Source organism: Peromyscus eremicus, chromosome 10 (assembly GCF_949786415.1).
Source record: "Peromyscus eremicus chromosome 10, PerEre_H2_v1, whole genome shotgun sequence".
NCBI classification, from domain to species: domain Eukaryota; kingdom Metazoa; phylum Chordata; class Mammalia; order Rodentia; family Cricetidae; genus Peromyscus; species Peromyscus eremicus.
Window position 1 is genome coordinate 79,035,265 of NC_081426.1, and position 72,089 is coordinate 79,107,353.

At 36.9% G+C, this 72,089-nt stretch overlaps 3 protein-coding genes across 4 annotated transcripts in view; all 3 read left to right on the forward strand.

Moving 5' to 3' along the window:
- Odam (odontogenic, ameloblast associated) overlaps positions 1 to 2,834 on the forward strand; it is a 6,787-nt gene extending 3,953 nt beyond the window's left edge. Inside the window, exons 6-9 of the mRNA XM_059274763.1 lie at positions 94 to 198; positions 828 to 875; positions 1,545 to 1,616; positions 2,664 to 2,834. Of these exons, the coding sequence (XP_059130746.1) occupies positions 94 to 198; positions 828 to 875; positions 1,545 to 1,616; positions 2,664 to 2,834 (396 nt within the window). The remainder of the gene's footprint in view (positions 1 to 93; positions 199 to 827; positions 876 to 1,544; positions 1,617 to 2,663) is intronic.
- Positions 2,835 to 26,380: 23,546 nt separating this feature from the next.
- Positions 26,381 to 30,223, forward strand: LOC131920381 (kappa-casein-like). Of its 2 annotated transcripts, XM_059274730.1 has the most exons (3): positions 26,381 to 26,437; positions 26,858 to 26,887; positions 29,768 to 30,223. In XM_059274730.1, exons 1-3 carry the CDS (start codon positions 26,381 to 26,383, stop codon positions 30,221 to 30,223), a joined length of 543 nt encoding a protein of 180 aa, XP_059130713.1. The 2 variants fall into 2 exon arrangements, with proteins under 2 accessions (XP_059130713.1, XP_059130714.1); XM_059274731.1 differs by lacking the exon at positions 26,858 to 26,887.
- A 16,919-nt stretch (positions 30,224 to 47,142) lies between these two features.
- On the forward strand, positions 47,143 to 53,334 carry LOC131920432 (kappa-casein-like). The gene is made up of 5 exons (XM_059274764.1): positions 47,143 to 47,181; positions 47,998 to 48,049; positions 49,410 to 49,471; positions 49,887 to 49,916; positions 52,879 to 53,334. Exons 1-5 carry the CDS (start codon positions 47,143 to 47,145, stop codon positions 53,332 to 53,334), a joined length of 639 nt encoding a protein of 212 aa, XP_059130747.1.
- Positions 53,335 to 72,089: the final 18,755 nt, after the last annotated feature.

Sequence of the window (72,089 nt, forward strand, 5' to 3'; positions counted from 1 at the left end):
CAGCTTTAAATGTTACTGACATTAAAAGGGTGAAAAAATGTTGTTCATCCTGATTTAATAGAGTCTCCTGTGTACTTCTATGTTTGCACATAGATGCTTGGATACTACCCAGTTTACATGCTTCTGCCCTGGGAGCAACCTCAACAAGCGGTCACATCATCACCCCAGCAAACAGGGCCACAGCTATTTGAGGAACAGGTACTAATGAGGGTTTGGTTTGAATCTGATTGGTTCAATTTCAAAAAAAGGTAAGTACCCTGAGAAAAGAATAACTGAGGATGGTTAGTGCATGTACTCTACTCAGTCACTTGAACTCACAGAATAGGACATGGTGTCTCTCCTGGTAGCACACTGTAGACTAATGTGGCAATACACGAACACTCAAGGAATGAAGTCAGTAAATGGTTCTAATAAAACCAGGTTCAAAACTGATTCTTTTCTGAATTGGATTTTTCTCACATTCAGAATCTACAAGTACTCATCATTTATATATAAATACACATATGTGCTTATTATGAAAATACAAAAATGTGAAAGATTGCAAAAAAAATTACTTGTCACTAGAACTTGAAGCACAATTTGATAACCATGTATTTCGATTTCTAAATCTAGCACAAATTTTGAGAAGTTAATTTAAATTCAGATGTCTCCTGATACGTGTTAAAAGATGTCTTAACATTTAATGATGATTTTTGCCAACTAAAACGTGGACTTCCAAAAAGCATTTAATTAATGTGAAATATATTTAATTTTAAGTAATCGTGTCTCAGAAATTTATGACAAAAACTATCACAATAAATCTAATACCTTTTTCAAAAATCTGACAGATACCATTCTATAATCAATTTGGATACATACCACAGCAAGCAGAACCTGTGAGTAAATGCATAATTTTATTATCTAAAACTATATTTCAAACTACTTGGTTCTCTATTAAACACATGGGTATCTTTCAGATGAAAAATATCAAGAACACACTTCTAGATGGACAAAGTCAGAACTACCCACACACTGCTATGGGGACACACATAAAAAACCATAGAAAGATTTCTTATATGGACTTGCATGAACTTAGAGAACTTACATTGGATGGTTTTGGAGGGAGAACCCTCAAGTAGTAGTTAGCTCAGGAATGGGCATGCTCAGGAAGTAGGGGTGTTCTCTGAATGTCTTCAGGCATTAGACAGAAGGTAATGGAACAAGTCTGAGTCTGTAACTGGAGAGCAGGTCACTAGTAGTAGCCAGGATGTGAGGACACTTGTGCTTGGTCTCTTATGCATCTCTTTCAATGACATTAGAAAGTCTCATATTCAAACTGATTTACCATGTTCAGAAACTGCCTTCCCTGAGGTGAGTGCTTTACAGACTTCCAGACCTGAAGCAGAACTGAGTGTCAGAACAGTTCTCTCCCACTCACAGTTGCTTTTCTTTTTCTTAAATCTAAACTCTTAAGAAGTTGGGGTGTGCTTGAGTGCTTTGGTTGGCAAAACAATGTATACTGATCCATTGAAGATTTAGACATCTTTAACTTTCTGCCTCTTCAGGATGTACAAGGAGGACAGCAGCGTTTAGCTTCTGACTCCTTTGTAGGCACAGCTCCTGAAACTCCTGGGATGGTAAGATTCCCTACAAAACCTTGCAGTAACTGGAAATTGGCAAGTGAGAACTTTAAAGTTCCTTCAGTAGTATTCATTTTAATGTATGTGTCTTAGTTAGGGTTTCTATTACTGTGAAGGGACACCATGACCATGGCAGCTCTTATAGGGAAAACACTTAATTACTTACAGTTTCAGATGTTCAGGCAGGAGCATTGTGCTTGCTACATCTTTATCAGAAGGCAGGATGGAGTATGTTCAGACACTGGGCAGTGTCTTGAGCATAGGAAACCTCAGAGCCCAACCCCACAGTGACACACTTCCTCCAACAAGGCCATTCCTATTCCAACAAAGCCAGACTTCCTGATAGTGCCACTCCCTCTAAGCTTATGGGGGCCAATTGCATTTAAACTACCACATACTGTTACATCAACAATTACTGACCTTGTCCCTGTAATCTGTGTTAGTCAAGATCTAAATCATTCAGTTCCTCAACCATTTACTGAGAAACTTTTTCCAGGAACTCTTCTGAGGTCCTTATTTAAAAGCTGAGGCACTACTGGCAGTTCATGGCTTGGAGAGGGGAAGTCATTTCTCTTTGGTGATATAGTCACTGATGGTTAACCCATGCATTAATGGATGACCCACACCAATGTGTCTAATACCATTACTAATTGAATGCAGTAGGGTACATTAAAAAAAGAAGAAGAGGAGGCAGAACAGGAGAAGAGGGAGGAGAAAGAGGAGGAGGACCAGAAGTTGAGAGGTAGATGTGTGCTACGAGACTCCAGAGGAAGTTAGAAGGGAAAATGATGGAGTGGATATAATCATAACACTTTGCATACATGTATGATATTCTCAAAGAATAAATTAAAAGTAGTTGTTAATATATAACCATATTTGTGAAATACAATCACAACCTTTCTAAGACAGTTTGAGCTAAAAAAACAAATAGTAAAGACATATTGTTTAATGTGATGCCTCTCAACTCTTTAGATTCATACTCTTCCCAGTTTTGAACATCTACTTGAAGATGCAATCACTTTGTCCTGTTCTTAATCTCTACAGCCAACAGAAGGAGGGCCTCTATATTCACAAAGAGAACCAGTCAACTTTAAGCGTGACAATGCAGGAGTTTTCATGCCTTCCACTTCACCAAAACCGAGCACCGACCATGTTTTCACTTCTGCCCTAGACCCAACTATTGCCCCAGTACTTCCAGAACAGAAGGTAGAGTAACCGAAGACTCATTTTATGAAATTAATTATTCTCTTATCTATTGAGAACATAATTTATAGGGTCAAACATTGTAATAAAAGTAAAAGTAATACAATATATGGCCTTAACTCTGGATAAAAACAGCTAACAATTATTATTCTAAATCAATGCATCAGAGTGTAACTTGATTTTAATTTTAATATGAGCTTCCTGTGAATGTTCTTTCTCACTAGGCCAAGACTGATCACCTAAGAGAACCATAAGACATTATCTTAATCACTTGGAAGTTTTGGTAGGTATTTTTGCCAAAGTTATGGCTTAAATGTCCTGACAATTCTTACAAAAAAAATTCATCAGAAAATTAACAAAGAATTCTTAGCATAATGATTGTGGAGAAACAAGTTAGTGTTTATATCTGTCTGCAAAGACCATACCAATTATAAGATTTGCCTAAGTCTTAAAAATCAAAATTAACTTTTTATAATCATAACTGCCTATACTATAAATTTTATATGAGTCACATAAATACTGAGTATATTGCTTCTATATAAAAGAACTTGCATGCCCTCTACATAGTCAGTACTCTCAAGTCATCTTTTCACTTTGCAGGTTAATGTCAATATCCCTTTGTTTTCAATAAAGTATTAAAATAATAAAAGAATTGTATAATGACAGAGCAATTTCAAAATTAATTAATTATATCCTAAATATAACCAGGGTTAGTTAGATGTTTGTCTAAATAAACTTGATTGGCTACTGAGGCTACATACATTATTAGTTTATTAGAAAGGCATCCTTGAAATTACACTACAAATAAAAACACACATAGAAAGGCAAGCAATGTCATTTAATGAGCAAACTAAAAGATAAAGTGTTTCCAAATTCTTATGAGCCAATTCTGACTCTTCTGGAAGAAGCAACATTGAACAGTCTTCAAATGAAAAGGGCCATTAGAAACATAGTCAGCAGAGAAGAGCATCACTAATGTGCTGTTTGTATCATGCAAATCAATTCAAGTCATTGTACCAAAATCTGAAAGGTATTTCAGTATAGTGTGAGCTCTGGTTGGTGTAGAACTTCCAGTGAGATATTTTTGTTTCTTTAACAAGTAATTTCCAAAAAAGCTAAACAATTTTATTCAAAGGAACCTACTAGTACTAAAATTCTATTCTCTCTTACTTTCAGGGAGAAGATGTGATGGTCCCTTGGCTATCTTTTAGATTATTTTCCTCTTCTATGCTAAAAGAAATTTGTTTAATGGTATAAAACCTCTTCACTAGTCTCCTAATTTTTCTTTACTTATTATATTCTTCATGTCACCAAAAATAATGCATCATGTCATAAGTCTTATCTCTACAAGGCTGTTTTTATCAAAGATTCTGTGAACATAATTATGTAATCTAGAAAATGACAGTACTAAAAATAAAGCTTATAATAGCAAATTAACTTGATAACTGTATTAATAAAGGATGTCTCTAAAATTGTGTCATTCAAGAGAATAAATATGTACTGTTAACAGGTTATGATGAGTGGGTGATTGGTAATAATGAGATAAACTATGTGTCTACTTTTCTTATGTCAACATCCAATTATTTTTCCCAGCTCACTCTGTCAGCTTGCTTATGATTCATTCTCCATGAAAATCAAACTTGTTTTGTTTTGTTCTGTTTTGCTGTTTGTTTGTTTGTTTGTTTAGGCAGGGTCCCACCCTATAGCTTTGACTATCCTGGAACTTAGCAGGTAGATGAGGCTGGCCTTCAATTCATATACATCTACCTATCCCTGCCTCTTAGTGCTGGGATTAAAGGTATATATCACCACGGCTTGCCCTCCAAAATGGTTTTGAAACAGATACTGACTTTGTGTGCTCTGGGTATACCACAACTACGTCAAAAGATGGGTGATGAATTGAAAAGGACAAAAGGAAAATGCGTGCTTATTTGGGGAGATGACAACCTATAGACGCTGGGACATAGAATTTGGATTTCATCAATTTGGATTTGAATCTCCAAGATGTCACTTAAACCTGAGTCTCTATTCCCAGTTGTAAATAGGACAGGGTGAGACATGAATTTTAGAATTTCTAAAAGTATTGCTTGAAATAACATATGAGTACTCAGGAGTTACTTTTCTCTTTTTCACACATAAACCTGAAAGTACTTTCAACTTGTTTTCTCAACTTCAGGCCTTCAGCAAAACTTACCAGAAAATAGGAAATTTGGCATTTGATATACCTTACATGTTTGTTGGTAGACGCATGTTATCTTAGTTGGGGTTCCACCTGTTGTGAAGAAATACCATGACCACAGCAACTCTTATAAAGGGAAAATATTTAACTGGGGTGGCTTACAGTTTCAGAGGTTTAATCCATTGTCATCTTGGTGGGACATGGTAGCATGTAGGCAGACCTCAGGTGCTGGAGCAGAAGCTGAGAGTCCTACTTCTTGACCCCCAGGCAATAGGAAGTGGTCTGAGACACTGGATGTATCTTGAGCATAGTAGACCTCAAAGCCTGCCCCCACAGTAACACACTTCCTACAACAAGGCCATACCCACTCATACAAAGCCACACCTCCTAACAGTGCTAGTCCCTATGAGTTTATGGGGGCCAATTACATTCAAACTACCACACATGTGAATCTGCATACATTAAAAATGAGTGAAGGAGTTAATAAATTCACACACATTTATGTTATTTAAAAAATTTTGTGTTTGAGGTTCTACAGTTGATCATGCTGTTTCTGAACTTAATAGTGTTGTAACTCTAGAATCTACTACTTGCTCTATGGAATAGCAACCCAGTAATCACCTACTGTGCCTTCCTTTTATTCTGTGTACTTTTCTCTGAGTTCATGCAATTAAGTAATGCTTGGGTGAGCTCTTAATATCAGGTATGACAAACACTGAGAAGTGTAATAAACCTCAGGTGTTCAGCAGCTAAGAGCATTGTGTTCCCAAAATTCCAACCATTCAGAAAATCATTTTTAAATTTACATGATGTAATTCAAATCAAGTACTGAAATACAACCTAGAATACCCTATACCAAGTACTCAGTTTTTAAAGAAAATACAGTCAGAGGGATACCTATAGACTGGATAGGAAAGAGGAATATGATACAGCATCCCTGTTCAAGACAAGACAACGGACACGTTAGAAAAATGGTGAAATCAAGTGTAACTCTGGATCAACTTGAGGACTTAGTGATATTAGGAATGTAGTTATAAACACGGTTTCTCATGACCTCAATCATAAAATTATTTTCGTTGCTATTTCATAACTGTAATTTTGCTAGTTGTGAATTATAATGTAAATATCTGACATGTGACCCCTATGAAAAGTTCATTCAACCCCCAAAGGAGTCATGACCCACGGGTTGAGAACCACTGCTCTAGAATGACCTTCTGCACTGATCTGGTAGGTGGCTGACAGCTGTGTCAATACAGGGTGCCAATCAAATGCTCCTGATTAGAAGGTCTCTTAAGTTCTAAGTCTTTCACTAAACCAGTGGATTCTGTAGAAATCTCTGATCAGCATTTTAGCTTTCTAGCTCCAGCTTCCTCTGGGCTCCTCAAAACCTTGCCTAACTCATACATACTTGAGGATAAACCAAGGATTTGAGCACAGTGTACACACCTTGATTCTCACCTCAGAGTCTTCCTCACTTACAGAACTTTCTACATGGCCCTAGCCTGGAATTTTTTACCTCTGATGTCTCAGGCTACTGTGACTATAATTTCATAATAGAGGCCTAACTGTCTCTACCCCTAAACATGAGTAAAGCCAATAAAGAAAAAGCCAAAACAGTGTGGACATTACTCTTTTGGGCAAGTGTTAATTCCTTTGGGTTTTTGCCATTTCTGATCATTATCCCTCCCCCTGTCCTGTCTCTCTCCATAAAGGTCATACTGTATAGTCTAGGCTGGTCTGTACCTCACTGTGTAGCATAGGATGGTTTTAACCCCCCCAGTAATCCTCCTGCTTCCGCCTTTCAAAAGCTGTAATTGTGTGTGTGTGAGCTGTCATGTCCAATTTTTGTTTTTCGAGAATGAAGTAAGTGCTAAAATAAGACCCTGCCACTATCAGAGGAAAGACGCTCACATTTCCAACTATTTTTTTTCTTGTATGTATTTGCTGAATTTATTTTTCTCTTCACTCTCACTCCTGAATCACAAGTCACCCTCAGGAGAACAGACTAAATGTGGCCTGTGATAGCATAATCATACAAAAATAGAAACCTAGTTATGTCCTACCTGTGCATGAAAGCATTCAGTCCCTTCTAATCAGACTCTTTTTACTTCTCAGATTCCTTTAGTGGGCTCAGTAGGCCCAGGATCACTGGGTCCTGGTGACACCTCTGCTATGCACCCTTGACCTTGCTACTCCAGGTGAAGAAAAGTTTTAGGCTCTGTGAATTATGCCATGTGCCACTGATCTCAGCTTCCCACCAAGAATATTGTTCTTCAAACTTTTCTAACATTTTTTTTTACTTCAACAACTGAATTTAAGTTTTTATCAACATATATTAATTATATACAATGTGTTTCATTATATTCTCATATATTTATATATTTTAAGATTTTTATTTTTGAAATTAAATTATAATTACACCTTTTTCCTTTACCTTTCCTCCCTCCAACCTCTCACATGTATTCTCTTGTTTTCTTTTAAATTAATGGCCTCTTTTTTATTACTAATTATTTAATTAATATTTATTTTTAATGTTGCTAGGTTCTTATGAATAAAATCCTTGCGTAAAATGAAACATCTCTATACTACTTTCACCTTCCTATTTTACAGAGGAAGAAACCAAGTTAGAAGGCGAAATATCTTGCCTAAAGTCTCTGAGATAATGAGGATCAGAGTCCGGAAGTGTCCTCAAGTGTAATCCCAGTTCCTCTGGGGTCATTACACTAACATCTCTGCTGCCAGTTCCAGCATCCTCCATCCCACAGAGACCAGTGGTCCTGTGGCATCCCTATTTAAATAGTTAACTTGACTTTTCACTTCAGACATCCTCACTACAGAGATCTAGTATAGAAAACATCATTTTAGCACCAAGTTTGGAGGCATACACCTTATAGAGAAAATGGACTCTACTGAGCGGGGTGATCCATTTTTAGAGTCACGACAGACTGTGTAGGTGACTACGCCTCTGTGTTAAGAACCATAAGACATTAGCCACTAATAAGACTCCTGTAAGAGGTAGAAGTAAGAGCTGTCTTCCTTAAGCCTCTTAATGTGATGTTTATCTGCACAGTGGATGAAAGGCTATGTTAAGTGTTATACTTCCATCAGCATCATGCACATAACTGAAATAGACCCCACAGTCCCAGCACACAGACAAGGAAACTGAAGCCTGACAATGTCCAGCAAGCTACCCATGACCACGCAATGGCATGTGGCTGGAGAATTTTACCATCAAAACAAAAAACCAACTGACTCAATGGCTCAGCATTAGAGTTTCACTGGAGGCCAGAAATCTGAGGTCAGGATTAGCAGCCCCTAGGAGGAAAAAGGCTGCTTTTTTAAAAAATGGTTGGTGTGTGTGTGTGTGTGTGTGTGTGTGTGTGTGTGTGTGTGTGTGTTTGTATTCATACTAAATTTCTAAATATTTCTAAATACATAAACAAAAAACCTACTTAGTTCATTTTATGTTACTTGTATGTATAGGATTTACACTTGTATTTTAATCATATTTGCCTCTCATGACTCTGTTTTTTCTTTTTTTCCCTATTTTTATTTTGACAAAAACAGATTTATTAAAAATAGATCTTTTCAGACAATACATTCTGGTTATGTTTCCCCTTCTTCAGCTCTTTCAAAATCCAACCCACTTCCCTCCCTTCCAAATACACATCCTTTCTAATTTTCATTAGAAAACTAACAGGCATCAGAAATAATAATAAGATAAAACAAAGACAAATAAGAATAACACAAGACAAACAGAAGAAAAGGAGCCCAAGCAAAAGCACAAAAGATGCATGTAGATGTGGAGACAAACACAGGACTCCTATAAAAACACAAAACCATAAGCCATAATATATGTGCAAAGGACTTGTAAGGTAAGCTCACTTAAATAAATAATAAATAAAAGTAAAATCCATAAATAATAAGTAAATATAATAAAATATAATATACAAATTACTAAGTACTATGAAACACAGGCTTGTTCACTGAGTGATGCCTTATCAATTTAGGTCTTTGTCTTTGTGGGTTTCTGTGGTATTAGCTCTTCTTCTCTCACTTCACATAGAGTCCAGTGTTACTTTTCTTTCATTTGTCCAAACAGCTGTAAGCTCCATGGAGGCATAGACAATGTCTACCAATTCTTTGTACACTGTCCTGCACAGTTTCCAATACATCATGAACAATGACTCTTTAATGAGTTTACTAGTTTTATAACTTAATGGCAAAGACCCAGACCAAAGCTATTAACTAATTCCCCCAAACAATAAAACATGAATGCACGCTCTGTGTCATATTAAATTGTATTTAAAATTTTACATATTTGATATGCCTTGCAAATAAAAAGCTAATATTTGCCTTCTGAAGTGTCCCACTATGATAAAAATTATTTTTAAAATTTACTGTCTTAGCTTAAACATATCTATCATATTTTAAAACCCAGTTAAAACATTTGAAGTGGAAAGACTATCTAGAATATATTAATATTTTGATAAAATAAAACTTAATGTAACCTTTTAATATGAAATAATTTTAAAGGAACAGCTTTTGAAATTTCAGAAACTTTGTTATGATTCATTTGGTAGATGATTCCTTAATTCATTTCATCTTCCTTGTATTGTGGTTAAGACTTGACTGATCCTGACCTTAAGTTACACAGCTTACTAGATTTATAATCTTATACCCTTAACCATCTATGCCCAATATTTTCTAAAGTAAGGATATTTTATAGTTTATTCCATAAGGCTCTTAAGAATGTATGCATTTGTGAATGAGTACATATATAATACATTTGTAACATTTGATATTAGTCAGCACTTAGTGAGCAAGCATTTTATAAAGTTATCTTAAATATTATGAAACTAACAATTTTCTATTTGTGAAGATTATAATAGTACTTACTATAATTAAAACAGTTGTTAAATGTAAAAATCTTATGATTTTCAAAGATTCATTTTTATTATTTTTAATTATGTGTATTTGTGTATTCTGTGTGCGGATAAGTGCACATGTGGGCAGGTCCTCTTAGAACCAGAGGCATTATATACTATAGGGCACTTGAGTAATGGGCAGTTGTGAGCCACTTGATAGGAATGCTAGGAACCAAACTTAGGTCCTCTGCAAGAGTAGTACATGCTCTTCACCACTGAGCCATCATTCCTGTCCCAGAAATGTTATATGTTAATAAATTGAATAAAAAAGTAAAGAGAGAGTGGCCAGGCAGTGGTGGCACACGCCTTTAATCCCATCACTCAAGAGGCAGTGACAGGTAGATCTCTAGGAGTTCAAGGCCAGACTGGTCTACAGAGCAAGTTTCAGGACAACCAGGGCTACAGAGAGAAACCTTGTTGCAAAATACTCTCCCACCAAAAAAAGTAAATAGAGAACCTTGAAATTACAGACCAAGACCATGGGGATGGTTGGATAAACACCAGAATGATATTATCAGTTCAAGTACAAAACCTTTGATATTATTACATTTCATAAAAGAAGTATCATTTTGTTAAAATTGTTGAAGTTACATAGCAAATAGTGGGCATGGCTTTATTATAACTTAATGCTTAATAATTGAATAGTTGTCAATACCTAAAGGACTGGCTGATTAAAAAGAAAAACCTGACTCAGACCAATATGGATGCCTCTGTAAATCTCTTTCTGAACCTCTCTAAAAGGAGCGTGTTCCACCTTAGCCCCACAACCATCAGACATGCACACAGGGTACTTGCCTACTTGCAGGTATATGAAAATATTCATACACATAAATAAAAATAAGTATTTTAATTCCATAAATTATATTCACATATGTATTTTCAGAAAGTTTTTTAAAAAACCATAAAAACTCATTTTAATGTGTATTGACTATAGACATTAATGCCATGTAAACTATAAAAAATTATTAATAGTATCTGTTATAAATTCAAATCATACTCATAAAATCATGTAATGATTCTGGTAAATGGAAAATAATTACACAGATGCTCAGATGTTGGACTTTGATTTTAAACTCTAGTACATTAGAGATGTCGATGCAGGCCCAAAGTTCATGCACTCCATAGGATTCATTAAGGGCAAATTTGGTTCCAGTGTTAGCTAGGCCCATTCTACTGAGCAGTGGCTGATCTGGAAGTGACTATGACACTTGATACATTAAACTCAAACTAAAACTTCTACAACATCTTTCTTTAAACTTGATTGTAGGCCAAGTAGCCAAGGAATGGGTGAACTGACTCACCTACTACAGCACTGACACACAGTTAGTTTGTGTGTCACATTGAATTCACTTATAAGTGATATGACTTTAACAAGAACTAAGCCATGAATTTCTGTCCATTCTCTAAAAAGAAAGATAACATAGTTTTGTTCTTTTATTAAGGAAAAAAAAGAATTCTTGTTATTGACATCTATGGAAGGTTAGGAAATTTCTCAATGTTTTCAGTTCACAAAAGATGATGATGATAATTGTCTAAAATGTATCAAATTTACCCAGGTTCCAAGTTCTACAGACCACAAGATGTGGTATGATATACTTCTGTCCTCTTACTGAAATAAGAACCAATGGGTCCTTCATGAAGGCCTCCCCACCACAATGTGGTTTGCAATGTGAATTCCCACCACTAGTTCTAATCTTGTAAAGACTAAGGGGCCTGGCCCTCAAGAGTGTCACTCCATTGGAGAAAACTGATCTTCATTTGATAGCAGCAGGTAGAGATTGTAAATAGTTTCTTGGTTGGGGTGAACCTTTGCATCTACCTCCTCTCCCTCCATGAGGGGATTTTGTCTTGTTTGAACTTGAGTACATCTCAATCATTGTTGTCACAGACTCTGCGAGTCTCAATGTATGTTCAGTCTGGAAGACGATGCTTCCCTGGACTCATCCACCTTATCTGGCTCTTACAATCTTGCCACTTAGTTTGATTTGGTTTACTACTCTTCGTCTTGTTGTTTTTCATTTGTCTGTTTTGATTTTCATTTATTTTTGAGAGCAATATACAAAGAGCATGAAGTTGGGTGGATAGGGAGGGAGATATGATCCAGAAGTTGAGCAAAGGGAAAAAATATGATCAAAATACATTGTATGGAAAAAATATAATGGTAAAATCAGTTAATAAAAGTATCCATGTGATAAAAAGAAAGAAGACATAAAAGTAGGAAGAGGACTTGTTGAAAAGATGGATTTTAGTGGAAGAGGGAGGAAGAAAGCAGGTAATGGAGGTAAGATGATTAAGAGTAATTATGTGAATACATATACTATAATAATTAATTATCAAAATAATGTGGTGATCCCATGGTTCTTTGTTGGATAAATGAGTGGTTGGTCAGGAGCACCAGCAAATTTGAAAAGAAAAATACCAAGGCAATTTTGATTAGGTTGTCTCTGACATATGCATCAAAAATCAAAATGAATTATGCAGTTGAATAAAAAAGCCTGTGTACCAAAAGAGCTCAGCTAAACTATGGTCTCAGAAATGAGAAGTGATTATATTACTTATTCTAAGTGAAGACTAAAACCACAAAAGGTCAAGAACATACAGTCAGTTCAGAGAAAAATCAGAACATAGAAGGGTGCTTCAAAAAGAAAAAGAACGGGAAGAAGTGTTGTAAGCATTTTTGAGAGAGAAGAATGAACATGACATTGGGTATGTAGGAGGTGGGGAGGATCTGAAAGGAGTTGTTGTGGGAAAAGAATGTGATCAAATTATATGAAAAAATAAAAATAATTTAAAGAAACTTAGGAGGGGAAAGTAGGCCTTTGACATTATTAAATGCCAAGACATAAAATAACAACTGAAAAGCATATCTGGGATTCAAAAATAAATAATAATTTGCAATTTTCACTAGAATATTTTCAGTTAAGTAGAATAAACTAAAATCAACTTTTAGGAAAGACATTAAATAGCATGTCACACACAACACACACACACACACACACACACACACACACACACACACACACATTTATTGTCACTATCCCTGGAGAAACCTACTCTGTTTCAGATTGCTCAAAATGAAAACCAATATATGGTGATATATTACATCCAGCAGATGACCAGTTCAGTTCTCTTGATGTCAGTGAAACAAAGTGAAATGTTGTTATAGATAAAAAAAAAATTAACATTTCTCTGGGTTTTTCTCTCCTTTGAGTGAAATTATAAAATGTTGCTTACAGGTGGGTTGGAAAACAACTGCAGCAATCAGCAGAATCTTGTCAGAATTCTAGTTATGGTGCATTAAATCAGCTGCTAACCCTCTCAACTTCTCGGGTTCTTGGCCCCACAATGAAAGATTTGATAATAATTTTTGCTCTTGGAGCTAGCTGTTTCAGAAATTAAATGGTAGAATAGATATGAAACACTTATGCCTATAGGGCAATAAGCCTCAAATCTACAAGAGATAAATATAAAGGAAAACCACAAAAGGAAATATTCTGCAATCACTCAGCCACAGTTTCCATGAAACTGCCAATGTTAGTTGTTTCTCAGTTTCAACAGATTTTGATAGTTGATGAGTCAGCAGAGTAATAACTGATCCCAGGGAGCAGCTTTCCAGCCATGGACTTCTCCAACCATTGCACTGTGAGTGTATAAAAGAGACGCAACATTGGAGAGCCAGTCACCATCACTTCCCATAGCAGCACCGGAGAGAAGGAACTGAGCGGAGAGTTTAAGGTAAGAAGGCCTGAACAATCACTGTAAACTATGACCATATATCTCCTCTAGGAGACAGATGTTATATATGCATATTAATCTTTAGAAATTATAAATTATAAACAATCAAAATTAAAACTGTTGAAACTATCATGGAACACTTGTTTGAACTGATAAACAGCAATGGACAGTCATTTTGTAGATTTCTGTTTGTAAACACGTCTTTAAAGACCACCATTTTTCTATGGTAAGGATCTGTCTTAGGAGTGACCACGAAGGAATCTTTGCAAGGATGGGACACTGATGCAAGGGAAGAAGATCAGGTTCTTCCTTTTGAACTGTGTGGACCAAGTCAGCAAAGATCTCAGGAATTCTGTGGGGGCCACAAATCACCACTTTTGACTTTGGCAGGTGTAGTAGCAAAATCCTTTAGTCCTAGCACTTGGGAGGCAGAGGCAAGTGGATGGATCTGTGAGTTTGAGGCCAACGATCTACTCAGTGAGTTCTGGGACAGGCAGAACCACATAGTGAGAACCTGTATTAACAAAAAAACAATGACTACCTTGTTAGTAGCCTCCTGGTTCATCTTTAAAGTATTTATACCACATTCTATAATATATCATGTTGATTTTAATATAAAATTATTTAAATTCTTTTTTCTATTAATCTTTGAATGGAATTGATGGTAAAGGAATATGCATCTGATTCGTTCATGACACAAGACTTTTAAACATGACAATATAGAGCTACAGTTTGAGGAATAGGAAAAAAAAGGTTGTTGGTAATTATTCTATGTAGCCATTACAAAACACAGTCCAAAGGAGTCTGTGATGTGGTTTATCTCTCTGTTCAATGAAATTTCAAATGATCATTGAAAACCATCCCATTATATAAAACCCTCTACAATTACCTTCTCTTCAAAACTGTTTCCCCATTCTGTTCTTCTATATGCTCTCAACATTTTGTAACTTCTGTGTAGTATATACCACGTGTTGTTTTACATTACAAAGACATTATCTGTCTCTAACTAGCTTTTACCTGAAATAGCTCAGGCTTTGTTGCTACATCCTTGAGAGGGCCTAGGCTTATAAAAAGAAGGTAGAAGTGTATATGTATACATGAGTAGGGGTCTGGTGATTTTATGCTATTGGTTTTCTAAACTGAGAGTCTGCTACTAGAATTTTAAACTTGCTGTGTGGTGGTGGTGCATTCCTTTAATCCCAGCACAAAGGAGGTGATCCCTGTGAATTCATGGCCAGCCTGGTCTACAGAGTGAGTTCTATAGCCAGGGCTATACATAGAAACCCTGTCTCAAAAAACCAAAAATTAAAAAAATAAAGAATACTAAACTTGACAAAACTTTCCAATTCTGATCTTCAATCTCATCAGTCATCTCCTGCAACCTCTGTGTACTTTGTAGATTCTAATTTAGATTTTTTTGACATGATGAGAAACGAAGAGTTCAAAATGTGGCAACATTTTTTTTATATTTTATTCTTCTCTTTTATAAGTACATAGGAAAGTTCAGTAAGTGATAAAAAATGTCTGTGGAATGTCCATTATCTCAATGTCACTCAAAAATGATGTTAATGACACAGGAAAATCAACATTTCCCCAATATAAAACACTAACTATTCTTCAGAAAACTGTATAATGTATTAATCAGTAACAGTTTACTCAATAAGATCTAGAAAATAGCATTCATAAATATATGAACAGTTATTTTTAAAGAACTGATATAATGAAGTCATGAAACAGCAAATCCCCTCTGTGTTGATTTTTCAAAGGTTACCCACTAATAAACAGACAAAATAACTGCAAATGACTGGCTAAGTTTGGAGAGCTGCTAGTTACATACTCTGTAGCAGAACTGTATCTTCTGGAGTTCTATTAATACTCAGTCATTTTTTTGATGTCTAGGATATTCTGAACAAGATGAAAGCCCTCCTCCTGCTCTCTGTCATCCTGGCAGTAACATCTTGTCTCCCAGTGAGTACTCCTCTAATCTCTGTAGAGTGTTTATGAATAATTGTTATGAGTCCTGAATCTCCGTGATGTTATTAGTATCTCTACACACTTTAGTTTATAAAGATCCTGAACACCTGACCTGTAGCATCATATTTCAGAAATGTCAGATGCTCTTTGGTGCACAATTTTATTCCATGTATTTTCGTGTAATAAATGTAGATATTTAAAAATAGATACTAAGAAGGAGTATCACCCAGTGCTACAGTACTTACCTAGTAGTTGTTTTAGTTTAGTTTCTATTGCTGTGGTGAACACCATAACCAAAATCAACCTGGAGAGTACAGGGTTCATTGCAGCTTACAACTCTTAGGTCACAGTCTACCATTAAGGGGGTCAGAGCAGGAGCTAAGGACAGGAACAGGAGACTAGAACTGAGCTGAGGCCAGAGAGATGTTGCTTACTGATTTTCCTCTCATGACTTACTCATCATGCTCTCTCACCCAACTTAGGACCATCTGATCAGGGGGATTTTGCACATAGTGTCTGGGCCCTTCCATCAATAACTGAACAAGAAATGCCCCATAGACTTGCCCAACAGAAATCTGATGGAGACATAATTTCAATTGAGATTCCTCCTCTCAGATAAACCTAATCTGTGTCAAGTTGCCAAAAAAACAAAAAAACAAAAAAACAACCATTACACTAGCTATGAGAATCCCAAGTGTTGACAGTTGATCCTCAGCACCACAAAAAGAAAAGGCAAGAATGATGCATAGTAACATTTTTCCAGAACATTGTCTCTGCACCATCAGGATAACCAAGTCCTATGCTTTAATGGGTAGCATGAAACAGTATTAGACAGTAGTTGAATTATTTCTCACATATATGTGTATGTATTTTTCATGTATTTTCATCATCACAGGTTAGATTAATTTCACTGTTTGACCTATAGGTGCCCCAGGACCAGGAACGAGAAAAACGAAGTGTAAGTTGCATTCCATCTTTATGTATCAGGTTTCTGTATGAGACAGTCACAGCTGTGCTTAAAACACATTTAGTCATCCAAACCTCTCAGCCTCTGCAGAAATTCTCAAAAGTCTTTGGGGTATTAGAATGAGACAGAGGTATAGAGTTTGATTTTTGGAGGAATACTTGAATTCGCACAAACTTATTGATTAATACCTTTCTATATACAGAGAAATATCTTTACATCTCATGTAAACATGACATGCAGATTTGATTATGAATCACTCTGTGACAGAGAGGGCACACAGCCCAGTTACCTAAAGCTTCCTGCAAGGCTCCATCTCTTAAAGGCACCACTTTTCAGTCACATCAAGATAAAGACCCAGTCTTTAACAGATGATCCTTCTAGGAACATTTGACTTCCCATTCCAGATAGTAGCAGGCCAGCTGTGCTGACCAAAGTAGGAAAAATTCAGTGAAACATTATTTTGTTATAACAGACAAGCAAACCAAGAAAATTAAAGAAATTAAACAACAACAACATATATATACATATAATATGGGAGAGAGAGAGAGAGAGAGAGAGAGAGAGAGAGAGAGAGAGAGAGAGAGAGAGATGTGGAAATCTTGTCAACTCAAAAACATGACTCAACAAAGGGCTAAAAATGAAGAATTTCCTTTAATTTGCATGACTTAAGGACTAACTTGGGAATGAAGAAATGACAGATACACATACAGAAAAATTGGAATGGAGTAGATCATGTGCTCCAATGGATATACACCAGCAGCAGCCTAGACACTCAGCACTCTATTATATACATCAAAAATAAGGACATGGGTTACCTAATGTCAGCAAGAGGTCCCTGTATGGGACCAGTCTTCCATTACAGTCATGGGGAGGAGGAAGCTCCATTTGGTACTTTGGGAACACACCGGTTTTAGCTAACCAGATACATTGTACACATTTCACAGGTGGGTTAGGGGAAGGATTAGCCATTTTTCTAAGCCTGACTCTGGTTTGCCATTTTCATGGGTCTGAGATATTGGGGTCCACTGGGCAGTGGTGGTGCACGCCTTTAATCCCAGCACTCGGGAGGCAGAGCCAGGCGGATCTCTGTGAGTTCGAGGCCAGCCTGGTCTACAGAGTGAGTTCCAGATAAGGCGCAAAGCTACACAGAGAAACCCTGTTTCGAAAAACCAAAGAGAGAGAGAGAGAGAGAGAGAGAGAGAGAGAGAGAGAGAGAGAGAGAGAGAGAGAGAGAGAGAGAGAGAGATTGAGGTCCTCGACAGGGCCATGCTTAGGTCAGTAATATAAGACTTCATCCTCTCACCACAGAAACTGACAGAATAAGGGAAGAGATACAGAAAGAGAGATGATTTCCAAAACGTGATTTGATAAATGGGCATTTGAATCAAAGTTATGTATCTGCATGGGCTCCTTCACCTCCCATCTTGTCTTATAGCTGTAGAAAGAATTATTAGAAAAATTTACTTTGAATTCTAAGACTGGGAAATACAGTTAGCTCTAATTTTCTAAACCGAGATGATCAAGTTCCTGAAAATTCTACAAGCAAAAAGTGTAAGTAATTTAGACCTTTAGCTTTCTCCTTAATAAGGAAAACCCATATGGAAAAGAGTTACAACAAACAAGGCCTTTTTTTTTTTTTTTAAAACAGGCCAGTGACAGCGATGAATTCTTTCCACGAATTATTATTCCCCCATTCTGGTATCCATATGGCAGATATCCATCATTCCCAAATCAAAACTACCCTTGGCAATTTTTTCCTGTTCCCATTCCCTACTCTCCCAATGCAACTCCATCTCCTAATGGAAAGTAAAAGGGAAACGTCACAGGATGATTTAAGATGAATCAGGCGGTGAGTATGAATACTACAATCACTTTGGTTGTTCGGTTTCCTATTTGTGGGTGTGAACGCATCACTACTTGAAAATAGATGTTACACCGTTCCTAGCTATTAGCATCCCATAGGTTTCAGTATTTTTTCTCTGGTAGAAATCTTTGGTACCAACAGTGGAGACACATACTGCGTCCCCTTAAGATCCAATAACACCGAAGTTGGAAGTCTTTATTTGCTATGATACAATAAAAGCAAACCTGTTGTCATATTTTTGTTTCAACATTTCTATTAATATAAACAATTTTTCACTTTAGGCTGAATAAGGAAGCAAAATTTTAACAGAAAGCTCAGACAGGATGACTTACAAATCTAAACCCTATAGGAAGGTTCATTCTAGTCCTTAGAAAAATAATGAGCTTTTTAATACTAATCCCAAACAATGTTACAAGTATATTAAAAAAAAAACTTACAGACTTCCACTTAAAATAGATATACTGTCATTTCAATATATCAGAATCAAAGTAGTGAGTATGCAAGACCTGGATGGATTGGCAAAGTATAGGCTATACTTAAGACTAAATACAGATCCATAAGATTGTTGTAGGATTCAAAAAACTTCTCACTATAATACATGTAAACATAGGTATTGTAATATATGTATTTAATACATGTGTGCACACATATATAAAAAGGCTCTGAAGTTTTTCTTTTCCTACTCACCATTTATAGGCTGAATGTTTTTCAACTCTTGAACTATATACATTTTTCTGACAACAGATATGATAAAAATGAAATAAACATGTATATGTAAATGTATTTATAAGTTCCCCAGAGAATGACACATTTGGATTAATAATCATATATTTACCATTTATTTCAGGTTACATTGAAATTGAATGTGAGCCACTTCCTTGAAGAATCAATACTCCTGTTAAAAGAGAAAAATAAAAGCAATTGAAATAGCATGTGCTATGGTCTCCTTCAGAGTCGTTTTACTAAGTATGAAAGGGGAGTTCCTAGGTTTTTAACACTTTTACATGACTTTCTAAAATGTTTCATTGAAAGATAACATTTTATTAATTTTTGAGAATTTACATGTGCATGCAATGTATTTTGATCATATTCATCCTCCCCCCACTCCTCCTCACTTTTCCAAGATCCCCATCTCCTCATTTTTATTAATTATTATATCCTCCTCATTTTTATTAATAACCCACCAAGTCCAATTTGTGTTGATTATAAACTCATGGGTATATGGCTATCCACTAGAGGCCCACCCTTAAAGAACATTGGCTCTCCTTCTCCCAGAAGCCATCACCTGCATTAACAAATGAGTTTAGAGATATGAATTTAGAAAACAATTTGATACTCTGTCCACTTGTCAAAATAATGTATTTATTACAACAAAATGAAACATAACATTTAACAAAATTTAATATACGTGTGTATGTGTGAGTGTGTGTATACGTGTGCCCAGGCATGTGTCTGTACAGGTACACATATATAGAAATCAGAGTTCAGCCTCAAATGTTGTTCCTTAAGGTGCCCACCACCTTATTTTTCAAGATATGTTTTCTCATTGACTAGTTTTTGCCGATTAAGATAGAATGACTCTCCCACAAGCCCCATGGATAATGTATCTGCCTTCCCAACATTGAGATTACAAGCACATGATACCATGCCTGTTGCTTTGTTTTCTTAGTTCTGGGCCTCAACCTCAATGTTCATAAGCTTACACAGTATCTTGGTTACTTTTCTATTGCTAGGAAGATACACTGTGACCATGTCAACTTATAAAAGAAAGTATTTAATTGGGTGCTGCTTACAATTTCAGAGGGTGAGTCCTTGACCATTATAGCAGAGAGAATGGCAACAGGCAGGCAGTTAGGGTGCTGGAGAAGTAGCTGAGAGTTTACATCTGAATCACAAGCACAAGGCAGGGAAAGGGCTAACTGGGAATGGTGTAGGCTTTTAAATCTCAAAATCTACCCCCAGTGACACAGCTCCTCTAACAGGGCCATGCTTCCTAATGTTTTCCAAACAATTATACCAACAGCAGAACAAGCATTCAAATATATGAAATATGGGGGTCATTCTCATTCAAAACAAACACATGAAAAGCATTTTATCTCACAGAGCTGTCTACCAGCCCTTAATATACACCAGGTGATTGGTATTCATTGGTACTGGTCCCTTGCTCTGTCTTGTAGTTTTTCTAGGTTTGTTTCTTTAAGTCTGTAGCCTGGGTTTTCAGGGAGTCTTTCTCAATCAAATCTGATCTCTTTTAATCTAGAAGGAACCCACAGCCTTTCGTTTCCTGTGGAAACAAAAGCATAACCTCTCCCCAATACAACACATTATCCGACTTCTATTTGAAGTTAAGAAATGTTAAAAACATATTGATTGGTTTACTTTAGCAGTTTCCATAAGCCAATGTCTCTCGGCAGTTATTGTTTTTTGTACTTTAGCATTTTAAAAGTTCAAAGTTAACAAGACATCATAAAGGATGCAGACTCCCTGTTTATTTTCCATCCTACATGGCTTATTTTTATTGCTTTATTCTCTCTTTAAAGACCTTATTATTTTTAAACTATTTTTTTCTATGATTGTCTATATCCATTTTTTTCCTTAAGCCTACGCACATTGTTAAACACACTGTAAACAGTTTAGAGGTTATTCCATCAGAACCTGCTTTACTGAATATTTGTAACCTTATCTTTCTGCATGAGCAAAACCTTAAACATGTCATATGGCTCATGGCACACTGGCAGTTCAAGAACACAGACAACTGCTGGGAGACGTGTCTCTGTACTGTGGCCAGCATGAGAGACGCAAGACTGGAATGCCAGAGTTGTCTCCATTTTTGTGTGTTTAGAACCTTTTTTTAAAAAAAAGCTTTCTCAGGTCTGTGGCTATACGTGGCCAGACATTGGGCACCATTTGTAGACAGAAGTTTCTGTCCTTCCTGCCAGCTCCCAAATCACGACACAGAGAATTCTTATTCATTAAGAAAGCATAGCTGATAGCTTAGACTTGTTTCTAACTAATTCTTATAACTTAAATTAACCATTTCTATTCATTTACTTTCTGCCTCATGACTTTATTACCTTTACTCTGCACAGTGCATGCTGCTTGACCCCTCTGTCTCTGCCTGGCGACTCTATGTGTCTCCACATTTCTTATTCCCAGTGTCCTCTCTGCCCCAAAAATCGTGCCTAGCTATGGGCCATTAGGCTGTTTATTAAACTAATCTGAGTGACAAATCTTCACCGTATACAAAAAGATTATTCCACAACATTGCTAGATTTGTATGTATGGAAATCACTGATCTGTGTATTTGAAAAACTTTAAAGAATGGATGGCTATTGAACTAAGGCCTTGACCATATTAGAAAAATAATGCATTATAGAAATTGAAATTGTTCTTCTCTCTTACCTTTCATCTGTGCCTTTACAATGACTCCAGAGATCTAGAGCTCTACTTACTAAAGCATCAACTCAAGAGTACACTAACTCTAAGGTTATGATTGTACTCACTGAGACCAGAAGACATGGATTGGCTCCTCGTGGTCCCTGAGACTCTCTATAGATCAGTGGTTCTCAATCTTCCCAGTGCTGTAATACTTTAAAATAGTTCCTCGTGTTGTGATCATAACCATAAAATAGTTTCCACTGCTACTTCATAACTCTAATTCTACAACTCTTATAAATCATAATGTAAATATCTGATATGCAGGATATCTGATGTGCGACCCTTGGGAAAGGGTCATTCAACTCCCAAGGGGGTCACAACCCACAGGCTGAGAACCATTTCTCTATAAATTCTCTGTCATCAGCTAGTCTGGTTTTCTATTATACTCCCTAGTGTTTTCTTTTGATAAGAACTCTGTGTGTGCTAACTGTTAATTGAAGTGAATCGACTGCAAGAGAGAAAACTTGATATTGCACTTCTGTAGCAGGAATCTTACAAATTCTTATTAATAAAATCAAACCTGGGGCCAGTTATTGGGGTGAAATGCTGGATGGTCAGAGAGACAGAACAAACCACAGCTCACCTCACCTGGCCAACTTCTCAGCTGGTCTTGTTTCCTCAGAATGGAAGCCTCTGTGTCCTCATATCCGAATGAATCTCAGCTGAACTGTGCTTCTAGAAGCCTGAAAGCTTAATGAGGCAAAAGCTTCTAGTTTCTGGTCCTCACGCCTTATATACCTTTCTGCTTTCTACCACCACTCCCTGGGATTAAAGGCGCGCTTTCTGGGATTAAAGGAATGTGTCACCATGCCTGGCCGTTTCCAATGTGGCCTTGAACTCACAGAGATCCAGAGCGATTTCTACCTCTAGAGTGCTAGGATTAAAGGTGTGAGTGCCACCATTTTCTAGCCTTTGTATCTAGTGGCTGTTCTGTCTCTGACTTCAGATAAATTTATTAGGGTGCACAATATTTTGGGGAACACAATATCACCACACACTTCAGTCTCAGAAATTCAATTTCCATGAACATCTTGTCTTTTTTTTATGACATTCATTTACAGTGAAAGTCTCTGAAGCATATAAATTCTTGTACTAAAATGTCAATAATTCTGATGTCATAAGAAGTGTGTATATTAGAAAACTAAGAGAGTCCTTTACACTGCAACTGTTGTCTGAAATATTTTACATGGAGAAAACACTAGTTTATTGAGATCATTGCTGAGAAGTCAAATTAAAAACAGGAAATAAAATTCATCAATAATATACATATTATTATGTTATATTATATATATATATATATATATATATATAAAATAAATCACTCTCCTTAGAGATTTAAGGGTGTGAAAGTTTCATATCCCTTTTGCCTTTCCTTGAAGAACACTGGAACATCTATACAGGTACACACTTGACTTTACTTAGTTCAACTCAAAACCCAAGCTACTCAGACCTAGATTGCCTTTGACAGGAATGTCCAATGCCCAAATGCCAATAGCATTTGAATAAATGTTAGAGTATGTACACCCTACCCTAATAGGAGAAGTGTCTGGTTTATTCAGTTAACATTTTGTTCAAAATGCCTGACACATGACCTGGATAACCCATGTGGACCAGAGGACAAAGCCCAGCTTTGCAAGCCCCTCCTTTGGCCAGATTAGCATTTGAAGTGGGTAATTAATCCACTGCAGAAATACTCCTCTGTGGACATTTCTTAACACATATCACCCTACTGCAGTGATATTTTTAAAAAATGTCTGAGTCTTTAGTATTGTTATACCAAATTTCAGAACAGCTTAAAACTAATATTATTTTTAATTGATGGCTGAGAAATGACAGAATGGAATAAAGCACCTTTAGAATTTGAGGAGTGACAGAATTAGAGACCATAAATATCCACTTTTATCACTTGATCCTGGATATGCAATGGAAACAGGATATTTTAACATTCTACATAGACAGGCTGGTGGTATTTCATTTGTAACACTCTGAGTAACAGAAACCAACTTCTAAGAAATAGAAAGTCCAGACTTACTGTGTATGAGCTGCACAAGTATTCTAGGGATCGAAACAATATACTTTCTAGGTCATGAAATAGTTCCTTGAAACAGAGAGAAATGAGTAAAAGTGCTACAATGCTGATATTATTCCTTGTTTACATTCTGGCAGTCCTACATTGATTCTGGCAAATACCTCCATCTGATGTTTTCCAAAATGAGGTCACTGTTACAGTTACTACCAGAAAAAGCACAGGTAAAACAAAATATCCTTTCCTGAATTATTTTGGCAAAGTACTTGTTTAGCTACAATTTACCAAATTATGAAAGGCATTGGCAGTTTTACATCCCACTCTCTAAAACAGCATGATCTGTTCTTAGGACAGGACAATTATTCCCAACAATTTAAAAGTCTATAAAAAGGAGGGGTTTTTTTCACGTTAAGTAATGAATCTTCCAGTGTGCATTCAGTGTTTGAGCCATGAGTGTTATGATGATTACTTGCTGAATCCAAACACAAATAATCAGCCTTCATGGTGACAAAAATGTCTCATGCCAAATTTAATTTTCAAAAGCCACACATAGTTAAGATGGTTATTTTTTTATTTTTAAAAGTAAAGAGTTGTAAATTTGGAAGCAAAATGACCAACATGGACCATAATAAATATAAAGTCACTTGATATCAAAGTTCTTCGAGTAAAAAGCACTTAAAATCTGAAACATAGCTGTGGCTATTTTTTATTTTAGCCATAGATTTTGATTCAAGTAGATGAGTAGGTTAAGAATGCAATTAGTATATTTTTATACATTTTCATATGCTTTTGTACAGCACAAAAGCATTCATTCTTTAAGGAATTTGGTTTTTCTTTTTTCCTCCATCCTCATGACCAACAACTCTGTTTCCTGCTCTGCAGTGCGCCAGTAGGACTGACCTGTACATGACCCTGTTGACGTAAAAGCTTTCCTTCTTGCCATCATCTTAGTGGGTGAGAAGTAGGAGGGCAGTAGAATATGACGGCTGATACTAATACCTATAATTAGTCTCCGTTATTTATCTTGGGTCTTCTCTGCAGCTAAGGGGCCAAGCAAGACCTACTGTCCCGCAAGAGTTGACTCCAGGTGAAGGTAATGGTCCTCAACTTCCCAGAGCAGTGATATAGAGCAGTTACTGGGAATACCACCAACATTATTTAGTTACTTGGGATACCACTAAGGTTATTTTGGAATCACGCATTCCTCTTTTTAGCCCTGATTGCTAAGCTTAAATACATCTAGGTATCATTTCTATATTAATTACTAAATTAGACATTAGACTTTAGATAGTATTATGATCAAGTTTTTTTAACTATACTTTGTCTTTAAGTCTAGGTTTGATACTGTCTAATTATACAAGATGTTGTAAATTCTAATAAAGATACTTAAAAGAAACCTACTACTGCTGTAGGCAAATAGAGAGGGCTTATTTCTAAGAAAACTGGAGCTGTAATAATTGCTCAGATTAGTCCAACAATTATCTTTAAAATTTACTTCTACTTAAAACTCATATAATTCATCTTATTATAGTGTAATTATTATGTTTTATTTTACTTTACTATAGTGTACAAAAGCATGTCTTTCAAAGCTGAATTAATCCGTAATTTCACAAATAATGACTCCTTAGCAAGTGACAGAGACAAACACAAGCACTTACCAGTATGTAGCTGGTACATACAGTAGAATCTTACCTTTCTAATAAAAGGAGCTCTTATCATTTAATATTAAATATATATTATGGTATATTTATTTATATATTATTATATATACTATGTAATATTATATCTATAAGAGAATGTTAAATATAAAATAAAATAAATAATAGAATATGTTTTTAATTACTAAAAAGGAGTCTATGGTTTTAACAAGAAAATATTATTTTTCAGGTAATGATTTGAAAAGGCAACTGGAAAATAAGGAATTTAATAAGAACTCCATCCACTCAAGGAAACATTTTGCTTAGGTTGTCCAAACTTGATTAGACATGAGATATTTGCAATTCAGTCATTTCTTAGAGGTGGTTCTGAAGTCAGTTTAGCAAACAGCCTTTCTAATCCCCTGAGAGGCAAATGGGGTCTAATATTCTTTCCTTTTACATTCTGCAGGGTGGGGGCAACCCATGTCTTAACTCTGTGACTTTTATAAAGCCTGTTTTTCCATAACTCAAGTTACATGAGTATAGCAAAATTAATAGATCCAGTAAGACAGTATGCCCATCACAAGTAGAATAATATATAATAATATATTAGACATTTGAAGTGTTGTTATTATCTAAGACTTCATTTGGTGTTTCTGTATTTTTGAGAAAATAGGTGTCCTGCACTGGCTAAATCTACCTATAAATTCAGAGGTATTTTTCTGCTTTAAGGAAAACATTACATACAACTACTTCTAACTTGTTAGCAAAAGAGTCTTAATTTAATTTTTTAAATTTATTTTAGGTACAATGATGAGGAATTTTATTGTAGTTGTGAATATTCTGGCATTAACTCTGCCCTTTTTGGTAAGTTAATTTAATATAAATTTTGTTTGTAAGGTTTAAATTATTTTTTATTTAAGAGGTCCAATTATATGACTATCAAAATATGGGCACTTTAAGGAGCATAACAGCTGGTTAATAGTTTTTCTATGTTTACTTGTATTATAAAAATATTCTTCTAGATATCCAGCTAGTTACCTAATACATACTTCACTGTTCATGGAAAGCCTTCCAAATTCTTATGCTATACAGATCTATTTTTAAGAGAGAAAATACTGTAAATATAACTCATAAGCAATAAGTATAGAACACCTAGTCCAGGATCAAAATTCTTTGGATGAAATTTCTATCCCTCCCATCCTCCCACCTCCTTAGGGATTAAATACTTAAAGACTTTAAATACTTCACTTATTTCTCATGATTTCTCTTTCTATAACTCCTCAGGCTGCCGAGGTACAAAACCCACATCCAAGAGTAAGTTGATATTATCTTTGTAAGACACATGAACCCCAAACACAATACTCTGAAAAGGTCAATCATATTAAAAAGCCTCTTGTCATAAAACTGAAAAAAATATTTAAATGCTTCAACAAGTTTAAAAGACCTTCAGACTTTCTAGGATTCAAATTACTGTCTTTTGTGACACTCTTCCTGATTATGTGGCCTAGTCAAGTTCTTCCTAGATATCTATGCACATAATTAGTTCTGTGGTTGGTTGACCTAGAATTATGTTTTATATTTAAAATGAATCATGCAAAAGGGCCTGCTTTTTTCAACTTTTTAATTAATTTTCATTGTGGTTTGGGCTATTTTTATGCTTTGTTTTCACACTCATTCTGTAATTCCAAGACCTGATTCTGCCAGCAGACAAGCGGGTGTGGAGAGCAACCCAGAAAGTACTGTATGCCCACTTGTTAAAATTAAAAAATTCTTAGACTATTTGATTAAATTGTCAAATGTAAACAGGTGTCTACTAAACAATACTTTTGAGTAAATTCTTGGGGACAAAATTACCTTTAAAATTTTACTATGAGCTTTACAAATGTAAATTTGTAAATTTATGAAAGTATGTTTTTCTGTGGCCAACTGCATATGAAGTACTTGAGTTTTCTGGGTGAATAGTAGAAAGTAATTTTAAGTCATAAAATGAATACATTCCTGCTCTACAGCAATGCTTAAATTATTGAGCCTATTTTAGAACAAATTTCCCCTTCCTGCTTTCTTTACTAAGGATTTTTAATTAGTAAATATTAATTGTACATAATAATGTGCTACATTGTGACACTGACATGCATATGCAAAATATATTTTGCTCACACTTGTACTAATTCAGCCTCTTTTCACCCCTATAGCTACCTTCCTCTTCTCAATAAGTCCCTCTTCTACTTCTCACCCTTTTATATCTTCACTTTTCTTATATTTCATATTTTATATGTGCAAGCAAAACCTAACTTAGGACACTCACAGAGATATGGGTAAAGGGTCACTTACATGAGTGTGGCCAACTTACCAGTGGCTGAACCACTGGAGACAACGCCTCTTCTAAGGAGGTTCCATTGCACAGTGGTTCACACTCTGGACTCTGAAAATGCCACTCCTCTCCCAGCAGCCATTAACTGCCAACAGTTCCTCAGGGAGGGAGGGGCCTCGTGAGCCCCTCCCTATTCCATGATGGAATTTGGACAGGATGAGTCTTGTGCAAGTGTTGTGTAGGCAATCATAGCTGCTGAGCCTTTCTGAGTACAAAAGCCATATCCTGACTGGAAGACAGATCCATATAGGTTCCAAGCCACAAGTATATCATAAACTATATCAAAAGGAAAGAGGTTTATAGATTTTACCATTCAATATATGAGCTGTCAAAAGCATATGAAAATTACGATGTGATACTTTCTTTTATGTGCCAATTAAATCCTTCTATCAATGTAAAAATGAGCATAATATTCATTTTGTCTCTAAAACAAAAGTGAAATAGAAAACAAACAAAAAAGAATCTCTGTTCTGATTTTTCTCTCTTGCCATTTCTCAGTCTTTTTCTCTAACCCCTCAGGTTGCAGAGGTGCAAAATCAGGAACAACTGGCTGTAAGTCTATTTTCCATTATTTATATAATGGAAATATAATTTATGTAATATAGTAGTCTGCAGAGAGGAATATTTTCTGATTAAAAACTAAATAAATATTTGACCTCCACAGAATAAACTAGTATCTTCTGATAAGTGAAAACATCACTAAAACAAAAGACACTATGAACCAAACTGGATGTTTGCCTGATAGTCTTAGTTTCTTTGAATAGCCCAAGTTGTGAGGGCTGAAATGAAGGCTTCCTTTGCTTATGAGATGACAGTCCATATGGAATACTTAAGGAAGAGAACAAAAGCTGAACTAATATCTCTCCTGTCCACTTGAAAAAGTTCAGTTGGAGAAAACGCCTTACCAGACTCATCCGTAAATCCACCACATTTGCTCAGATTGATGTCTCCTTTTGCTCCAAAACATCTTTGAAAAAATACATTAGCTGTTTCTTTTTACAGGAAGAGTTACTATGCAGAATGGCTTTGTTGTTTCATTAATATCACTATAGAAAATTACATCAAGAAAATTTTGTAACTGTACAAGGTTGGCAGAAATAAATAAAAACAGAAAAATCCTTAGTGGAGGAATTAAAATAAAAATATTTAAATCCAAGGTTAAAATTAAAAAATCTTCCCATGCTTTATTATTCTGTTATGAAACATGCCATTTCTTGGGCTGATAACATTTACCAACAATTGTAATATATGAGGTGAGAATACATCCATGTGTGTCTGTGAACATTGTCTGTGTTTGCATATAATGGGGGTAGTTCTCCTTTAGACTTTCCTAGGTACTGCAATTAAGTATGTAAAGTCTAGTTAGTACTTTCAATACATGCCATACTTCCATACAGGGAAACATATTTTACATTTTTTTTTTTTTTGGTTTATCGAGACAGGGTTTCTCTGTGTAGCTTTGCACCTTTCCTGGAACTCACTTGGTAGCCCAGGCTGGCCTCGAACTCACAGAGATTCGCCTGGCTCTGCCTCCCGAGTTCTGGGATTAAAGGCGTGCGCCACCACCGCCCGGCATATTTTACATTTTTAATTACATAATTTGTTCAAAAGAAATATGATTTCTATGTCAATACAAGTAATGTTTCACAATAGTGAAATCATACACGGAATGGGAAATGTGTATATCCAAATATGTAGGATTCCATATTTTCAGTGCTTTATTTGCTCACCATAAAATCTGCATTATTTCAAAAGCTGCTGATGTTTTCTTTGCATTTTGATCTCCAATAAGAACCTTTCTGCACAATTTTCCCTTTCTGCAGTGCCGTGAAAAGGCTGAAATACGGTACGATCAGAAAAGAGTCCTGCATACACCAGTTGGCTATATGCTGAATAGCAATCTTCGTTATGTACCTAATTACTACCATCAGAGGCCATCTGTAGCTGTTATCCCATATGCATATCACCCATTTGTTACCATACTGCCTCTGCTTAGGTCACTAGCCCAATTCTCCCAATGGCAGCCAACACCAAATTTCCTCCAGCCTACTGGGGTACATCATTCCATTCCAAGCCCATCCTTTCTTGCCATTCCTATCAATGAAAATGAAGAAAGCACTGTCGTTCCAAAAGTCCAAACCACTGCTCCTGTTGAGACTACACCAGTTCCCATCACTGAACCAGTGATGACTACTACTGTAGCCAATCCAGAAGCTTCTACGGTGCTCATCAATGCCCCTGAGGCTGTCACAGTCCCGGTATCTTCACCTGCAGCATAAAAACACTAAGGAACCATCCAAGAAGACAATAAAGGTAAGTGAGCAAAAATAAAACAAACAATCCATATAACAAGCAAGGACTTATCCATACAATCACAAATTCTAAACTAGTAAAAGTGGATAAATCATGTTAGGGAAGCAGGCAAAATAGCTAACTAGAATCAAAATTGGGGATAACTATAGCATTGAAAAATTAGTCTTTGTTTCAATAAGAAATGAAAACAGTCTGTTTTTACACAAAAGAAGAAACTTGTACTTTTATCAAACATGCTCCTGAAGGTTACAATCCTCCTTTTACCTGCTAATTTTATTGTATCCATACTTTACAAACAGTGAAGTAAAATATTTTGTACACTCTCATTTGTTGGGTCTAGAGTTACCAAAGTGAAATTTCTCCTACCTTGTTGTATATCACATGTAGTGTTGGGCCAATAATCCCAGCAGCTAGGGAAATTAAGGCTGGAAGATCACAAGTTCAAGACCAGCCCAGTCTACATAGAGAATGGGCCAGCCTGAGAAATTTAGCGAGATCTTATCTCAAAAATGTAAAAATGAAAAAAAGGGGCTGAGGATATAATTCAGTGTATATTTGTTGCCTAAAATGTGTAAGGGCCTAGATTCAATTCCCTGTACACAGAGAAAAACACAAGAAAGGAAGACACAGAGAGAGAGAGAGAGAGAGAGAGAGAGAGAGAGAGAGAGAGAGAGAAACAGAAAGAGAGATAAGGAAAATAAATCTGTAATAGTACTGTCTGCACTCTGACATTAATATTAATAGGGTAAAAAAATTATGTATTTTTTATGAAGTTCTTTACTTCAGAATGACTCCTGGAAAAATCTATGAAGTTGAGCCTCATTACTATCTTCTTAGATAAATTATGAAAGAAGTAAAATGCTTAGCTTTTCAAATGCATGAATATTAAATGGAAACTTTCAAAATATTAAATGTAAGGCAAAATACCATTAATTATTTGAGTAACAGATAAGTAAAATTTCAAATAATTGGGAAATTCTAGAAAGCTAAATAATGATAAATAATAATGGTATTTTTAAAAACTCACAGAGGGTGAAATTATTTAGATAAAAAATTACGAATGTTGAGTTTTGTCATAACAGACATTTTTACCTGTCAGACTGGGTGCATGTTCTATAGTCTAAGATGACATGCAAGGGTCTGTGATCTGAGGTACAGCTACAAGTAGAAGGGTATCTACCTTCTCAGCAATAACCTCAGACTGGTTATCATTCTCTCTGGGTTTTCATTTTGTTGTAACGTTGAGCTCACACTCCATGTAGAAATGTGGGTAAAATGTACAAAATGAGAGCCTGTTCAGTGTCAAATGTGGGCGCCTAATACTACACCATGCTTCCATAGGGACTAATTTAAAAGAAACAGAAACCACCTGTAACCGCATTAGACTGTCATAGGTATAAGTTGTGGTTTTGAGTTGCTATTTAATAACTTGTGCTAAGAAAGTGATGAAGAAATGGGTAAGTATTCAATATAGAGAGTTTTAGAATATAAAATAGAAATAGGATGAAAACAAGTATTGTTTAATATGGAGTTATATATTTTATTGATCCAAAATCATTTCATGATTATGCTTTTAATGAAGTAATCATTGTTTAATAGTATGCTTGTTCATAACTCATGATTCTAGAATCCTGAAGTAAAATCACTATGTATCATTTATAAAGAAACTTGTCAAGGATAGTGTCTTTGTGCAAAACTGACATGAACTGTGCTGCACACTACAATTTTATATATTAGAATTGAAACAATTAATTTAATAAAGTCCTTGGATACCGGCATAAAAGAACTCTTGGAAGCTAAAGAAAACCTTAAATGCAAAAACTGCTAGCATGCTATGCACAAAATTCCCAAACTATCTTTATTTTTCACAGGTCTCCCTGAAACCAAATTCCAACTTCGTGCCTCACCTTCAGGCATTTGCCTGCCATCATTCAAGAGAAATACAATTTTCACAGATTCAGATGTTTTTCTTCTTCCCTTACATTTTACATTGAGGCCACAGTTAACTTTTTTTTTTTTTTTGATTCATGCACAATAAAGTCAATGAAATGCAGCTAATATCTGTTTAAACATTTAGTGTGTGTGTGTGTGTGTGTGTGTGTGTGTGTGTGTGTGTGTGTGTTTTCACATGCATGCCTTAGAATGGATTTGGAGGTCAGAGAACAACTTGCAAGCATCAGTTTCTCTGCTTCCACCACATAAGACGCAGGGATTGAACTCGGCTGTCAGGCTAAGCAGAGGTGTCTTTACTCACTGAGCCATCTCACCAGCCAAGAACTGAATGTCATGCGTGGAGTCTATAGCAGTGCCCATAGAAGAACTATAGACTTAATATTCAGTGTGACTTTGGTATACAGTTCACCTGTGGGCAGAGATTACAGTTGTTTATGAGCTGACACTAAGAACTGCCACACGGGGATGATACTGGAATATTTGAAGTATGACACTGGGATCAGAGAAGATCTAAGTAATGGTGTTGTAATCCAGAGGACCACAAAGTGACTCCTGTGGCCATTAAACATAAGTGCTTAAGTAAAAGTCTAGAGTTTGCCCCAGAGCACAGGCATGCTGCAGGCAAGCACAACTACAAACACAGGTAATCACAGAATTCCAGGCCTTGATGGAGACTCTACAAATGTAAAACTACTCTCACACATAATCTTTCCAAAAAATTTATGGCCAAGTACACACACATACATGGGAACAGGAGGGACTGAGATGGCCAAGTGGAGGGAGGGGCAGAGAAGGAGAGCAATGAAAAAGGTATTTTGGTAGAGGGAACCATTAGTGTGTTAGGGAGAAACCTGAGGATAGGGAAATCCCCTGGAAACTACCACTAAGACTCCTAGCAATAATGGAGAGGGTGCCTGAATTGACCTTCCCATATAATCAGATTAATGACTACCCTAATTGTCATCATAGAACATCCAGTAACGGATGGAAGCAGATGCAGTGATCCACAACCAAGCACTGGGTTGAAATCCTAGACTTCAGTTGAAGAGAGGGAGGAGGGATCACAGGAGCAAGTGAGGTCAAGATCATGATGGGGAAAACCACAGAGACAGCTGACCCAAGCTGGTGTGATCTCATGGACTCTGGCCTGTCAGCTGGGGAACTTGCATGGGAATGAACTAGGCCCTCTGAATGTTGGTGACAGTTGTGTGGCTAGATCTGTTTTGGGAGCCCCTAGCAATGAGATCAGGACTTATTCTGGGTGCAAAAATTGGCTGTTGGAACACATTCCCTTGGGTGGGATACCTTGCTCAGCCTTGACACAGAGGGGAGGGGCTTGGTCCTGCCTCAACTTAATATGCCAGACTTGTTGACTCCCCAAGGGAAGCCTTACCCTCTCTGAGGAGTGGATGGGAGGTGGGATGGGGGAAGTGGAGTGTGACATGAGAAAGGGAGGGAAGAGGAACTGGGATTGGCATGTAAAAAAAAACACTTTTTAAAACAAATAAATAAAAATAATATTGAATTTGAGATGCCTATTCAGCAATTAGGCAGAAAGATCAAGCAAATGGTGGGATCTGCGGCTTGGAGGGAAAGAACAGGTCAAGTCCAGTAAGACTGTACATTTAAGACTTGGTAAGATGGCATCAAACCCACTGACAGATGAGGCCATCTCTCAGTGAGGACTGATGGAGAACAGGGTCAGACATCAAGTTCTGGGTAACCTACTTTTTAGAAGCTTCTCAATAAAACCTTATTTGTCATTTTAACAATTTTAACCAAATTAAATTTATTCTCTTTAGCTGAAAGAAACACTTCTTGTGTTCCCATTAGGGAAGAGATAAAAGGCATAAGTAAACACACTGTTGACAAAGTGTAGCTGTTCTCCACAAACGTTGTCAGTGATTCTAAATCCAGGAGGAAGATTCCGGATGTAGAGAACGGCTAAACCAAAGAACAAGATGCTTTCCTCAGAAAGTTGTTAAACTGAACACTGTTTTTTCCTGATGTCATAGAACAAGGAACTGTTCATCCTTTATTGTCTATGTCCCCTTATCCAATAAAACAATGATTTTAAATGTCACAGTGGGGCATATAGAGATGTGACACTCAGAAGTGCATGTGGCCTTTCTCCTTTGAAACTGATGACCTCAAATCTCATGAAGAGATGGCATTATGTATTGTTGTGTAAGGGCACGTCTATCATATCACTAACAATCCAACTTGAGCCAGTAATAAAGTCTGTAGTTGAAGTATAAATGACTAAAGGAGCCTGGCCCTCAAGAGTGTCACTCTATTGGAGAACATTGATCTTCATTTGATAGCAGCAGGTATAGATTGTAAATAGTCTCTTGGTTGGGATGGAACTTTACATCTACCTCCTCTCCTTCTATACTGGCATTTTGTCTTGTTTGAAGTTGAGTACATCTCGATCATTGCTGTCAAAGACTGTGAGTTTAAATGTGTGTTTTGTCTGAAAGATGATGCTTCCCTGGACTCATCCACCTTATCTGGCTCTTACAATCTTGCCACTAAGTTTGGTTTGGTTTAATACTCTTTGTCTTGCTGTTTTTTATTTGTCTGTTTTGATTTTCATTTATTTTTGAGAGCAATAGAGAAAGAGCATGAAGTTGGGTGGATAGAGAGCGAGGTATGATCTAGAAGTTGGGCAGTTAGAAAAATATGATCAAAATGCATTGTATGGAAAAATGAAATGGTAAAAATGGTTCATAAAGGTGCCATTGTGAAAAAGAAAAAAGACATAAAAGTAGGAAGAGGACTTGTTAAAAGATGGATTTCAGTGGGAGAGGGAGGAAGAAAGCAGGTAATGGGGGTAAGATGACCAAAGATAATTATATGCATATATCAACTATAATAATTAAAAATGAAAAAATGTGCTGATCTCACATTTCTTTGTTGTATAAATGGGTGGTTAGTCAGAAGCACCAGCAAATTTGTAAAGAAAAATACCAAGTCTGCTTTGACTAGGTTGTCTCTGAGATATCCATCAAACATCAAAATGAATTATGCACTGGGATAAAAGAGCCTGTGCACCAAAAGAGCTCAGCTAAACTATGGTCGCAGAAATGAGAAGTGAGTATATTACTTATTCTAAGTGAAGACTAAAACCACAAAAGGTCAAGAACATACAGTAAGTTCAGAGAAAAATCAGAACATACAAGGCCACTTCAAAAGGAACATGAGGAAGTGGTTGAAAGCATTTCTGAGAGAGAAGAATGAACATGACATTGGGTATGTAGGAGGTGGGGAGGATCTGGAAGGAGTTGTTGGGAGAAAGAATGTGATCAAAATATATGAAAAAAATAAAAATAATTTAAAGAAACATATGAAGGAAAAATAGGCCTTTGGTATTTTAATAAGAAGTCATTATTAAAATGCCAAGACACATAAAAGAAGAAAAGAAAAAATATCTGGAATTCAAAAATAAATAAAAATTAGCAATTTTCACTAGAATATTTTCAGTTAAGTAGAAGAAACTAAAATCAACTGTTAAGAAGGGCATAAAATAGCCTGTCACACACACACAACACACACACACACACACACACACACACACACACACACACACACACACCATGTTGTCTCTATCCCTGGAGAAACCTACTCTGCTTCAGATTGCTCAAAATGAAAACCAGTATATTGGTGATATATTGCATCTAGCAGACCACCAGTTCAGTTCTTTTGATGTCAGTGAAACAGAGTGAAATATTGTTATAGATGAATAAAATTTAATATTTCTCTGGGCTTTTCTCTCCTTTGAGTGAAATTATAAAATGCTGCTTACAGGTGGGTTGGAAAACAACTGCAGCAATCAGCAGAATCTTGTCAGAATTCTAGTTATGGTGCATTAAATCACCTGCTAACCCACTCACCTAATCGGGTTCCTGGCCCCACATTGAAAAATTTGATAATCATTGGTGCTCTTGGAGCTGGCTGTTTCAGAGATTAAATGGTAGAATAGATATGAAACACTTATGTTTCATACTGGGCAATAAGCCTCAAATCCACAAGAGATAAATTTAAAGAAAATCACAGAAGGAGATATTCTGCAATCACTCAGCCATAGTTTCCATGAAACTGCCAAACTTAGTTATTTCTCAATTTCAACAGATTTTGATAGATGATGAGTCAGTGGAGTAATAACTGATCCCAGGGAGCAGCTTTCCCGCCACGGACTTCTCCAACCATTGCAGTGTGAGTGTATAAAAGAGATGCAACATTGAAGGGCCAGTCACCATCACTTCCCATAGCAGCACCAGAGAGAAGGAACTGAGCAGAGAGTTTAAGGTTAGAAGGTCTAAACTATCACTGTATGCTATGACCACATACCTCCTCTAGGTGACAAATGTTATATATGCATATTAATCTTTAGAAATTATAAATTATAAACAATCAGAATTAAAACTGTTGAAACTATCATGGAACACTTGCTTGAACTGATAAACAGCAATGGACAGTCATTTTGTAGATTTCTGTTTGTAAACACCTCTTTAAAGACCACCATTTTTCTATGGTAAGGATCTGTCTTAGGCGTGACCATGAAGGAATTTTTGCAAGGTTGGGGCGCTGATGCAGGGGAAGGAGATCAGGTTCTTCCTTTTGAACTGTGTGGACCAAGTCAGCAAAGATCTCAGGAATTCTCAGGGGGCCACAAATCACCACTTTTGACTTTGGCAGGTGTAGTAGCAAAAGCCTTTAGTCCTAGCACTTGGGAGGCAGAGGCAGGTGGATGGATCTGTGAGTTTGAAGGCAACGATCTACTCAGTGAGTTCTGGGACAGGCAGAAACACATAGTGACACCCTGTATTAACAAAAAAACAATGACTACCTTGTTAGTAGCCTCCTGGTTCACCTTTAAAGTATCATCATATTTATACCACATTCTATAATATATCATGTTGATTTTAATATAAAATTATTTAAATTCTCTTTTCTATTAATCTTTGAATGGAATTGATGGTAAAGGAATATGCATCTGATTTATTCATGATACAATACTTTTAAACATAACAATATACAGCTACAGTTTGAGGAAAGGAAAAAAGGTTGTTGGTAATTATTCTATGTAGCCATTACAAAACACAGTCCGAAGGGGTCTGTGATGTGGTTTATCTCTCTGTTTAATGAAATTTCAAATGACCATTGAAAACCATCCCATTATATAAAACTCTCTACAATTACATTCTCTTCAAAATTGTTTCCCCATTCTGTTCTTCTATATGCTCTCAACATTTTGTAACTTCTGTGTAGTATATACCACGTGTTGTTTTACATTACAAAGACATTATCTGTCTCTAACTAGCTTTTACCTGAAATAGCTCAGGCTTTATTGCTACATCCTTGAGAGGGCCTAGGCTTATAAAAAGAAGGTAGAAGTGTATATGTGTACATGAGTGTCGGGTCTGGTGATTTTATGCTATTGGTTTTCTAAACTGAGAGTCTGTTATAAGAATGCTAAACTTGCTGTGTGGTGGTGGTACATGCCTTTAATCCCAGCACAAAGGAGGTGATCCCTGTGAATTCAAGGCCAGCCTGGTCTACAGAGTGAGTTCTATAGTCAGGGCTACACATAGAAACCATGTCTCAAAAAAACAAAAATTAGAAAATAAAGAACGCTAAACTTGACAAAACTTTCCAATTCTGATCTTCAAACTCATCAATCATATCCTGCTACCTCTTGGTATTATGTAGATTTTAATTAGGTTTTTTTTACATGATGTGATACAAAGAGTTCAATATGTGGCAACATTTTTCTTTTCTATTTTATTCTTCTCTTTCTTAGGTACATGGGAAAGTTCAGTAAGCGATAAAAATGTCCCTATGATGTCCAGATCTCAAAGTCACCCAAAAATGATGTTAATCACATGAGAAATCAATGTTTCCCCAGTGTAAAACACTCAATGTTCTTTAGAAAACTGTGTCAGGTATTAACCAGTAACAGTTTACTCAATACGATCTAGAAAAAATCACATTCATGAATATATGAACAGTTATTTTTAAAGAACTGATATAATGAAGTCATGAAACTGCAAATCCCCTCTGTGTTTACTTTTCAAAGGTCACCCACTAATAAACTGACAATATAATTGCAAATGACTGGCAAAGTTTGGAGGGCTCTTAGTTGCATACTCCATATCAGAACTGTATCTTCTGGATTTCTGTTAATACTCGGTCTTTTTTAAAATGTGTAGGTAATTCTGAATAAGATGAAAGCTCTCCTCCTGCTATCTGTCATCCTGGCAGTAACATCTTGTGTCCCAGTGAGTACTCATCTAATATCTATAGAGTGTTTATGAAGATTTGTTATAAGTCCTGAGTCTCCATGATGTTGTTAGTCTCTCCACACACTTTAGTTGATAAAGATACTGAACACCTGACCTGTAGCATCATATTTCAGAAAATGTCAGATGCTCTTTGGTGCACAATTTTATTCCATGTAGTTTTGTGTAATAAATGTAGATATTGAAAAGTAGAGTGTTAGAAATAGGAGTATCACCCAGTGCTACAGTACTTACCTAGTGGTTGTCTTTAGTTTAGTTTCTATTGCTGTGGTGAACACCATAACCAAAATCAACCTGGAGAGTACAGGGTTCATTGCAGCTTACAACTCTTAGGTCAGAGGCTACCATTAAGGGGGTCAGAGCAGGAGCTAAGGACAGGAGCAGGAGGTTAGAACTGAGCTGAGGCCAGAGAGAGATGCTGCTTACTGATTTTCTTCTCATGACTTACTCATCATGCTCTCTCATCCACTTAGGACCACCTGCTCAGGGCAGTACTGCACTTGGTGTCTGGGCCCTTCCATCAATACCTGTACAAGAAAGGCCCCATAGACTTGCCCAAAGGAAATCTGATGGAGACATAATTTCAACTGAAGTTTCTCCTCTCAGATAACCCTAAGTTGTGTCAAGTTGCCAAAAACAAACAAACAAACAAAACCCAAAAAATCCGAGACATTAACTATGAGAAGCCCAAGGGTTGACAATTGAGCCTCAGCACCACAAAAAGAAAAAGCAAGAATGATGCATGGTAACATTTTTCCAGAACGTTGTCTCTACATCATCTGGATAACCAAGTCCTATACTTAATGGACAGCATGAAACAGTATTAGATATTTGTTGAATTATTTCTCATATATATAGATATAGATATAGATATATAGATATATATGTATGTATATATTTCTCATGTATTTTCATCAGCACAGGTCAAATTACTTTCACTGTTTGACTTCTAGGTGCCCCAGTACCAGGAACGAGAAAAACAAAGTGTATGTTGCTTTCCATCTTTATATGTCACAACTGTGCTTAAACACATTTTTATATTCAAACCTCTCAGCCTCTGAAGAAATTCTCAAATGTCTTTGGGGTACTAGCATGATACAGAGATATAGAGTTTGATTTTTGGAGGAATACTGGAATTCAGTACAAATTTATTGATTAATATCTGTCTGTATAGAGAGAAATTATCTTTACATCTCATGTAACATGACATGCAGATTTGATTATGAATCACTCTGTGACAAAGAGGGCATACAACCCAGTTACCTAAAACTTCCTGCAAGGCTCCATCTCTTAAAGGCACCACCTTTCAATAGCATCGAGACAAAGACCAAATCTTTAACAGATGATCCTTCTAGGAACGTTTGACTTCCCATTCCAGATAGTAGCAGGCCAGCTGTGATGACCAAAGTAGGAAAAATTCAGTGAAACATTATTTTGATATGAACAGACAAGCAAACCAAGAAAATTAAAGAAATTTTACAGAAATATATGTGTGTGTATTTATATAATATTTATATGTGTATGTATATATACATATATACGTGTGTTTATATATATATATATATGTATACACAGAGATTGAGAGAGAGAGAGAGAGAGTTGTGGAAATCTTCTTAACTGAAAAACATGACTTAACAGAGGGCTAAAAATAAAGAATTTGCTTTAATTTGCATGGCATAAGGACTAACTCTGGAATGAAGATATCACAGATATACATACAGATAAGTTGGAGTGGAGTAGACCATGTGCTCCAATGGATATGCACCGGCAGCAGTCTAGACACTCAGCACTCTGTAATATACATCAAGAACAAGGACATGGGTTAGCTAATGTCAGCAAGAGGTCCCTGTATCAGAACAGTCTTCCATTACAGTCATGGGGAGGAGGATGCTTCATTTGAACTTTCTGAACACACTGGTTTTAGCTAACCGGATACATTGTACACATTTCAAAGGTGGGTTAGGGGAAGGATTAGCCATTCTTCTAAGCCTAAGCCTGGTTTGCCATTCCCATAGGTCTGAGATATTGGGGTCATTGGCATGGCCATGCTTAGGTCAGTAATATAAGACTCCACAAAGATACCCCCACAACAGACTGCTGGCAATGGTCGAGAGACAGTCCGAATTGACCTACTCTGGTGATGGGATGGCCAAACACCCTAATTGTCGTGCTAGAAACCTCATCCCACTACTGAGGGATCTGGATGCAGAGATCCATGACTAGGCCCCAGGTGGATCTCTGGGAGCCCAATTAGCGAGAATGAGGAGGGTTTATATGAGAGAGAATTGTTGAGACCAAGGTCGGATAAAGCACAGAGACAAATAGCCAAACAAATGGAAACACATGAAATATGAACCAATGGCTGAGGGGTCACCAACTGGATCAGGCCCTCTGAGTGGGTGAGACAGTTGATTGGCCTGATCTGTTTGGGAGGCATCCAGGCAGTGGCACTGGGTCCTGTGCTCATTGCATGAGTCAGCTGTTTGAAACCTGGGGCCTATGCAGGGTCGCTTGGCTCGGCCTGGGAGGAGGGGACTGGACCTACCTGGACTGAGTCCACCAGGTTGATCTCAGTCTGTGGGGAAGGCTTTGCCCTGGAGGAGATTGGAATGGGGGGCGGGCTGGGGGGAAGGTGAGGGGGGCGGGAGGGGGGAGAACAAGGGAATCTGTGCCTGTATGTAGAACTTAATTGTATTGCAAAATAAAAATTTTAAAAAAAAAAAAAAAGACTTCATCCTCTCACCACAGAACTGACAGAATAAGGGGAGGAGATACAGAAAGAGAGATGATTTCCAACACATGGGTTAATGAATGATAATTTGAATCAAAGATATGTATTTGTATGTGCACATTCACCTCCCATCTTGTCTTATAGCTGTAGAAAGAATTATTAGAAAAATTTACTTTGAATTCTAAGATTGGGAAATACAGTTAGCTCTAATTTTCTAAACCGAGATAATCAAGTTCCTGATAGTTCTACAAACAAAAAGTGTAAGTAATTTAGACCTTTAAGCTTTCTCCTTAATAAGGAAAACCCACATAGAAAAGAGTTGCATTAAAGAAGGCTTTTTTTTTTTTAAACAGGCCAGTGACAGCAATAAAATCTTTCAACGGATGAGTGTTAAGGTTCTATTAAGCCTAAACCCAATATACCGAAATCCAAGCTATCCATGGCAATATTTTCCTATTCATATTCTCTACTCTCCCTCTGCAACTCCATCTCCTGAAAGAAAGTAAAAGAGAAAAGTCACAGGGTGATTTAAGATGAATCAGGTGGTGAGTGTGAATAATACAATCACTTTGGTTGTTCTGTTTCCAATTTGTGGGTGTGAATGCATCACTCCAGGAAAATAGATGTTACACTGTTCCTAGCTATTAGCATCCCATAGGTTTCAGTATTTTTCTCTGGTAGAAATCTTCGGTACCCACAGTGGAGATACATACTATGTCCCCTTAAGATCCAATAACACGGAAGTTGGAAGTCTTTATTTGCTATGATATAATAAAAGCAAACCTGTTGTCATATTTTTGTTTCAACATTTTCTATTAATATAAACAATTTTTTACATTGGACTGAATCAGAAAGCAAAATTTTAATAGAAAGTTCACACTGGATGACTTACTAATCTACACCCTAAAGGAAGGTTCATTCTAGTCCTTAGAAAAATAATGAGCTTTTTAATGCGAATCCCAAACAATGTTGCAAGTATAATATTAAAAAAAACTTACAGCCTTCCACTTAAAATAGATATATTGTCATTTCAATATACCAGAATCAAAGTAGTGAGTATGCAAGACCTGAATGGATTGGAAAAATATAGGCTATACTTAAGATTAATACAGATCCATAAGATTGTTGTAGGATTCAAAAAACTTCTCACTATAATACATGTAAACATATGTATTGTAATGTATGTATTTAATACATGTGTGCACACACATATAAAAAGGCTCTGACATTTTCCTTTTCCTACTCAGCATTCATAGTCTGAATGTTTTTCAATTCTTGAACTATATACATTTTTATGGAAGGAGATATGATAAAAACGAAATATACATGTATATGTCAATGTATTTACAAGTTTCCCAGAAAATGACACATTTGGATTAATAATCATATATTTACCATTTATTTCAGGTTACTTTAAATTGAAGATGAGCCACTTCCTTGAAGAACCAATGTTCCTGTTAAAAGAGAAAAATAAAAGCACTTGAAATAGCATGTGCTATGGTCTCCTTCAGAGTCTTTTACTAAGTATGAAAGGGGAGTTCCTAGGTCTTTAATGCTTTTACATGACTTTCTAAAATGAATGTATCATTGAAATATAACATTTTATTAATTTTTGAGAAATTAACACGTGCATGCAATGTATTTTGATCATATTCATCCTCCCCCCACTCCTCACTTTTCCAAGATCCCCATCTCGCAACTTTATATCCTCCTCATTTTTATTAATAACCCACCAAGTCCAATTTGTGTTGATTATAAATTCAAGGGTATATGGCTATCCACTAGAGGCCCACCCTTAAAGAACATTGGCTCTCCTTTTCCCAGAAGCCATCACCTGCAGTAACAAATGAGTAAAGAGATATGAATTTAGAAAACATTTTGATACTCTGTCCACTTGTCAAAATAATGTATTTATTACAACAAAATGAAACATAACATTTAACATATTTTAATATACATGTGTGTGGGTGTGTATGTGAGTATACGTGTGCCCAGGCATGTGTCTGTACAGGTACACATATATAGAAATCAGAGTTCAGCCTCAAATGCTGTTCCTTAAGGTGCCCACCAACTTATTTTTCAAGACATGATTTCTCATTGGCTGGTGCTTGCTGATTAAGCTAGGATGGTTATCCAACAAGCCCCATGGATCCAGTATCTCTGCCTTCCCAACATTGAGATTACAAGCACATGACACCATGCCTGTTGCTTTGTTTGATGTTAGTTCTGGGTCTCAACCTCAATGTTCATAATCTTACACAGTATCTTGGTTACTTTTCTATTGCTAGGAAGATACACTGTGACCATGACCACTTATAAAAGGAAGTATTTGATTGGGGGCTTGCTTACAATTTCAGAGGGTGAGTCCTTGACCATTATAGCAGAGAGAATGGCAACAGGCAGGCAGTTATGGTGCTGGAGAAGCACCTGAGAGTTTACATCTGAATCACAAGCACAAGGCAGAGAAAGGGCTAACTGGGAATGGTGTAGGTTTTTAAATCTCAAAGCCTACCCCCAGCAACACAGAACCTCTAACAGGGCCATGCTTCCTAATCCTTTCCAAACACTTACACCAACAGCTGAACAAGCACTGAAATATATGAAATATGGGGGTCATTCTCATTCAAAACAAACACATGAAAAGCATTTTATCTCACAGAGCTGTCTACCAGCCCTTAATATACACCAGGTGATTGGTATTCATTGGTGTTGGTCCCCTTGCTCTGTCTTGTAGTTTTTCTAGGTTTATTTCTTTAAGTCTGTAGCCTGGGTTTTCAGGGAGTCTTTCTCAATCAAATCTGATCTCTATTAATCTGGAAGGAACCCACAGCCTTTCGTTTCCTGTGGAAACAAAAGCATAACCTCTCCCCCAATACAACACATTATCCGACTACTATTTGAAGTTAAATGTTTAAAATATATTGATTGGTTTACTTTAGCAGTTTCCATAAGCCAATGTCTCTCAGCAGTTATTGTTTTTTTGTACGTTAGCATTTTAAAAGTTCAAAGTTAACAAGACATCATAAAAGATGCAGACTCCCTGTGTATTTTCCATTCTACATGGCTTATTTTTATTGCTTTATTCTCTCTTTAAAGACTTTATTATTTTTAAACTATTTTCTATGATTGTCTATATCCATTTTTTCCCTTAAGCCCATGCACATTGTTAAACACACTGTAAACAGTTTAGAGGTGTTTTTCCATCAGAACTTGCTTTACTGAATATTTGTAACCTTATCTTTCTGCATGAGCAAAACCTTAAATATGTCATATGGCTCATGGCACACTGGCAGCTCAAGAACACAGACAACTGCTGGGAGACGTGTCTCTGTACTGTGGCCAGCATGAGAGACACAAGACTAGGAAGCCACAGTTGTCTCATGTTTGTGTGTTTAGAACCTCTTTTTTTTTTTTAAGCTTTCTCAGGTCTGTGGCTATACGTGGCCAGACATTGGGCACCATTTGCAGGCAGAAGTTTTTGTACCTCCTGCCAGCTCCCAAATAACGACACAGAGACTTCTCATTCATTAAGAAAGCACAGCCAATAGCTTAGGCCTGTTTCTAACTAATTCTTATAACTTAAATTAACCATTTCTATTCATTTCCTTTGTGCCTCACAACTTTATTACATTTATTTTGCACAGTGCAAGGGTGCTTGATTCCTCTGTCTCTGGCTAGCAACTCTCTGCGTTTCCACATTGCTTCTTCCCAGTGTCCTCTCTGCCCCAGAAATCCTGCCCAGCTATTGGCTATTCAGCTTTTTGATAAACTTATCTGAGTGACAAACGTTAACAGTGTACAAAAAGATTATTCCACCACATTGCTAGATTTGTATGTATGGAAATCACTGATCTATGTATTTGAAAAACTTTAAAGAATGGATGGCTGTTGAACTAAGACCTTGACCATATTAGAAAAATAATGCATTATAGAAATTGAAATTGTTCTTCTCTCTTTCCTTTCATCTGTGACTTTACAATGATTCCAGAGATCTAGATCTCTACTTACTATAGCATCAACTCAGGAGTACACTAACACTAAGGTTGTAATTGTACTCACTGAGTCCAGAAGACATGAATTGACTCTTTGTGGTCTCTAAGACTCTCTCTAGACCAGTGGTTCTCAACCTTCCAAGTGCTGTGACCCTTTAAAACAATTTCTTGTGTTGTGATCACAACCATAAAATTGTTTCTGCTGCAACTTCATAACTGTAATTCTACTACTGTTATAAACCATAATGAAAATATCTGATATGCAGGATTTCTCATATGCAACCTCTGGAAATGGTTCATTCAACTCCCAAGGGGGTCACAACCCACAGGCTGAGAACCATTTCTCTATAAATTCTGTGTAGTCAGCTAGTCTGGGTTTCTATTATATGCCCTAGTGTTTTCTTTTAATAAGAACTATTTGTGCGCTGTTGATTTAAGTGAATCTACTACAAGAAAGAGTACTTGATATTGTGCGGGGCAGCTACCTACCAACCCCACAGTTCCCTAGAGATTTCTTGAGTGAGAGCAGCAGGAAATATTAGATAGAAGGACTTAGAGTGTGGAGATTTATAGAAAGGCCAAGGGCGAGAGCAAATACCTCCCCCCAGTACAGCCAAGTGCAGACCATCTCAGACACCTGTACTCAATCCAATCATCTGCTCTATGCAGAACTGCTGGGGTAAAGTCACTAGGAACCTGAAAATGGGTTCCCATCATGCTGTACTTTACTCTTAGAAATTCAATTTCCATGAACTTCTTGTCTTATTTTTTATGACATTCATTTACAGTGAAATTCTCTGAAGCATATAAATTTTTGTACTAAAATGCCAATCATTCTGATGTCATAATAAGTGTGTGTATTAGAAAACTGAGAGAGTCCTTTACACTGCAACTGTTGTCTGAAACACTGTACTTGGGGAACACAATAGTTTATTGAGATCATTGCTAAGAAGTCAAATTAAAAACACGAAATAAAACTCAGCAATATGTCACTCTCTTTAGAGATTTAAGGGTGTGAAAGTTTCATATTCCTTTTGCTTTTCTTTGAAGGACACTGGAACATCTATACAGGTACACACTTGAGTTTACTTAGTTCAACTCAAAACCCAAGCTACTCAGACGTAGATTGCCTTTGACAAGAATGTCTAATGCCCAAAGGCCAATAGCATTTGAATAAATGTCAGAGGATGCACTCCCTAATAGGAGAAGTGTCTGGTTTATTCAGTTAACATTTTGTTCAAAATGCCTGAAACATGACCTGGATAACTCATGTGGACCAGAGGACAAAGCCAGCTTTGCAAGCCCCTCCTTTGGCCAGAATAGCATTTGAAGTGGGTAGTTAATCCACTGCAGAAATACTCCTCTATGGACAGTTCTTAACACATATCCGCCTACTGAAGTGATATTTTTAAAAAAATGTCCGAGTCTTTAGACATTTTTGTTATTATCTTTAGACATATTGTTAGATCAAATTTCAAAACAGTTTAAAATTAATATTATTCTTAACTGATGGCTGAGAAATGACAGAATGGAATAAAGCACCTTTAGAATTTGAGAAGTGACAGAATTTGAGAAAATAAACATTCACTTTTATCACTTGGTCCTTGATATCCAATGGACACAGGATATTTTAACAGTCTACATAGACAGGCTGGTGATATTTCATGTGTAACACCCTGAGTAACAGAAACCAACTCTAAGAAATAGAAAGTCCAGACTTACTGTGTATGAGCTGCACAAGTATTCTAGGGATCAGAATAATGTTCCCTACTTTCTAAGTCATGAAATAGTTCCTTGAAACAGATAGAAATGTGTAAAAACTCTACAATGCTGATATTATTCCTTGTTTACATTCTGGCAGTTGTACATACATTCTGGCAAATACCTCCATCTGATGTTTTCACAAAATGAGGCCACTGTTAGAATTACTACCAGAAAAAGCACGGGTAAAGCAAAATATCCTTTCCTGAATTATTTAGGCAAAGTACTTGTTTAGCTACAATTTACCAAATTATGAAAAGCATTGGCATTTTTACATCCCACGTTCTAAATCAGAATGATCTGTTCTTAGAACAGAACATTATTCCAAAAAAGGGCCATAAAAACGAGGGGTTTTTTTTCACGTGAAGTAATGAATCTTTCAGTGTGCATTCAGTGTTTGAGCCATGAGTGTTATGAGGATTACGTTCTGAACCCAAACAGAAATGATCAGCCTTCATGGTAAAGAAAACGTCTCATGCCAAATTTAATTCTCAAAAGCCACACATAGTTAAGATGGTTATTTTTTTTATTTTTAAAAGTAAAGAGTTGTAAATTTGGAAGCAAAATGACCAACATGAACCATAATAAATATAAAGTCACTTGAAATCAAAGTTCTTCGAGTAAAAAACACTTAAAATCTGAAACATAGCTGTGGCTATTTTTTATTTTAGCCATAGCTTTAGATTCAACTAGATAAGAAGAGTAGGTTAAGAATGCAATTAGTATATTTTCATACATTTTCACACACTTTTGTGAAACACAAAGCATTCATTCTTTAAGGAATTTGGTTTTTCTTTTTTCCTCCATCCTCATGACTAACAACTCTGTTTCCTGCTCTGCAGTGCCCCAGTAGAACTGACCTGTACATGACCCTGTTGATGTAAAAGCTTTCCTTCTTGCCATCATCTTAGTGGGTGAAAAGTGGGAGGTCAGTAGAATATGATGGCTGATACTAATACCTATAATTAGTCTCTGTTATTTATCTTGGGTCTTCTCCGTAGCTAAGGGGCCAAGCAAGACCTACTGCCATGCAAGAGTTGACTCCAGGTGAAGGTAATGGTCCTCAACTTCCCAGGGCAGTGATGTAGAGCAGTTACTGGGAATACCACCAATGTTATTTAGTTACTTGGGATACCACTAAGGTTATTTTGGAATCACACATTCCTCCTTTTAGCCCTGATTGCTAAGCTTAAATACATCTAGGTATTATTTCTATATTAATTCCTAAATTAGACATTAGACTTTAGATAGTGTTATGATCAAGTTTTTTTAACTATACTTTGTCTTTAAGTCTAGGTTTGATACTGTCTAATTATACAAGATGTTGTAAATTCTAATAAAGATACTTATAAGAAACCTACTACTGCTGTAGGCAAATAGAGAGGGATAATTTCTCAGAAAACTGGAGCTGTAATAATTGCTCAGAGTAGTCTAACAATTATCTTTAAATCTTACTTCGACTTAAAACTCATAATTCATCTTATTACAGTGTAATTATTATATTTTATTTTACTTTACTATAATGTACAAATGCATTTCCTTCAAAGCTGAATTAATCCATAATTTCACAAATAATGACTCCTTAGCAAGTGACAGAGACAAACACAAGCACTTACCAGTATGTAGCTGGTACATACAGTAAAATCTTACCTTTCTACTAAAAGGAGCTCTTATCATTTAATGTTAAATATATATTATGGTATATTTATTTATATATTATTATATATACTATGTAATATTGTATATATAAGAGCATGTTAAATATCAAAATTAAATAAATAATAGAATATGTTTTTAATTACTAAAAAAGAGTCTATGGTTTTAACCAGAAAATATTATTTTTCAGGTAATGATTTGAAAAGGTAACTGGAAAATAAGTATTTAATAAGAACTCCATCCACTCAAGGAAACATTTTGCTTAGGTTGTCCAAACTTGATTAGACATGAGTATTTGAAATTCAGTGATTTCTTAGAGGTGGTTCTGAAGTCAGTTTAGCAAACAGCCTTTCTAATCCCCTGAGACTTACATCAGGAGAGGCAAATGGGGTCTGATATTCTTTCCTTTTACCGTCTGCAGGGTGGGGGCATTCCATGTCTTGACTCTGTGACTTTTACAAGGCCTATTTTTCCATAACTCAAGTTTACACAAGTAGAGCAAAAATAATAGATTCAGTAAGAGAGTATGCCCTTCACAAGTAGAATAGTGTATAATAACATATTAGAAGTTTGAAGTGTTGTTTTTATCTAAGACTTCATTTGGTGTTTCTGTACTTTTGAGAAAATAGGTGTCCTGCACTGGCTAAATCTACCTATAAATTCAGAGGTATTTTTCTGCTTTAAGGAAAACATTACATACAATCACTTCTCCTTGTTAGTAAAAGAGTCTTAATTTAATTTTTTAAATTTATTTTAGGTGCAATAATGAGGAATTTTATTGTAGTTGTGAATATTCTGGCATTAACTCTGCCCTTTTTGGTAAGTTAATTTAATATAAATTTTGTTTGTAAGATTTAAATTATTTTTTATTTAAGAGATCCAATTATATGACTATCAAAATATGGGCACTTTAAGGAGCATAACAGCTGGTTAATAGTTTTTCTATGTTTACTTGTATTATAAAAATATTCTTCTAGATATCCAGCTAGTTACCTAATACATACTTCACTGTTCATGGAAAGCCTTCCAAATTCTTATGCTATACAGATCTATTTTTAAGAGAGAAAATACTGTAAATATAATTCATAAGCAATTAGAACTCCTAGTCCAGGATCAAAATTCTTTGGATGAAATTTCTATCCCTCCCATCCTCCAGCTTCCTTAGGGATTAAATACTTAAAGACTTTAAATACTTCACTTATTTCTCATGATTTCTCTTTCTATAACTCCTCAGGCTGCTGAGGTACAAAACCCACATCCAACAGTAAGTTGATATTATCTTTGTTAGACACATGAACCCCAAACACAATACTCTGAAAAGGTCAATCATATTAAAATGCCTCTTGTCATAAAACTGAACAAATATTTAAATGCTTCAACAAGTTTAAAAGACCTTCAGACTTTCTAGTACTCAAATTACTATCTTTTGTGACACTCTTCCTTACTATGTGGCCTAGTCAAGTTCTTCCCAGGTATCCATGCCCATAATTAGTTTTGTGGCTGGTTGATCTGGAATTATATTTTAGGTTTAAAATGAATAATACAAAAGGGCCTGCTTTTTTCAACTTTTTAATTAATTTTCATTGTGGTTTGGGCTATTTTTATGCTTTGTTTTCACACTCATTCTGTAATTCCAAGACCTGATTCTGCCAGCAGACAAGGGGGTGTGGAGAACAACCCAGAGAGTACTGTATGCCCGCTTGTTAAAATTAAAAAATTTTCAGACTATTTGATTAAATTATCAAATGTAAACAGGTGTCTACTAAACAATACTTTTGAGTAAATTCTTGGGGACAAAATTACTTTTAAATTTTTACTATGAGCTTTACAAATGTAAATTTGTAAATTTACAAAAGTATGGTTTTCTGTGGCCAGTTGCATGTGAAGAACTTGGGTTTTCTCCATGAATAGGAGAAAGTAATTTTAAGTCATAAAATGAATCCATTCCTGCTCTACAGCAATGCTTGAATTATTGAGCCTCCTTTATAACAAATTCCCCTTCCTGCTTTCCTTACTAAGGATTATTAATTACTAAATATTAATTGTACATAATAATTTACTACATTTTGACATTGACATGCATATGCAAAATATATTTTGCTCACACTTGTACTAATTTACCCTCTTTTCACCCCTATGGCTACCTTCCTCTTCTCAATAAGTCCCTCTTCTACTTCTCACCCTTTTATATCTTCACTTTTCTTATATTTCATATTTTATATGTGCAAGCAAAACCTAACTTAGGACACTCACAGAGATATGGGTAAAGGGTCACTTACATGAGTGTGGCCAACTTACCAGTGGCTGAACCACTGGAGACAACGCCTCTTCTAAGGAGGTTCCATTGCACAGTGGTTCACACTCTGGACTCTGAAAATGCCACTCCTCTCCCAGCAGCCATTAACTGCCAACAGTTCCTCAGGGAGGGAGGGGCCTCGTGAGCCCCTCCCTATTCCATGATGGAATTTGGACAGGATGAGTCTTGTGCAAGTGTTGTGTAGGCAATCATAGCTGCTGAGCCTTTCTGAGTACAAAAGCCATATCCTGACTGGAAGACAGATCCATATAGGTTCCAAGCCACAAGTATATCATAAACTATATCAAAAGGAAAGAGGTTTATAGATTTTACCATTCAATATATGAGCTGTCAAAAGCATATGAAAATTACGATGTGATACTTTCTTTTATGTGCCAATTAAATCCTTCTATCAATGTAAAAATGAGCATAATATTCATTTTGTCTCTAAAACAAAAGTGAAATAGAAAACAAACAAAAAAGAATCTCTGTTCTGATTTTTCTCTCTTGCCATTTCTCAGTCTTTTTCTCTAACCCCTCAGGTTGCAGAGGTGCAAAATCAGGAACAACTGGCTGTAAGTCTATTTTCCATTATTTATATAATGGAAATATAATTTATGTAATATAGTAGTCTGCAGAGAGGAATATTTTCTGATTAAAAACTAAATAAATATTTGACCTCCACAGAATAAACTAGTATCTTCTGATAAGTGAAAACATCACTAAAACAAAAGATACTATGAACCAAACTGGATGTTTGACCTCCACAGAATAAACTAGTATCTTCTGATAAGTGAAAACATCACTAAAACAAAAGATACTATGAACCAAACTGGATGTTTGCCTGATAGTCTTAGTTTCTTTGAATAGCCCAAGTTGTGAGGGCTGAAATGAAGGCTTCCTTTGCTTATGAGATGACAGTCCATATGGAATACTTAAGGAAGAGAACAAAAGCTGAACTAATATCTCTCCTGTCCACTTGAAAAAGTTCAGTTGGAGAAAACGCCTTACCAGACTCATCCTTAAATCCACCACATTTGCTCAGATTGATGTCTCCTTTTGTTCCAAAACATCTTTGAAAAAATACATTAGCTGTTTCTTTTTACAGGAAGAGTTACTATGCAGAATGGCTTTGTTGGTTCATTAATATCACTATAGAAAATTACATCAAGAAAATTTTGTAACTGTACAAGGTTGGCAGAAATAAATAAAAACAGAAAAATCCTTAGTGGAGGAATTAAAATAAAAATATTTAAATCCAAGGTTAAAATTAAAAAATCTTCCCATGCTTTATTATTCTGTTATGAAACATGCCATTTCTTGGGCTGATAACATTTACCAACAATTGTAATGTATGAGGTGAGAATACATCCATGTGTGTCTGTGAACATTGTCTGTGTTTGCATATAATGGGGGTAGTTCTCCTTTAGACTTTCCTAGGTACTGCAATTAAGTATGTAAAGTCTAGTTAGTACTTTCAATACATGCCATACTTCCATACAGGGAAACATATTTTACATTTTTTTTTTTTTTTGGTTTATCGAGACAGGGTTTCTCTGTGTAGCTTTGCGCCTTTCCTAGAACTCATTTGGTAGCCCAGGCTGGCCTCGAACTCACAGAGATTCGCCTGGCTCTGCCTCCCGAGTTCTGGGATTAAAGGCGTGAGCCACCACCGCCCGGCATATTTTACATTTTTAATTACATAATTTGTTCAAAAGAAATATGATTTCTATGTCAATACAAGTAATGTTTCATAATAGTGAAATCATACACGGAATGGGAAATGTGTATATCCAAATATGTAGGATTCCATATTTTCAGTGCTTTATTTACTCACCATAAAATCTGCATTATTTCAAAAGCTGCTGATGTTTTCTTTGCATTTTGATCTCCAATAAGAACCTTTCTGCACAATTTTCCCTTTCTGCAGTGCCGTGAAAAGGCTGAAATACAGTACGATCAGAAAAGAGTCCTGCATACACCAGTTGGCTATATGCTGAATAGCAATCTTTGTTATGTACCTAATTACTACCATCAGAGGCCATCTGTAGCTGTTATCCCATATGCATATCACCCATTTGTTACCATACTGCCTCTGCTTAGGTCACTAGCCCAATTCTCCCAATGGCAGCCAACACCAAATTTCCTCCAGCCTACTGGGGTACATCATCCCATTCCAAGCCCATCCTTTCTTGCCAGTCCTAACAATGAAAATGAAGAAAGCACTGTCGTTCCAAAAGTCCAAACCACTGCTCCTGTTGAGACTACACCAGATCCCATCACTGAACCAGTGATGACTACTACTGTAGCCAATCCAGAAGCTTCTACGGTGCTAATCAATGCCCCTGAGGCTGTCACAGTCCCGGTATCTTCACCTGCAGCATAAAAACACTAAGGAACCATCCAAGAAGACAATAAAGGTAAGTGAGCAAAAATAAAACAAACAATCCATATAACAAGCAAGGACTTATCCATACAATCACAAATTCTAAACTAGTAAACTAGTAAAAGTGGATAAATCATGTTAGGGGAGCAGGCAAAATAGCTAACTAGAATCGAAATTGGGGATAACTATAGCATTGAAAAATTATTCTTTGTTTCAATAAGAAATGAAAACAGTCTGTTTTTACAAAAGAAGAAAACTTGAACTTTCATCAAACATGTTCCTGAAGGTTACAATCCTCCTTTTACCTGTTAATTTTATTGTATCCATACTTTACAAACAGTGAAGTAAAATATTTTGTACACTCTCATGTGTTCCGTCTAGAGTTACCGAAGTGAAATTTCTCCTACCTTGTTGTATATCATATGCAGTGTTGGGCCAATAATCCCAGCTGCTAGGCAAATTGAGGATGGAAGATCACAAGTACAAGACCAGCCTAGTCTACATAGAGAATGGGCCAACCTGAGAAATTTAGCAAGATCTTGTCTCAAAAATATAAAAATGAAAAAAAAAATGGCTGAGGATGTAATTCAGTGTAAATTTGTTGCCTAACATGTGTAAGGGCCTAGATTCAATTCCCTTTACACAGAGAAAAACACAAGGAAGAGAGAGAGAGAGAGAGAGAGAGAGAGAGAGAGAGAGAGAGAGAGAGAGAGAGAGAGAAGGAAAATAAATCTGTAACAGTACTGTCTGCACTCTGACGTTAATATTAATAGGATAAAAGAAATTATGTATTTTTCATGAAGTTCTTTACTTCAGACATGACTCCTGGAAAGATCTATGAAGTTGAGCCTCATTACTATCTTTTTAGATAAATTATGAAAGAAGTAAAATGCTTAGCTTTTCAAATACATAAATATTAAATGGAAACTTTCAGAACATTAAATGTAAGGCAAAATACCATTAATTATTTGAGTAAACAGATATCTAAAGTTTAAAATAATTGGGAAATTCTAGAAAGCTTAATAGTGATAAATAATAATGGTATTTTTAAAAACTCACAGAGGGTGAAATTATTTAGATAGAAAAGTATGAATGCTGAGTTTTGTCATAACAGACATTTTTACCTATCAGACTGGGTGCATGTTCTATGGTCTAAGATGCCATGCAAGGGTCTGTGATCTGAGGTACAGCTACAAGTAGAAGGGCATCTACCTTCTCAGCAATAACCTCAGACTGGTTATCATTCTCTCTGGGTTTTCATTTTGTTGTAACTTTGAGCTCACACTTCAAGTAGAAATGTGGGTAAAATGTACAAAATGAGAGCCTGTTCAGTGTCAAATGTGGGCGCCTAATACTACACCATGCTTCCATAGGGACTAATTTAAAAGAAAGGTGTAGCAGGAATCTTAGAAGGTCTTATTAATAAAAAACAAACCTGGAGCAAGGTATTGGGGTGAAAGCTGGAATATCAGAGAAGCAGAAAAAGCCACAGCTTCCTCACCTCGCCAATTCCTCAGCTGATCCTCTTTCCTCAGACTGGATGCCTCTCAGCTGAACTGTGCTGCTAGAAGCCTAAAAGCTTAACCAGCCATAAGCTTAACTAGCCAAATGCTGCTAGTTTCTGATCTTCATGCCTTATTTATCTTTCTGTTTTCTGCCATCACTTCTTGGGATTAAAGGTGTGTGTCACCATGCCTGGTTGTTTCCAATGTGGCCTTGAACTCAAGGAGATCCAGAGTGATCTGCCTCTGGAATGCTAGGATTAAAGGTGTGAGTGCCACCATTTTCTAGCCTCTGTATCTAGTGGCTGTCCTGTTCTCTGACCCCATATAAATTTATTAGGGTGTACAATATTTTGGGGAACACAATACCACCACAGAAATGGAAACCACCTGCAACTGCATTAGACTGTCATAGATATAAGTTGTGGTTTTGAGTTGTTGTTTAATAACTTGTGCTAAGAAAGTGATGAAGAACTGGGTAAGTATTCAATATAGAGAGTTTAATTTAGAAAATAAAATAAGAAATAGGATGAAAACAAGTATCATTTAATATGGAGTTATATATTTTATTGATCCAAAATCATTTCATGATTATGCTTTTAATGAAGTAATCATTGTTCAATAGTATACTTGTTCATAACTCATGATTCCAGAATCCTGAATTAAAATCACTATGTATCATTATAAAGAAAGAAGTCAAGGATAGTGTCTTTGTATAAAATGGACATGAAGTGTGCTGCACACTACAATTTTTATATATTAGAATTGAAACAATTAATTTAATAAAGTCCTTGGATACGGGCATAAAAGAACTCTTGGAAGCTAAAAAAAAAAAACTTTAAATTCAAAAATTGCTAGCATGATATTTACAGAATTCCCAAACTGTCTTTATTTTTCATAGGTCTTCCTGAAACCAAATTCCAACTTCAAGCCTCACATTCAGGCATTTGCCTGCCATCATTCAAGAGAAACATGATTTTCACAGATTCAGATGTTTTTCTTCTTCCTTTACATTTATATTGAGGCCACAGTTAATTTTTTTGTTTTTTTGATTCATTCACAATAAAGTCAATGAAATGCAACTAATATCTGTTTAAACATTTGGTGTGTGTGTGTGTGTGTGTGTGTGTGTGTGTGTGTGTGTGTTTTGCATATGCATGCCATAGCATGGATGTGGAGGTCAGAGAACAACTTGCAAGCATCAGTTTCTCTGCTTCTACTACATAAGACCCAGGGATTGAACTCGGCTGTCAGGCTAGGCAGAATATGTCTTTACTCACTGAGCCATCTCACCAGCCAATAACTGAATGTCATGCATGGAGTCTATGAAATGCCCCAAGAAGCACTATAGACTTAATATTTAGTGTGACATTGGGTATACACTTCACCTGTGGGCAGAGATCACAGTTTATTTTTTATTAATTTTATAATTAATTTAATTTTACATATCAGCCAGGGATTCCTCTGTCCTCCCTCCCCCCCCACACACCCTCCCTTCCCATCCATCCTCTATTCCCATCTCCTCCAAGGCAAGGTCTCACCTGGGGATTCAGCACAGCCTGGTAGATTCAGTTGAGGCAGGTTCAGTCCCCTCCTCCCTTCACCTAGGCTGAGCAAAGTGTCCCAATATAGGCCCTAGGTTCCAAAAAGCCAGCTCATGCACTAAGAACAGGTCCTGGTCCCACTGCCTGGGGGGCCTACTAAATATCAACTGTCTCACTTATTCAGAGGGCCTGATCCAGTTCCATGGGGGCTCCTCAGCTATTGGTTCATAGTTCATGTGTTTCCACTAGTTTGTCTATTTGTCCCTGTGCTTTTTCTAATCATGGTCTCAATATCTCTTGCTCATATAATCCCTCCTCTTTCTTGCCAACTGGACTCCTGGAGCTCTACCTGGGGCTTGGCCATGGATCTCTGCATCTGCTTCCACCAGTCACTGAATGAGAGTTCTATCACAATAGTTAGGGTGTTCAGCCATCTGATCACCAGAGTAGGTCAGTTCGGGCTTTCTCTTGACCATTGCCAGTAGTCTGCTGTGGAGGTATCTTTATGGATTTCTGGGGACCTCTCTAGTACTTTGCCTCTTCCTATTCCCATGGGGCCTTCATTTATCATTGTATCTCCTTGTTCTCCTTCTCTGTTCTTGATCCAGCTGGATCTCCTGCTCCCCTAAGCTCTCTTTCCCCCAACCCTTGCCCTCTATTATCCCCCCCAAGTCCAGTTTGTTCCTGTAGATCTCATCCATTTCTCTGTCGCTGGATGATCCCTGTGTCTTTCCTAGGATCCCCTTTACTAGCTAGACTCCCTGGTGCTGTGGGATGCATTCTGGTTATCATTTGCTTTACATCTAGTATCCACTTATGAATGAGTACATACCATGTTTGTCTTTCTGAGTCTGGGTTACCTCACTCAGAATGATATTTTCTAGTTCCATCCATTTGCCTGCAAACCTCATGATGTCATTGTTTTTCTCTGCTGAGTAGTATTCCATTGTGTATATGTACCACATTTTATTTATCCATTCTTCAGTTGAAGGGCATCTAGGTTGTTTCCAGGTTCTGGCTATTACAAACAATGCTGCTGTGAACATAGCTGAGCATGTGCCCTTGTGGTATGATTGAGCATTCCTTGGGTATATGCCCAAGAGTGGTATAGCTGGGTCTTGGGGGAGATTGATTCCCAATTTTCTAAGAAAGCGCCATATTGATTTCCAAAGTGGTTGTACAAGTTTGCATTCCCACCAACAATGGAGGAGTGTTCCCCTTGCTCCACATCCTCTCTAGCATAAGCTGTCTTCAGTGTTTTTGATCTTAGCCATTCTGATGTGTGTAAGGTGGTATCTCAAAGTGGTTTTGATTTGCATTTCCCTGATGATTAGGGATGTTGAGTAATTCAATTCCTTAAATGTTTTTCAGCCATTTGAGCTTCCTCTGTTGAGAATTCTCTGTTTAGATCTATAGCCTATGGTAATATTTTATTTGTACTGAAATGTGATTTTATTTGTATGTTAATAAGTAAAGTTGCCTGGGGGTCACATCTAATAGTAAGCCATAGCAGAAGCTGGGCGGTGGTGGCACACGCCTTTAATCCCAGCACTTGGGAGGCAGAGCTAGGAGGATCTCCGTGTGTTCAAGGATACAGTCAGCATGGAGACACATGCCTTTAATCTCAATACTAACCATAGAAGACCTGGAGGTCTGTATAGATGGGCAGTGACGAGGAGGTCATGTGGTTGGGTTTACAACCAATGAGAAGGCAGAACAGTAAGTCAATAAAGGGATAGACAGACAGGAAGTAGGCCTCTTTCTGAGGAGAAGGACAGCAGTGGCAGTAAAGGGTAACGTTTTTAGCTCTCAGCTATTGCTCTGACCTCTTGGACATTAACTGCAATTGGCTCTGTGTTTCTTATTTAATAAGACTATTCATCTACATTTGGCACCCACGTGGCAAGAATTCATTAAAAACCGCTTGGCTTGGGTTGGCAGCCCAGCCCGGTTTTCCACCTGGGCCAACTCGGCTTAGGCCTCAGGTCCGACCATCCATAGCTACAAGCCGTTACCGGAGCTAGAGTTACTTGCTTAAAAAGCCGATGCTACAAACAACTCAGGCCTGCCCTGCCTGAGCTACCGCTAATTGCAGTAGCTACATGCAGCTTTTGGCTGCAACACCAACGCACACGGTCAGACCTCAAGGAAGCCGGAGCCTGGGGAGCCCAGGCTCGACTCGGCTCAAGCAGGAACACGTGGTTGGATTTAAGCTTTTAGCCAGAACTTGTAGCTACACTTTCTCTCTCTCTCTCTCTCTCTCTCTCTCTCTCTCTCTCTCTCTCTCTCTCTCTCTCTGGATTCACACCTCGGACACTAGGTAGCTATTTTGAAATTCCCTCAGATTTCTACTGTTCTACGCAGACTTGGTAAGTCAATTAAGATATCAGATATTTTAAAGGAAAAAACTATTTAAAAGAGAAAATTTTTTCCACATTTAAAAAAAATGGGTTTTATGTGTACATTGGAAGAAAATTGGTCTTTGATAACACTTTAGGCAGTCTGAAAATGGAAAAACTGTATAAGAAGATTAATGTTGATGGGATTATGCACATTATTAATTTTCTTATCCTTATTTTACTATTTAATCCCAGAAAGTGAGCCTTTAATCCCAGGGAGGGATAACAAAAAGCAGAAAGATACATAAGGAGTGAGGACCAGAAACTAGAAGCTTTAGGCTGGTTAAGCATTCAGGTTTGGAGCAGCAGTTCAGCTGAGATCCATTTGGATGAGGACGCAGAAGCTTCAAGTCTGAGAAAACAGGATAAGCTGAGGAATTGGCAAGGTGAGGTAGCTGTGGCATGTTCTGCTTCTCTGATTTTCCAGCATTCACCCCAATAACTGGCCTCAGGTTTGATTATTATTAATAAGACCTGTTAAGATTCATGCTACAATAGCCCATTTCTTAATTGGACTGTTGGGCATTTTGATATCTAATCTCTTGAGTTCTTTATATATTCTAAATATCAGCCCTCTGTCAGATGTGGGGTTGGTGAAGATCTTTTCCCATTCTGTAAGCTGTTGCTTTGTCTTGTTGACAGTGTCCTTTGAGCTACAAAAATTTCTCAGTTTCAAGAGGTCTCATTGATTGATTGTTTCTCTCAGTGTCTGTGCTACTGGTGTTATATTTAGGAAGTGATCTCCAGTGCCAATGCATTCAAGACTACTTCCTACTTTCTCATCTATCAGTTTCAGAGTAACTGCATTTATGTTGAGATCTTTGATCCACTTGGACTTAAGTTTTGTGCACGGTGACAGATATGGATCTATTTGCAGCACATTTGCACTAAGAACTGCCACACTGGGATGATATTGAAATATTTGAAGTATGACACTGGGATCAGAGAAGATCTAAGCAATGGTGTTACAATTCAGAGGACCACAAAGTGACTCTTGTAGCCAACAAATGTAAGTGTTTAAAGTCTAGAGTTTGCCCCAGAGCACAGGCATGCTGCAGGCGAGCACAACTACAAACACAGCTAATCACAAAATTCCAGGCCTTGATGGAGACTCTACAAATGTAAAACTACTCTCACACATAATCCTTCCAAAAAATTTATGGCCAAATACACACACACATACACACACACACACACACACACACACACACACACACACACACACACTACACCAGGATGCTTTAGGATTTCAGATTCTTCCTTCTAAAAATATTTGGTAAATAATCAGAGTTTTAAATATTCCCTTAACAAATAGTATTCCCTTGAACAAATAGTACTAAGCCGATGGTTAGTCAACAATGTACTTGCTATACAAGCATGTGGACCTGGATTCAATTCCCAAAACCTATGTAAAAGCCAGACAAGGTAGTAGTAACTTGTAATCTAAGCACTGGGGTGGCAGAAACAGAAAGATCACCAGAGCTCACCAGCTACATTACCTAGCCTAATTAGTGATTTTAAGACCAATGGAACACTGTCTCAAAAGAGGCAAATGGAATTTCCTAAGCATGATACCTAAGACTATCCTCAGGCTTCTGTACACACATCCACAAGAACTATGCATATATACATTTTTTAATTACAAGGAAAATTAGCAGATGTCTTATATTATTGGCTTATATTTATGACATCATACCAGGAAAACATGAATTGCCTAGTGAAGGACTTACTGGTTACCAACCTAGTCCAAAGCTACAATATTTTCACAAATGTGCTGTGACAGTGACTTATGAAGGGACCAGTATTCGGCACAAGATAACTCAAGACCAGGTTCTCAGCACAAAGGCATTTATTTGCCACAGAGGGACAAAGGGCAGGGAATAAGAGATAAAGACAGGAGATGGAGGACTAGAGAGAAGAAGAAGGGAACAAGAGAAAGGGGGGGGGGATATTTGTCCCAGAGGGACAAAGAACTATGTCTGCATAGAGACGAGACAGACACGGCCCATAGGCAAATGGCAGTTTATAAAGGTAAAGGGGAAAATCCTGTGTTAGGATGAGGTATTTAATTTTAATAGGACTGGTTAATTAGGACAGCCAAAAGAAGGCTTTTGATTGTTTTACTTAAATACTTTTATAGCTGGACCTTGGCAGCCAGCCTCAGGAGGAAGTGGCCAAATAAAGGACTAGACCTTGGTGGCTAGCTTTAGTAATATAATCTAAGGGTTTTTAACAAGGCAGATGGACTTGGGGATGAGGGCAAGGCCTGCCAGAGCCATTCCTGCTATGCATCTTCTAAATAATTTAATTCAAATGCTGCATCATTGCAATGATTGAACTTCATTTTATAGGAATTATACTGTCAATTTCTTCTTAAAGAACAAAGAATATGCAGTAAAATTTTACTTCATTAATTTAAACAAAATCATAAACTATATACAAGGTACCATAAATATTATTGTGAATATACAAACAATAATTTAATTTTAAAAAGCAGCCTATAATTATGTGATACACAAAATATATGTCAATCAATATTCTATTCATTTACATTTTTACTCGTAGACTGTGAAGGAAAGCCCTACACAGTGCGGGGGTCATCCTCCAAAAACCCTAGTTTAGGCACAAATCACATGCAAACACCTATTTTCATAGAGGGATCCTTTATTAAGCAGGGAGGAAAACTTAAAGTGACTGTTTGCTGACTCGGGCAGAAAACAGCAGCAAATGACCTTGCAGGTGTAATTTTTAAGAGGAGAAGGGAGGTCTGTGTTACAATGGGCTAGGATGTGGTGGTAAAGGAGATAGGGACTAGGAAGAAGGGAAGGGACCAGGGAAAGCAGGAAGGGGTATTTGTCCCAGAGGGACAGAAGACTGCCTCTGCATAGAGAGGAGACAGGCGTGGCACATAGGCAAATGAAGTTTATAAATGAAGTTTATGAAGTTTGTAAAGGGGGAAACCCTGTGTTAGGATGAGGTGTTTAACTTTAATTGGGCGTGTTAATTAGGTGAGCCAAAGATGCCTTCTTGTTGCTGGACTACAATTTTTTAATAGCTGGACCCTGGAAGTCAGCCTCGGGAGGAGGGATTGGTCAAATAAGACCTTGGTGGCTAGCTTTAGGGATATAATCTAATGGATTTTAGCAAGGCAGAGGGAATGGGGGAGAAGAACCACAAGACAGAATAGGCTGTGTTCCTTCAGTCTGCATATTATCTTAAGTTAGGAAATAATGGACATGAAGTAAATTTCCAAAGACTATTGAGATCTGAGTCCACATAGTGTTGCTTGAAAGTCCGTCTTCCCTAACAGACACATAATCCAATGTAACAGAGTAAACAAAAAAGGAGAAATGAACCTAAACATTTGACATGTGTGGTGGTATTGTGTTCCCCAAAATATTGTGCACCCTAATAAACTTATCTGGGGTCAGAGACAGAACAGCCACAATATTAAACATAGAAGTTAGGCAGTGGTAGCACACACCTTTAATCCTAGCATTCCAGAGGCAGAAATCCATCTGTTCAAGGATACAGCCAAGCATGGTGACTCACCCCTTTAATCCCAGAAAGCAGCCTTTAATCCCAGGGAGTGATGGCAGATAACAGAAAGGTATATAAGGCGTGAGGACCAGAAACTAGAAGCATTTGGCCTGGTTAAGCATTTGGCTGGTTAAGCTTTCAGGCTTCTAGCAGCACAGTTTAGCTGACAGCCATTCAGATAAGAGGACACAGAGGCTTCCAGTCTGAGGAAACAAGACCAGCTGAGAAGTTGGCCAGGTGAGATTAGCTGTGGCTTGTTCTGGTTCTCTGATCTTCCAGTGTTCATCCCAATAACTGGCCTCAGGTTTGATTTATTAATAAGAACTTTTTAAGATTCCTGCTACAGACATGTCTACTCAGTTTTCAAAAGGACACCAAGCAGACACCGCAGGGAAAGAAGTACCTCCTCACACAGCTTTCCAGGATAACTGGAGGCATGGGCAAAGCAATGAAAGTGAGCTTTTATCTCAGAACATTTATCAAAACCAGCACAGAATGTATAGGTTAGCTGTGGCTTGTTCTGTCTCTCTGGTCTTTCAGTTCACCCCAATAACTGGCCTCAGGTTTGATTTTTATTAATAAGAACTTTTTAAGATTCCTGCTACATCTGGCGCCCAACATTCGTGGTACGAATTCACGAAAAAGCCTCTTGCCTATAGCCTTGTGGGCCCCAGGCTCAGGCCTGAGCTACACTCGGCCGGTTGTGGTGGTGCACGCCGGTAGCATTTGCTGAAGGAGGCAGAGGCAGGAGAATCCCGAATTTGAGGCCAGCCTAGGAGACTAGCTAAGGAGAAGCTGTGGCCGGGACCCAGTGACAAACGGTGGTGGGACCATGGAGGCAGCGACTGCTGCTACAAGTTGCTGGCTGCTTCTCATCATGTTGGTGATGCTGCTACCTGGGATGAAGGGTTTACTGCTGCTTGTTCAGAGAAGAATTGCCAGGACCATTGTGTTACAAGAAAACATCAACAAAGGTCAGTTTGGAAAAGTTGGCAAGACAAATGGTGGAGAGAAATTGCTGTGAAGATTTTCTCTTCTAGGGAAGAATGTTCATGGTTCTGAGAGACATTTATCAGACTGTGATTACTCCAAACCACAGAGGAGGCACAAAAAAAAAAAAAAAAAAAAAAAAAAAAAAAAAAAAAAAAAAAGTCTGCAGGGAACCATGACCATGCCTAACAGCAACTTTGAAATCTTCAAAAAGACGACAGGACTCCACAATGATGATTCCATAAGGACTATGGTAAAGCCATTAAGCTGATTAACATCACCAAAGATCGACTTTGGACTACAAACTGCTCAGGACAATTTCGAGATGGCTAGCTGAGATGATCCAGCCTGACAGACTACTTGAATAAAGATTTGAAACAAGCCCTGCACTTTCTCAATATGCAGAGACTGAACAAATGATACAGGACTTGACAATTAACCCAAAAATTTTCTTTTCAAGATTCCCTAAAGATATCTTCACCCCCAGAAAGCAAAAAGAAAAAGAGAATAAGATATGAGACAGATCATTGAATCTACTCTGAGAAAAAAGATAAAGAAATAATAGGGTAAACAGGTAGATCACTGAATCTACACTGAAAAGAAAAAGGGGAAGATATAAAAATGACAAAAGGTAGATTATTGAAACTTTTATGAAAGTATGAATATGGTAAGATAAAAAGGTCAATTTTTGAATCTACTTTTAAAAAGGAGCTACTTGTTTTAAATAAGATAAGTAATGAAAATTTTTTGGTCTGAGTTTATCAGATGTTACTGGACTGGACATTGTTAATATATATAATGGAGTTTTTATCTGAATCTGTCAAATGTTAATGGACTAGACATCATTAATGTAATTTTTGGCTGTATATATTGTATATACTTATTGGATAGTTTTTCTTGTATTAGTTATAAGCTTTTTTTAATTTTAGACAAAAAGAGAGGAAATGTGGTGGTACTGTGTTCCCCAAAATATTGTGCACCCTAATAAACTTATCTGGGGTCAGAGACAGAACAGCCACTAGTTACAAAGGCTAGAAAATGGTGGCACTCACACCTTTAATCCTAGCACTCCAGTGGTAGAAATCCCTCTGGATCTCTGTGAGTTCAAGGCCACATTGGAAAGGCTAGGCATGGTGACACACGCCTTTAATCCCAGAAAGCAAGCCTTTAATCCCAAGGAGTGGTGGTAGAAAGCAGAAAGGTATATAAGGCGTGAGGACCAGAAACTAGAAGCACTTTGGCTGGTTAAGCTTTCAGGCTTTTAGCAGCACAGTTCAGCTGAGAGCCATTCGGATATGAGGACACAGAGGCTTCCAGTCTGAGGAAACAAGACCAGCTGAGAAGTTGGCCAGGTGAGGTTAGCTGTGGCTTGTTCTGGTTCTCTGATCTTTCAGTGTTCACCCCAATAACTGGCCTGAGGTTTGATTTTTATTAATAAGAACTTTTTAAGACTCCTGCTACAATGTATAAAAGACTTAAATGAAGACTTAAGTCTACAAAATTTCTGAAAGAACGTCCGGAGGAAAAACTCCTCAAGATTGACCTTGGCATTAATATTTTGGCATTACTCCAAAGCCCTGGTTACCACAGCATGAAACTGAAACTTGAAAAACCCCAACAGGAAAGTTGTTGAGCTTAATTTTTAAGAGATAGACAATTCATATTTTCCTGATATGATGTCATAAACATGAACCAATCATGAAAATCAATCAAAAATGTAAGACAACTACAGATTTGGAGAAAATATCTGCAAACCATGAATCTGATAAGAGGTTCATGTTCAAAATACATAAAGAACTCAGAAAACTCAGTATCAGAAAAAATGACAAATTACCCATAAGAAATGGGAAAATAGTGTAAATAGATGTTACCCCAAAGACATAAAAGAGATCAATTATCCCTAATCATCGTGGAAATAAAACTCAAGCCACAATAAGAGAGAATTTCCCACATGGAGGGTGACTGTCATACATAAGACCCATCAAAGCCCATCTTGATGAACTCATGGTTTTTATTGGGGTTACTTGTAAGAACATAGATGAGGAGCTATTTACAGAAGCAGAAATGATTCAAAGACAGCTACATCACCAAAGCCTACCCCAGCATTGGCGACAGATCACAAAAAGTGGGAACCTGTACTACACTGCACAGCCTTCAGGCAGCTCAACAGGTTGGGAGAGAGGGAGGGGTGAATCTGGGTCAGTCTCAGGGAGCTCCTGAAGCTGTTTTGAGTTGTTTGCTTTCTCTCTTAAGGATCTTCCCAGCAGGAAAGAATGTTACAATTTCTTCTACACAACAGTTCATGAGGATTTCTTTAGCATATGTTCGTATGCTGTGTGTGTGTGTGTGTGTGTGTGTGTGTGTGTGTGTGTGTGTGTGTACTTATGTGAGAATATACAAAGATGTTTGAGTGTGCGAGCCTGTCTGTGGAGTTTAGAACTTGATATTTGGTTTCTTTTTTGATTGATATCCACCTTATATACTGAGGTAAATGGCCAGTTCAGCTAGCCTAGGTACCAAGTTCAATAGAGAAATCCCTTATCTCCACCTCCAGAACACTGGGGTTACTATGGACCACCATATTCATGCAGCTTAGATGCCTTTCATGCATCTCAAGCCATCCCCCACCTGCTGACACCACTACTGCTAGGAAAGGCACCAAGGATGACTTTTGAGGACAGTACAACTAGGAAGGGACACACCTGCTGTCCAGTAGTTGGAACCTCTTCTATGTAAAGTCAAGACTGATAAAAATAATGCAGCCTCCTCAGGAGATACCACTGTAGCTGCTTCCACAGGCAGCCCCACAGCCACCGTCATTAATTTCAGGGAGACAGCTGAACTTGTAACCACATAAAAGTTCTCAAAACCGTGACAACTACTCAAGGAGTGACCACTTCTATACTTAGTACTGGGACAAATAACCTTCTGCTCATAATGTAACCTCTACCACTGGCACCTCTGTTGATTTTGAACCTGAAAATTATATTCCTGGCATCAAAGAGCATATCTATAACCCTGAAGATTATGGTTCAGCCTCTGCAAATGAATATGAAGCAAGACTTGTAGAAAATTTCACCACATTTCTGGAGTCACAGGCTCTGTCAATCCTGTTTGTCAAGTGCCACTTTTCCTACACAAAATGCTTCAGAACAGACAACTGATAATAGTTCTCAGAAATTACACAACATACTGGATATTGTACCTAACAATCTGTATTTGTATTATAAACTCAATCCCCTCTAGTAGACAAGGTTTCTCCTCTCTTAGAGCTTAGAGAATATTGCAATATAGGTCCAAAGGGTTATAAAAGTCTGATAGGGAGAGCTGTGGATTTCTACCTGCACCATATTGCCATGGGTATTTCACAAATTTCTTATAGTTGTTTGACTCATTCTTATGTATTTAAGGATATTCCAGGAACTGAAAATATTGTTCAAGAATATTTATAATATTTTTAAACTTTAGGCTGATTGAATATACTAAGTTAATATAGTCACTTCAACACACATTGTGAGCATCTATGATCCCTGTGCTAATTGCTATATCATTTAGGAGACACAAGAGAGAAAATGGGTGATTTTTATGGCCTAGCAAAGTTCACAAAGAAGGGGAAAACATGACATCTTCTCCTGGAACTAATGGACCAACACAGAAACATCATATAGACTGAGAAGCCAGGGCAGTATTTAGCAGGAAAAGTGTTGTGAAAAAGGTAATGTTTGAAGAACAAGTGGAATTTTCACGTTCACACTTCCTGTTTTGAACCATACAATTAGTTACCTAACTTGCATACCACTTTAATAACTGAATAATATTTTGTATCCATTGACCAGTCCTGAGGATATCCTATGTCCAAGAGCTCCCTCTTTAGGCAATTTTGAGCATAAAAACGGCTGCCTGGTTCTGAGATTCCAATTGTTGTGAAAGTTTCAGGCTGCCATGGTTGGCAACCCATCCCATACTTATGCAGTTACTTTATCACAGAGGACTCTACAAAGAAGTAAAAGTAGGAAAATCACAGTAACATTAAAAAAATACTTGATAATCATGAATATGATGGCAAGGAAGAAAATGGAACACACATAGAATAGTGCCTTAACACAATGAGAATTTAGAAACAATATGATAATTAAACAATACATAGGAGCCTGTCATTAAAATTACATTTTATAAAGTTACTGTGTAACATAATTGAATGTGTATGTAAAATTTTAAGTGTGAAAAACATCCATAATCATAATTAAACTGAATGTAACTAATTAACCTATTCCATTTTAGGGAAATACCAAGTTTATATATAATAAGTAGTTTTACATATTTTGACAGTTTTTGGTTTTCTAATTCTCTATCATGATCATGAAGTTCTATGCAAAGCAAGTGAACAAACATGTAAAACATATATCACTTAATAAAATCTTTCAATTGAAATAGCTAGAAACAGGCCTCTCAAGTGAGTTTAAAGAAAAAGTCTATGAATTTTTAATAATGCTCTATTACAATAAAAATCATGTTTAATAACAGTGGCTTAAGTTAGTCAAGTTACTGCAATAAAGCATTTAAGCCACATTGGGAACAATTTATTTTTATCTATAAAACATAGCATTCCTCAAAAACATGTTATGGCCCTTTTGCTGGTCTCTGCCCTGCTGAGCCTCATACTAAAGAGGCTTATGATGATTTTGTATGACGATTTTAGGTCCAATTACTTTATGAGTTAAATTTTCTGTTGTACCTTTATGATGGATGGATAGATAGATAGATAGATAGATAGATAGATAGATAGATAGATATAATCATATGACTATAGTTTATATATAATCATCATATATCTCTCTATATATAACAAGTATATATTTTAGAATATGAGTCACATTTCCCAAAGAAATAATGCTATTATTCACATTTTCAATAAAGAAGTAAGCACCAATGAACAAAAAACTAAAGCCAGAACCAATAGACAAGATCAGTGGTTATGAGTGCTCTACCAGTGGCCAAAGTTCAGTTCATAGCACCACACTGGATGGCTCACAGATGCCGGTAACATCAGCTCTGGGGGATCCAAGACCCTACACTATCTTCCATGGGCACCCACTCACATGCTCATACCCCTGGACACAAACACACACAAGTACACAAAATTAGAAGAAAATAAAACTAAACATATTTTTAAGTCATAAATGGGGATCATAGAATATTTTTTGAGAAATTCAATTAATTGGATATAAGTAAAGTATAACATTGCCAATGAATAAAGAGAAAAATTAGATTTGTGATAAGATAGGCAAGACAAAATTCATTTTGAGTCTGGAAATAGTAAGTCTTTTTTTAAAGTTTTGGTGTAAATTATTAACTAGCCACAGAGTCAGTCTACAAGCTTAGAGAGATTGACAAAAGTCATCAAAACAAATGGTTCTATTTTCCATGTTATTTGAAAACTGGGAATTTGACTTTGAAGTTAAATTGACAGTTCCTAGTCATATATACATTTAGCTTATTTACAATAAATGAACCTACATAATTATTAGAAATACTCAAGATTGCAATTATTTGCCAAAATTTTAAAACATCAAAATGAGGCTAATAAACAGTCTAACCATGGTATAGAGGTTTATAAAGTACACAATATGCAAGACCGTTTTATTTTTTATTTAAATAATATTTTTTCATTTATTTTACATACCAACCACAGTTTCCCCTCCCTCCTCTACTCCCATTCCCCCCTCCCATCGATCTGCCCCCATCCACTTTTCTTCCATCTCTGTCTTCATATCTTATTTCAAATGAGGAGGAGCAGGCCTCCCTTGGGCTTGAACAAAGCATGGCACATCAAGTTGAGGCAGGACCCAGCTATGTTAACTCAGAAATCTTTTATCTTTGCTTTCATGCCTTACTCAAACACAACTGAGCATCTCTAACATTTGATAAGTAGTTCTCAGAGACTCATCAGCACTGATCATCAAGCTGAATGTGCTGTGTCTATAGCATCAGCAAATTTTACTTTGTTTTATGTCAAAGAATTTCAACATTCTCAGGATTAACTGCCAATCAATAAAACCTAATGAGAACAAATTAACCTTTGAGTAAAGCAATTTTCAACAACTAGGTTAAATTAAAAGCATATTTAAAAGAATTTGTGTTTTACATATTGTATAAGATATGTTATATGTCAAAAGAACAATCCAAGTTTATTTTGAAGTTTTGAAATAGAGAATTAAAAAAGGAAACAATAACAGAAACACCCAAAATCACTGTCCTCTTCCTAAGGGGGTAAAAATTGGTCTTGAATTTATGATTCAATTGGTTATTTTATACACACACACACATACACACACACACACACACACACACACACACACACACACACACAAACCGCTAGAAAAAGCTGCAGCTAGTGATTTTAGGGAAAGGAAAATCAGGAGTCTCACTTAAGAATATTGAGTTTGATAGCTCTTCCTCTCCATCCCTCCTACCACAAGGCCATCTCAGTCTCTCCTGTTCCCATCTCCCATCCCTTCCTTTCTAAACTGCCTCTCAGTTTTCCCAGGAGATCTTAAATATTTTCTCTTCTTGGGGCCCTTCACATGTGTCCCTCTTAGGGTCATACTTTTTACTTAGCTTCTCTGGGGTTGTGGATTGTAGCATGGTTATCCTTTGCTTTGTGTCTAACATACATTTAAAAGTGAGTACATAGCATGTTTTTCCTTCTGGATATGGGGGATGAGAACAGGAGGGACTGAGATGGTCAAGTGGAGGGAGGGACTGAGAGGGAGAGCAATGACAGAGGTATCTTGGTAGAGGGAACCATTAGGGCATTAGGGAGAAACCTGGTGCTAGGGAAATCCCCAGAACTCCTAGCAATAATGGAGAGGGTGCCTGAACTTACCTTCCCCTATAATCAGATTAGTGACTACCCTAATTGTCATCATAGAACCCATATCCAGGAACTGACAGAAGCAGATGCAGTGATCCACAACCAAGCACTGGACTGAAATCCTAGACTTCAGTTGAAGAGAGGGAGGAGGGATCACAGGAGCAAGTGAGGTCAAGATCATAATGCGGAAAACCACAGAGACAGCTGACCCAAGCAGGTGGGAGCTCATGGACTCTGGCCTGTCACCTTAGGAACGTATATAGAACTGAACTAGTCCCGCTGAATGTGGGTGACAGTTGTGTGGCTAGATCTGTTTTGGGAGCCCCTGGCAGTGGGACCAGGACTTATCTTGGGTGCATGAAATGGCTTTTTGGAACACATTTCCTAGGGTGGGATACCTTGCTCAGCCTTGACACAGGGAGGAGGGGCTTGGTCCTGCCTCAACTTAGTATGCCAGACTTTGTTGATTCCCCAAGGGAGAATCCTTACCCTCTCTGAGGAGTGGATGGGAGGTGGAATGGGAAGTGGGGGACGGGGAATGGGAGAAAATGAAAGAAGGGGAACTGGGATTGGTATGCAAAATTAAAAAAAACTTTTTAAAATAAATAAATAAAAATAATATTAAATTTGAGATGCCCATTCAGCAATTAGGCAGAAAGATCAAGCAAATGGTGGGATCCACGGCTTAGAGGGAAAGAACAGGTCAAGGCCAATAAGACTGTACGTTGAAGACTTGGTAAGATCGCATCCAACCCACTGACAGATGCAGCCTTCCTTCAGTGAGGACTGATGGAGAACAGGGTCAGACATCAAGCTCCGGGTAACCTACTTTTTAGAAACTTCTCAATAAAACCTTATTTGTATTTTAATAATTTTAACCAAGTTAAATTTATTCTCTTTAGCTGAAAGAGACACTTCTTGTGTTCACATTAGGGAACAAAGAGTGGGTGTTCTCCACAAACATTGTCAGTCATTCTGATCCAGGAGGAAGATTCCAGATGCAGAGAACAGCTAAACCAAAGAACAAGGTGCTTTCCTCAGAAGGCTGTTAAACTGAACACTATTTTTTTTTCAGATGTCATAGAACAAGGAACAGTACATCCCTTATTGGCTATGTCCCCTTATCTAACAAAACAATGATTTTAAATGTCACGGCGGGACATTGTGCTTAAGCAAATGGAAAGTTTCTGGAAAGAAAACAAATTAAGGTGCGAGTCGTATCGATATGACACTCTGAAGTGCACGTGGCCTTTCTGGTTTGAAACCAATGACCTCAAATCTCACAGAGAGGTGGCATTATGTATTGTTGTGTTCCTGGCATGTCTTTCATATCACTGACACTCCAACTTGAGCCAGTAATAAAGTTCGTAATTGAAGTATGAATGTGCTCAAAGGAGTCCGCAGTGAACAAGGTCACTCCCTACCATTTAGTTTTCTATCAGCACGGTTATTAAGTGACGAATTGTTAGTGCTAAGAACAGAGCCCCCCCAAAAAAAATTGCTAATTGTTTTTAATAAATGGGTAAATGGGATCTATAAATTCTGGAAATATAAAATGAAAAAACATATGTACATCTTTCATACAAATCAGTTAAGGCAAGCAGTTAATGCCTTTCAATACATAAATGAGTTAGCCTTTAAGTTGTTAATCACTTTTACAAACTACTTAATAATATATTGCATGTATTAATAAGCCTTTCTCATTTAAACAATAATATCACAATTCTGAATTGAGATACTTATCCATTTTTTCAATATAAGATTAAATGAAGTGAAATAGCTAACAAGTGGCAGGGTTTAAACATACATTTAGTTCCCAGGATAATAAGTTTCCCATGTTACAATTCTCTTACTGCGATAAATTTTCAAAAACAATGATGAATGCTTACATCTCTACTGCCTCGGC

What these genes read in the sequence shown, in the direction of transcription:
- LOC131920432 (XM_059274764.1), top strand. Translation starts at nt 47,143, where the DNA reads ATGAGGCCACTGTTAGAATTACTACCAGAAAAAGCACGG. An exon ending in AGAGTTGACTCCAGGTGAAG is followed by an intron (nt 48,050 to 49,409) that starts GTAATGGTCCTC and finishes AATTTATTTTAG; the next exon opens with GTGCAATAATGAGGAATTTT. An exon ending in TACAAAACCCACATCCAACA is followed by an intron (nt 49,917 to 52,878) that starts GTAAGTTGATAT and finishes CCCTTTCTGCAG; the next exon opens with TGCCGTGAAAAGGCTGAAAT.
- LOC131920381 (XM_059274730.1), top strand. Translation starts at nt 26,381, where the DNA reads ATGATGAGGAATTTTATTGTAGTTGTGAATATTCTGGCATTAACTCTG. An exon ending in CATTAACTCTGCCCTTTTTG is followed by an intron (nt 26,438 to 26,857) that starts GTAAGTTAATTT and finishes ATAACTCCTCAG; the next exon opens with GCTGCCGAGGTACAAAACCC. An exon ending in TACAAAACCCACATCCAAGA is followed by an intron (nt 26,888 to 29,767) that starts GTAAGTTGATAT and finishes CCCTTTCTGCAG; the next exon opens with TGCCGTGAAAAGGCTGAAAT.